This window comes from Lampris incognitus, chromosome 9, assembly GCF_029633865.1.
Source record: "Lampris incognitus isolate fLamInc1 chromosome 9, fLamInc1.hap2, whole genome shotgun sequence".
Classification (NCBI taxonomy): domain Eukaryota; kingdom Metazoa; phylum Chordata; class Actinopteri; order Lampriformes; family Lampridae; genus Lampris; species Lampris incognitus.
In genome coordinates, this window is record NC_079219.1 from 12,942,980 (window position 1) to 13,015,068 (window position 72,089).

At 45.3% G+C, this 72,089-nt stretch overlaps 1 protein-coding gene across 1 annotated transcript; it reads right to left on the reverse strand.

Moving 5' to 3' along the window:
- Positions 1 to 15,393: 15,393 nt before the first annotated feature.
- LOC130117914 (sialic acid-binding Ig-like lectin 14) lies at positions 15,394 to 51,206 on the reverse strand. The gene is made up of 8 exons (XM_056286178.1): positions 51,155 to 51,206; positions 50,545 to 50,913; positions 46,686 to 46,976; positions 18,438 to 18,698; positions 18,221 to 18,308; positions 17,509 to 17,604; positions 15,639 to 15,711; positions 15,394 to 15,527 (listed from the first exon to the last, which is right to left on the reverse strand). The coding sequence occupies exons 1-8, from the start codon at positions 51,201 to 51,203 to the stop codon at positions 15,486 to 15,488; spliced, it is 1,269 nt and encodes a 422-aa protein (XP_056142153.1). The 5' UTR covers positions 51,204 to 51,206; the 3' UTR covers positions 15,394 to 15,485.
- Between the last annotated feature and the right edge of the window lie 20,883 nt (positions 51,207 to 72,089).

Here is a 72,089-nt window from a genome sequence, read left to right on the forward strand (position 1 = left end):
GTCTCTGAAAAGTGAGACCCAAATTTAAGGATTTCACCCCACCTAGTGGTTTTATGTAATGTCTGTTAGGCTGCTCTATGAAGGGCCTTCCATGCCTGTGGGTTTCTGGCTTTTAATCAACCAATCAATCAAGTTGTGTTTTACATGGCGTTTTTCTTTAGCTTGTTTAAGTCAAGTAGGTTTTATTTGTCCCCAGAGGGGCAATTGTTGCGTAGCAGCGGCAACATTTAAACACACAAACACTCCACAGAACACAGAAGGCAAATAGGCAAATTCATACAAATAAATACAACATGTAGTTAGGAGAACAAAGCCAATGAAAACTTTTTTAAAAAAATGAATTTACTACATTCACTTAGCATTATTCCCGTCCATTTCCCAAAGCATCAGGTAATTTCAAACAAAACTATAGAATGGAAAATTGCATAAAGTAAACTATTTTCGTAGTAAAGGGGCTAAAACAAAGCTTTCTTTCTAAAAAAAACAAAAAAACAAAAGAAAAACCAACAACTGGTTGTCCTTTAAGATAAGCGAGAAAGGAGGAATGAACAAACACTGGCATATCAGTGTTGGTGAGAAACGATATGATATAAAACATAAATAATATCATCTTCATGTTTGGATTGAATGAGATATGAGATGACAGAAGGGCCAGTCATTGGTCGATGGAGAAGAATAACGAGACCTTCCTTCGGTGGGGTCCTGAATTGATGTGGCCCAGACCCGTCCCACACCTGACACTTCATCCGTCCCACATACTGCGTGGAATGATGGCACTTGGGCGGTCCGCTCCTGTTTACCAGATCTGGGCCAGAACCAAGCCATAGCAACGCCGCATGTGCCACATGTTTGCCAAAGGTGGCCCATATTTGTTTTGTGATATTTGGGACATATTCACCATTTACCACGCGGGCCACTTCAGGGTCACATCCAGATTACGTGTTGCCAAGAGCACCGCACCTTTGCCAAATATGACCCCAATTTGATTTGGCATATTTGGGCCATATTTGCTATTATACATGTGGGCCACTTCAGGCTCACACCCACTTTGTCAGGGCCAGAAGGCCATCAGTGCTGCATCACTGCCTGAAGTGGCCCACATCTGGATGCTATCTGGGGGGGCTGGTCAGTGGGTTTGTCCCAATTTTGTATAACTGAAATGACTGAAGTAGCCTAGTTGACGGCGATCACAGTCAAAAGAACGGACGGCAAGAGTAGAAGTATCCCTCCGCCACAGCCATTTTAGTTAATTTTTGGAGTAGAATGTATTTATTCTGATGACTGAAGCGTTTTGTAAGTACTGTTGCAAGAAACTTTATTTTTTGTATGGCCTGTTGTGCAGGCCAGGTTTTCTGCCCCGGGAGAATTTCCCAGGATGGAGGTACTGCAGAGGACACCGGTGTGCAACTGTGGGAGACAGCAGCGTGCACGTGACACCAGATGGTGAGCCACCCCCAAGGACCTCTTACCTACCATTGAAAGAATGCGGTTTGACCTATCAAAGCAGCCATTGTTGCTAGGATTAGACTTTCCCTCACTTAGATTGAGACTTGAACTGAACTGTTGACGTTGAACTGAACTGAAAAGAAAGGGATACCCTGTTAAGTGTAACATTGCATTTACTAAGGTTAAATTGTTAATGTTACTGACCGTATATGGATTTTTTGAGTTGAATGGTAAACTTGAAGGGTTTTTTCCTGCAAGGTGTAATCTTAAAGGGTCAATTTACCTGCAAAAGGGATTTTAGAATGTAGACTTACCTGATTCACCTGAAACTAAAAAGAGTTAACTCAAAGGATAAAATAACTGAAACAAAGTAGGTCTAGCTTGATAAAGTAGACTGTTATCCTAGGAAAAATATAAACCGGTCTTATCTTAATTGGAAAACATAAAATAGATAATTGACTAAACTAATTAGAAACCTGAACCTAAAACAACCTAATTGGAATTAAAAAGGGATTCAAACCAGGGATTTAAGTTTATTTAAATGTATGAATGTGTGACACATAGCTGTGAATAGTTTTCATGTTTCAAGTGAATTTACACTATTTTGTCATTAAATTGACAGCTTTTTCATTTTGTAGCCCGTCTCTGGTCTGCTATTTTGTTGCTCAACCACTCCTTAAGAGCCTCTAGATCTGGTCCAGTGTGAGATAGTGACACAAGTGTTACATCCTCTTAAAGGTACAGTACACCATTCAGTACATGACATCCCCTTTTACTCGGATATAAACTCTTATCTTACAACCAAAATTTCTCAACTGAGTAAAATTTCCACTTACAAATACAACCAAAATAATAATCTCCAGAATCTTCTTCCACTTCAAATTTTCCACAATCAAAACATTTGACTTAAGTAAGGACATAGTCCTTCAGTCTTTCAGATGGGTTCCTCTACCGCAGAGGCCTTAGAGGAGGTGTTAAAGGTCTGCTGTGTCCACCTTGTGTGGCAGGACACCTGGAAGAGTCTATAGCTGAATGTTGCCCTGGGTTCAAACCAGCATTCCCATCTTCCAAATTTTCTGTCCTGTGCTGGTCTCCTGTTCCCTCTGTGATCTACTTCTTCACACAGGTTGTGTTTCTGCTGTACAGAGCTCCGGTAGGTGATTCAATGGTTACTTTGTTTCTATTTTTACTAGACTACTTTGTGTGGTATCTTGCCAAAAGTTGCACTGAACTTATCCTCCTTCTCTTGTCTCACCAGGACATGATCTCCAACATCCACATCTGAATATTCTACTTGTCACTGCTCATCAACATACAGCTTGTATTTCCCTTTCTGTTCTGCATCTTTATCACATACATCCAAATCCATGTGTGCAGGTGTGATTTCCGGTAACTTGCCTCTCATTTTCCTGTTGAACAAGAGTTCTGCTGGGCTTTTGCCTGTTGTGTTTTGTGTAATTCCTCTGTACACTGTGACATATTGCCTAAGCTTTTTCTTTTTAAATTGATACTTTCCTGGTGCTTTCGGTCGACAGCCTCTCCCCCCTCTGTTGCCTTCAGACTCTCCTCCTTGCTCTTTAGAATTCCATGTTTCATCTGTTCAAATTCCTCCCTTTGACTTTTAAGCTCTAATTTACAAGTTTGGTTTTTTTTCTCCAGGGAGTGCAGTTTTTGCTTGGTCTTGCAAACCACATTATAATTCTGAGTGAACTGCTTCTGCGTTTGCGGCAGCTGCTCAGTGAACTGTCTCTTCTCATCATCCTTGATGGTGTGCTGCTGTTTTAGGTCGGCTGCGAGTTGTTCGCACTCCTTTGTCTTTAAAGCCAACTGACACTGAAGTTCACCAAGTTGACCATTGCAGCTCTCAAGCATTAAGGTAAGTACATTGACTTTCTGCTCTTTCTCACTCAGCGCCTGGTCCATCTCAGACTTGCTGATACTGGCTGTCCGCACAATTCCCATGGAGATCAAGCGATCGATATTGAATTCACATTTTGCGTGAGTCAAGGTGAGTCCACACTCCTGCAGACGTTTCATGACAGCATGTACCCATTGGTCATGTGTCTTTTGGTCTGGTGCATGAACGATGACATCATCTGAAATGTTTTCAACTCCCTCTATTCCAGCTAGTGCAGAGGCTATTTCATGTTGATATTGCTCGCTGGCTGAAGAAACTCCCAAGATCAACAGTTTGTATCTATAGACTCCGTCGTGGACCCTTTCATGCCTTGCAGGATTTCATCTACTGTAGTTATGGGGTATCGTTCTCTGATGATAGCACAGTTTGCTTGATACATATCAAGACAAAGTCTAATTTCGGATTTGCCTTTTGGCACAATTACTACTGGATTAACCCATGGAGTAGGTCCATTTACTGTTACAATAATGTCCATGTCTAACAGTTCTTTTATTATTGTTTTTTCTACATGTCCGCTCAGATTAAACTGTTTTAAGGGCTGCGCTACCGGCTGAATGTCAGGATTTATGTAAAGACTGATTTGCTTGGTTTTTAGTTTTCTCCCACCCTGGAACACATCTGGGTACTGTGCCTGTAATGGCTGTTTCAGATCCACAACTGCTGCAATATTTGTGCCAATTCTCAATACTCCCTGCTTTACTGCTGTACCCTTTCCGAATAATGTCTCACCATCTCTTTTGATGACAATGAACTCATCATATTCAGTGGAACCTCCGATCTTTGTTTCTAATGGCTGGCTACATATATAAGCACAACATTTTCTCTCTGCCTCTCAGACATAGGAATGGCATTTTATGTGTTCTGACTTCCCACCCGGCAGTACCTTTTGCCCCATTTTCTTTTGCCCCATTTTGTGTCTTGAGTGCCTCCGAGGTCCTAACGTCCTAACATCCAGATCCGAACAAGTCACGTGGTATAAACAACGTCATGCCCGCGAAATTTGTCGCAGTAAATTTGTTCCGGCCGGGGAAAAAGTTCCGGATGACGCGACAATGGCGTTCTAATCAGCTGTTCGGTAGCGTTCGGTATGGGTTACAATTTTCAGTGGCAGCGTTGCTAGGGCGGTTACTATGAAAGGTGGCTGGTGAGCGCTCGTGCATTAACGTGAGGTTTTTTTGCTTGTCACGAGACGTCATTTCACCTCAGTCTACAAGAGCGCGAGTTGGACAGACGCATATCTACCACCTCTGGCTATATTTGCTGTTTTCAAAGACACTGCATTGCTTTTGTGGACATAATCCTCATCAGTTCTACTGTTATTTATATTATTGACACGCGATTTAAATCAACGTTGCTTTTTAATACTTTGGTGTCTGTAAACTTAACAGTTGGCGAGTCTCTACCGATCGCGTTAGCTATAGCCAAGCATTAACTTGCTAGCAGCTAGATAATGTAATATTATTATTTTCATGTATGTAGAGGTGTAATGTTTTGCGACCAAACCTCTAAAAATGTTTACAGAAGTCTGATATTGAAACTTTTAAAATTTTCATAAGTTACGTTGTTCTTTATAACTTTTTTACCTTCATGTTTAATAAACTATTCAAATGCATTTCATTTCATCGTTCATGATTTCATTACACAGTTAATACATTGCTTTGGTGCATGCTGCCACCTACAGTAGGCTATAGGAGTGTGCAAGGCGGTACATTAGGATCTTGCCACGGACTTTTGCCCTATTTTGTGTCTGGACTGCCTCCGAGGTCCTAACTTCCTAACATCCAGATCCTAACAAGGTCCGAACAGCACTCCGAAACAGCGCTCCGAACAAGTCACGTGATATAAACAAAGTCATGCCCGCGAAATTTGTCGCAGTAAATTTGTTCCGGCCGGGGAAAAAGTTCCGGATGACGCGACAATGGCCTTCTAATCAGCTGTTCGGTATGGGTTACAATTTTCAGTGGCAGCGTTGCTAGGGCGGTTACTGTGAAAGGTGGCTGGTGAGCACTCGTGCATTAACGTGAGGTTTTTTGCTTGTCACGAGACGTCATTTCACCTCAGACTACAAGAGCGCGAGTTGGACAGACGCATATCTACCACCTCTGGCTATATTTCAATTGCTTAAGTAAATGAACGTTATTAAGTATATTTGATATATGTCTGCCTCTCCCCAGGGTCTGGGATTACCCCAGTCACCACAACTGCAAGTTGCTCAGATATTTTCGTTCTTTTTACTCAAAAATAATTCACAGCATCGTCTTGGTTCTCCATGTCGTTGGACTCTGGCTACATCCTGCTAAGGACCGTGTGGTTGCTGCAGGTGCATCAGGCACTTCATGTAAAAAGCTGTCACGCGCAGGCGCCCCCCCCCCCCCATTATGTGGCTCCAGGATACACCCACCTGAGGACCCAGAGGGACCCACATCATAATGTGTGTGTGTGTGTGTGTGTGTGTGGAGGGTGACAATGTAATGAGATCTGGCAAGGAGGCAAAGTTATCTACAGATGACTTTGCCTCCTTGCCTGCATGAATGGTGTAAAATAAAACTAGGTTTACCGTGTGCAGTCGTTAAAAATGTGTGTAAATGTGTGTTCATGTGTGCTTAATATGTGGAGCACAAAATGCTGAAACACCTATATTTGACATACCTTTACCGTTGTTTCAGAGTCATGATCAGATGACTTCTCCTTACAAGTTGTAAATGATCTACGTTTGTGTACGTGTTCAAATAAATGCTTATGTATGATCTCTGCCAAATCTTAATTGCATACCCCTGACTTGCAAATAAATATGAACAGACAATGAGATAAAGTATTCATTAAACGTATTTATCATTGAGACAGTAAGGTACATTTAAAGGAAGAACCATGCAACATTTATTTGCAACAAAAATGGACTGTCTCATTAAACAGCAAATCAGATAAGCGGTGATTAACCCCTGACACTGAAACATTCACAGTGGTCAGAAAGAAGGCAGTGGCTTCCGTTCTTTCATAAAACATTGACCTACAGTAGGAGGTGCATTTTCGGTGTGTCTATATTGATCACCAACACCAGACAATCCCTGTATCCTGTAGTGCACGATGAGTCCCACCATCACATCCCTGGTAGCCGGAGGGAGCAGAGTAGCCATCACTGTTTGTCCACAAGGTCCAAGTCCTTCATAGTGGAACCAGCTGTCACCTTTCATGGTGAGCCTGTACGGACAATAATGTGAACAAACCCCAGATACTCAGTATTATCATTTGATTTATTGCATATGTTTATATAGGTATCATATTTGTCATATATTTCATTGTAATGCAGTACAGTACAGAATGTTGCTTCAAATTAGGCGCTTAACCCACCTTTCGTTTTGAGAGTTGTCGCTGTTCGCCCTCCTCTGAACTGTACTGTGCACTCCAACAGTTTGCCATGGTCAACGGGTAAAGGACAAAAGGTCAGAGTTGACGTTTCCCACTGCCAGTTATTGTTCAACCTTTTTTTTTTTAACCAGAAATGCCAACTCAGTTCTCCAACCAGTCAAGTAAGATGGCATGGTCGATGGTATCAAAGGCAGCAGTTAAATCTAGAAGAATAACAATATCCACCTTTATCAGCATGCAGAAGAATGTCATTGGCACGCTTAGTAATGCAGTCTCAGTACTACGCTGTGATGAAAGCCGGACTGAAATTCATTGAAAACGTTATGACCCTCAGTCAGCTGCAGGATTTGAGCCGCAACAATTATTTTCAAGGAAGTTTGGAAATCGGGTTTATAATTCTCTAGGCCTTGCCGGATCAAGAGAGGGGTTTTTTGAGGAGGGGCTGGACACATGCAATTTTAAAATAGTCAGGTACAGACCCGGATGTGAGTGAGCCGTTGATGATAAGAGAGCAGGCTGGGACCTAAGCCAGGGAGGATGCATTTTGAAAAATTTGTCGGAACTACATCACAGGGACTGGAGGAGGGCCACATAAGGTCTACAGTATTAACAGGGAACAGAAGAGATACAGGAGGAAATTCCAACATTAAAATCGGACGGCTGAAAGTGGCGGGGGGGGGGGGTAAAATTGGACCTGAGACCATCGATCTTGTCAACAAAGAAAGACAAGAAATTTTCAGTCATTAGCAGAACAGGCGGAAATGGTAAAAAGGGAGGGATTCATAAGCTGATTGAAACAGAAACATATAGCGTCAAGTCAGAGGCATAAGCAGCTCTTGAATCTTTAGTAGTTTGATTCAATTTCGATAACTCCTTCATATGGAGTTGGTGAACTTCAAGAGTAGATTATTTTCCATCTGCGTTCGGCCTTCCAGTATTCCCTTCTTTTTTGACAGCTGTGAGGAGAGCGTGCACGCTGCCAGCAACTTATCAAGCGATAATTGCTTCGCAACGTGCGTGAGCTTGGTAAGAGAATAAAAAGAAAAACTGAGAGATAAAAACACAACACTTTTCAAGTGGCTAATTGACTGAATCGGTTTTACAGCACGAGCCATGGGCTGTGAAGAGTGCCGTTTTAACGAGGTTATCGCATCCCACGTGTCTTGGTCAGGTTTTTTTGTTATGATCGGAATCCTGGGAAGTCATTTGAGAGCTGATAGATGGCGAGCCACCAGAGTAGCAGTGAGAAGCGGATCTGAACCTCTGCAGGACAACTCTACTTACCATCCAGTGTGGCAAGTTGTGCCAGTCACCCAGACTGGTATCCTTTGTACAAAACCCCAGAGTGCCCTCTGACAATTAACTCTGACAATTAACTCTGGCTAGTCATTGACTCATTGAAGTGTAGAAAATCACACTTCAGGACTATTTCTTTATTTCAAGGGCCCAGTTTATTATTTTCATTGTAATTGTAAATTGTGTTTGTATTTTGCAGCACACTAAAGGTGCAGTTCAGATTAATTTGTGTGTGTGTGTGGTTATTACACTCTGCCCTTAGCTCCTCCCGAACCTAAAGCATTGCGCATCCCAAGAGTGGTTTACATATACCTCTGATTGGTACGTAAAAAAGTAAACTAAAAGTATACTCACTGATTTTTAGTTTAAAATAAATATACTAATAGCACTCTTGAATAAACTACTTTTTCCTAAGGGGAGGTATTGTAGTAGGTGGTGAAGAAGCATAGTACATTTATGGCCAGAGACAAAATCAATCTTATTCAGGGAATTAAGAGACATGTTGAGGGTGAAAACTAAATCAAGGTTGTGCCCACGGGTATGTGTGGGGCAAGTGACATGCTGCACAAGGTTAAACGATTTAGACAGTTAAAGGGATTATCAATATGAATGTTAAAATCAACAGATATAATGGCCCTATCAAATTTAAGAACCAGAAAGGACAATACCTCAGAGAATTCATTGAGAAAACCTGTAGATGTATTGATGCTGGTGCTGGTGCTGGTGGTGGGGGGGTCGATAAATGATTATACAGCAAATTGGGTTGTCACACACAATTTTAAAAGTCAAGATTTCAAAACCATCACAAGAACCAAAAGTAAAAGGAATACAAGTGTAATGGTCATTAAAAGCAGGTACTATACCGCCACCACGACCTGTTAACCTGGGTGCATTCAGAAAATTATAGCTGGGTGGGCAGAGCTCCACTAGAGGGAGCACTCCCCAGGTTTAAACCAGGCCTCGGTGAGAAATAGAAAGTCGTGGTTGGGGGACGTAATTAAATGATCGAGAATAAGACTTATTTGACATGGACTGGGCGTTTAAAAGAGCAAAAACAAGTGGAATAAGGGGCTTAGTTGGACTGGAATCACTACAACAGAATAATCAAATTACACATAACGCAAAGGGCAGTGGGTATTAAACCGTGGCCTAACCCTAACAGGAATATTGTAAGAGCCATGGGATGAGACAGAACTCACTTTATAAGAGCTGGATTACACAGGGCAACAGGTGATAACCAACTGGAGACGTCGCGTTTTTAAGTTTTATCTACACCCATGGCGCTAACCCGGGGGGCTGTGTGGACTGTAAATAGTCATTTGTGGTGGACACGTATTGGGGACAGAATTCAACCCAGGAACTAAGGGTTAAGTCATGGTTGCCCTGGCAGGTTAACGCAGGGTTAAGTTATGGTTGTCCAGCCAGTTTTCTGGTTATTCTTGCCACCTCCGCTCAGTCGAGCTGTGGGTTTTGTTTGTCTCGCTGATTTACCGTGGATTAAAGAAAGTTGCCTACACGGCTAAAGTGTGAACCTACGGTCTTCTCCGTTACTTCGGCTCCACACTGGTGACCCCGACGTCGGTTTTCGGATAAGTTTTCTGAAACCACACACATTATGGCTACGAACGCCGTTGCAATTAAACTGCCGGAGTTTTGGGAGTCTTCCGCGGCTACATGGTTCGCGCAGGCTGAGGCACAGTTCGCGCTCAGAGACATAACAGCAGACGAGACCAGGTACTACTACGTAGTGGCAGCGCTGGGGTGCGCTACGGCTTCCAGGATAAGCGGTTTCATAACCAACCCACCGGCCGATGGTAAATACGCCGCACTTAAACATCTCCTCCTTGAAACTTTTGAACTGTCAGCAACGGAGAGAGCACGTCGCCTCTTCGCAATTCAGGGCTTGGGAGATGGCAAACCATCGGCGCTAATGAGCAGGATGTTAAACCTACTGGGTCAAGAAAAGCCATGTTTCCTGTTTATGGAGCTGTTTCTGCGCAACATGCCGCCCCACGTCCAGACTGCGCTCGCTAACTCCACCATCACTGATCCCCGTGAGCTGGCAAAGGAGGGTGACCGATTCTTCGTCGCTACACAACGTTCCTCCCATGTCGGGGTGCTGGCTCCTACCTTCACTGGCCCCCCGCCGACATCGCGGGCGTGGCCCGACGGTGGCGCCACAGCATCAGACCGCTACAAGCCCTCTGGACTCTGTATGTACCACGCTCGATTTGGTGCGAAAGCTAAACGGTGCCGTTCCCCCTGCAACTACAGGCCGACGGGAAACGAGAGGGCCAACACTCAGTAGTGGCCATGAGTGTTGGCGATACGAGCAGGCTACTCTTCATCCTCGACACCATCTCCGGTCGGCGATTTCTTTGTGACACGGGCGCACAGAGAAGCGTGCTCCCTGCTACTGACGTCGACATCATGGGCGGGGAGCGGGGCCCCCAGTTGGCGACGGCTGACGGCAGCCCTATCCACACCTACGGCGTGCGGTCTGTAGAACTGTGTTTTGGTGGACAACGTTTCACGTGGGAGTTCGTCATGGCCAATGTAACGCTTCCCCTCCTCGGAGCTGATTTTTTGTGCGCTTACGGTTTGCTAGTGGACATTCAGAACAGCCGTCTGGTCGATGCCTTAACCTTCTCCTCTTTCGCATGTACGCGGAGGGAAGCGGCCTATGCAGGTCTAGCCAACTCTCTCTCAGAGGCAGACAAGTTCACCCGCCTCCTCGCTGAGTTCCCTGACCTCACCCAGCCTACCTTCTCTGCACCCACCGCTAAGCATGGGGTGGAGCATCACATTGCTACGAAGGGGCCCCCGGTCTACGCCAGAGCCAGGCGTCTCGACCCCGCCAAACTCGCCATTGCCAAGTCTGAGTTCGAGCACCTGGAACGCATGGGGATCATCCGCCGCTCTGACAGCCCATGGGCGTCCCCACTCCACATTGTCGCTAAGCCTGATGGAGGTTGGCGCCCATGCGGGGACTACCGCTGACTAAATGACGCCACCACGCCTGACCGCTATCCTGTCCCGCATATCCAGGACTTTTCTGCAAACCTGTCTGGCAAATGCGTCTTCTCAAAAGTCGACCTGGTCCGTGGTTATCATCAAGTTCCCGTGCACCCCTCAGACATCCCCAAGACAGCGGTGACAACCCCATTCGGCCTATTTGAATTCCTACGAATGCCATTTGGACTTAAAAACGCGGCCCAGTCCTTTCAGCGGCTGATGGATTCAGTGCTCCGTGGCCTTCCTTTCATCTTCGTCTATTTGGACGACATACTCATCGCCAGCGCCTCCGAGGAAGAACACCTGTCCCATCTTCATGCCCTCTTCACACGCCTCAGCCAGCATGGGCTGATCGTCAACCCGGCGAAGTGCCGGTTCGGGCTGACAGCCATTGATTTCCTCAGGCACCGCATCACTGGGGACGGGGCAGTCCCCCTGCCCTCAAAGGTGGAAGCGGTGGCGGCCTTTCCGCGCCCCCAAACAGCTCGTGCGCTCAGGGAGTTCATCGGGATGGTGACATTCTACCACCGCTTCATTCCTCGAGCCGCCTTTATCATCCGGCCACTGTACGAGGCGCTGAAAGGCATGTCCCCCAACCAGGCGGTCGACTGGACAGCAGAGCGGGACCGTGCGTTCACCGAGACTAAAGCTGCGCTCTCCCAGGCTACCCTGCTAGCGCATCCTTCACCTACAGCGCCTATTTCCATAACCACGGATGCATCGGACTATGCTGTTGGTGCGGTTCACGAACAGTGGGTGGGGGGGGCTTGGCAGCCTTTGGCCTTTTTCAGTCGCCAGCTTACACCCCGAGAGCGCAAGTATAGTACTTTTGACAGGGAACTCCTCGGTCTCTGGCTCGCCGTCCGGCATTTCCGTTTCCTGCTAGAGGGCCGCGAGTTTACTGCGTACGTGGACCACAAGCCCCTCACGTTTGCCATGTCCAAGACGGCCGAGCCATGGTCCGCTCGCCAGCAGCGACAACTCTCCTACATTTCGGAATTCACTACCGACATCCAGCACGTCGCTGGTAAGTCTAACCAGGTAGCTGACTGCCTGTCTAGGGCAGTGATTGGAGCGGTCCACCTAGGCCTTGACTATGCACAGATGGCTGCTGACCAGGCCACGGACCCGAGCATCCTCCGTCTCCGGGCCTCCGACACGGGGCTCCGCCTGCAGGACGTTCCTTTCAGCGACACAGGTGTCACCCTCCTGTGTGACGTCTCCACAGGACAGCCCAGGCCCATCGTCCCGCACAGCTGGAGACGCCCCGTATTTGAAGCTGTGCACGGCCTCTCTCATCCAGGCGGTAAGCCATCCGTGCGCCTGACCTCTGCTAAGTTTGTGTGGGAGGGACTTAAGAGAGACGTGAAAGCGTGGGCCGACTCGTGTGTTGCCTATCAGCGGGCTAAGATACACCGCCACATTAAGGCGCCCCTGGAACGCTTCGCAGTGCCGGAGAGACGATTTGACCATGTCCACGTCGACCTGGTTGGTCCCCTACCCCCCTCCCATGGGTTCACCTACCTCTTCACTGTGGTGGACAGGACTACGCGCTGGCCTGAAGCTGTTCCCCTGGCATCCACGACGTCTGCTGATGTGGCCCGGGCTTTTATTGGGTCGTGGGTCTCACGTTTCGGTACGCCTTCCGACCTTTCATCTGACCGTGGGCCACAGTTTACCTCAGAGCTATGGAATGCTGTGGGTGAGGCTCTGGGCGTCAAGCTTCATCGCACTACCGCCTACCACCCTCAGGCGAACGGCCTATGTGAGCGCTTCCACCGGTCCATGAAGGCTGCGCTTCGGGCTACTCTCAAGGACTGCAACTGGGTTGACAAGCTCCCATGGGTCATGCTGGGCCTGCGGACCGCCCCGAAGGAAGACCTACAAGCCTCCTCTGCGGAGCTGGTGTACGGCACGCCGCTGCGAGTCCCAGGCGATTTCATGCCCAATGCAACGCGTCCCTGGTCAGCTGTGGACCAACGAGCCTCCTTGCTGGACGGGGTCAGAGCTTTCACACCCGTCCCTACCGCCCAACACGGCGCTCCGGTGTCCCAGGTGCCCCCAGGTCTGCAGTCAGCGGACTACGTGTTCATCCGTCACGACGCACACCGCCCCCCTCTGCAACCCCCTTATGACGGCCCCTTCCGCGTCCTGGAACGGGGAACTAAGCACCTGGTGGTGGATTTTGGGGGCACGGCCGAGCATGTTTCAGTGGACCGAGTTAAACCCGCACACCTGGACTTGACGCAGCCGTTGGAGTTAGCCCAACCTCCTCGTCGCGGTCGTCCCCCGGCTCCGCCTCCTCCCCCCGTGGAGGCCCGAGCTGCCTCTTCTGCTCCTCAGGCCGACCTCCACAGGCCCGCGTCAATGCCTCCCACAGACACTCCGGCCCCTGTTATCCGGAGCCGCCGCGGACGGCCTGTCGTCCACCCGCGCCTGCCTGACTTCGATTACTAGGGCGAATTCTGGGGGGGCTCATGTGGTGGACACGTATTGGGGACAGAATTCAACCCAGGAACTAAGGGTTAAGTCATGGTTGCCCTGGCAGGTTAACGCAGGGTTAAGTTATGGTTGTCCAGCCAGTTTTCTGGTTATTCTTGCCACCTCCGCTCAGTCGAGCTGTGGGTTTTGTTTGTCTCGCTGATTTACCGTGGATTAAAGAAAGTTGCCTACACGGCTAAAGTGTGAACCTACGGTCTTCTCCGTTACTTCGGCTCCACACATTCATGAAACCCGGCCGCTAACATGCGGCCACCCAGCTGGTTGGGATGGATACTGTTTCTTCTAAAAAAAAAGAAAGAAAAGAAAAGCGTTCCCAGAACAAATCAAAATGGCCAATGAAGCCCAAATTATGAGCTCTGCAGGCGGACTGGAGCCAAGTGTGGAGGCTGAGGATTCTGCCGGGGCACCCTACTCCTCGGGCGACTGTGGGACTAGGACCGGAAATAAAAAACATTTTGTCAGAGGACCTAAAAAGGTTAAAATCATTTTTTGGTTGGTTCAGACCGCTGACAAGCTGCATCGTTTGTCCCCACGCGCACTATTGTCACTCGGTGCCGAAGTCTGCCTTTTCCTCTCACGTGCTGCGCAGATCGACGTTCAGCCAATGATACGCCTTCTCCCCATGAACTGAGTAACGCTCCGCCAGAGCCCTAGAAAGAGAGAGTTGCGTCAACGAGGGGTCAGAACGCGAGAGGGTCACGTGGTTCAGGTAGCCGCCCAATAGTTCCAAACGAAGCTTGGCGGGTCATTTAAATGAACTGCTTAGCCACGATTTCTGGTAACTACTAACCAATATTTTCAGATTTTTACATTTATATATAGATATAGATATATTCCAACGTGACACATATTCTATGCGCACTGAACTATCCGGGGCTCCCATGATCCGCCATTGCTGTGGCCCATCGACGAGTTGACGTAACTCTCTCTTTCTAGGGCTCTGCGCTCTGCGCGCCTTTTCCCCCATTTGCTTGATTGTGCCCAGGTGCAGTAAATTGAGAGGCTCTTTTAAATGAGGAGAGCAAGCAGAACGAGTGCGGCCACGGTTGGCTGTCGCAGCCGCTTACCGGGAATCCCGCATCCACCCGACGAAGGACGACTAACCCAACGGACGAGAAGGCGCTCCCTGCAGAGGAGACCAGATGCCTCGGACTGACAAAATCGGGATGAGTAGCCTGCATGCATGGAGTACCCTTGCAGTGTTGGATTATAGGAACCTTTTGGACTACGGCTCTAGAGACACTGTTTGGAATGTTTTGTAGCTTATAGGAAAACCACAAAAGACATTTTTATGGACGTATTTCAATGGACAATTCTTTTAAATTGTTTTTCTACTTTTTCCTTAAATAAATTGGGTCGCAAAAGAACTCGAGCCACCTCGAGGATGGGGGCGAGCCAAGCGGCCCCGGGAGCTTAGCCAACGCCACACAACACAACACGCCAAATTATTCATTCTTTTATTGAGACGTACAGGCGCGACAACCCACACAAGCATTTGAGAACACAAAAGAAGTCAAAGTACTTGATTTCAGCGTTGTGTGACTGAAATGTGCCTCAACTCCGATTCTATTTTGTTTCTCCGTTATGTCCTATAATTGCTCCTCTATAGTCGTGAAAAGAGCTCCAATAAAATACTAGTAAAAGCTTACTTGCCAAGAGGGATTTATCACCATCATGCTTTGAATTCATTTGGCTGATAATTGAAGTGCAACTTGCAGACGTAGCGCACTCCGGATACAATGCCTGTCACAGCACACGTCTCCAAAACAGCTGGCAAAATACAGAATAGCCGTGCTGAAACAGAACAAAAACACGGAATGTGCAGGACAGAGCAAATCCTTATTTTCCCCATTGTATTCATGATTCAGCCCATGGGGGGGGGGGGGGGGGGCAGAAGACTCCCGACAGTTTGGATGATTATTCCGTGGGTTTCTCGTTCATGTTAAACGTTGCCATACACTGCTTCACCATCGGCACACACAGCCTGAACAAGAAACGAGAAGACAAACCGTTGGCTGTATGGCAAAGTCGCTGTATAATTCTTGCGTCCATGATAAAACTATTAAAATAATGAAGTGAATGATACCAAACATACCTCTTCGTTGGTATATACACCCTCGTTGGTATAGGGGTTAAAATATTTATCAACACAGCGGTCATTCCGTTTCCTGTTGATAATGAAGAAAATGGAAAAGTTTTGGCATAATTTAGAGAAATTAGCAAAAAGTTACAAACATTCATCACTATGATTAAGATAAAGACGTAAAACGCTGGACTGCGACGATAACTTTATAATGAGCAACTGTAGACAGTGATTAATAAATGAGTGATGAGGCACTTAAGCCCTTACCACACTTGTTAACATTAGGAAATACTTAAAATATTTTTAACCCTTTTATTAATTCAGCTTGGAATAGTTACTCTTGTGCCCCCCCCCTTTTCTTTTTATCTAATCTCGGCCTTTTCCTTACAGTGCCACGCCGGGAGCAGGAACTGAGGACCCAAAAGCACACAGCAGACACAGGCTGGGATAGAGCAATGATTTAATAAAGGAAACAAACTTACAACAAATGGAGAAGCAAGGAGAGGATCAAAAGTCCAAAACAACAGGCAAGGTACAAACCACAAGGCAGAGTCGATAACAATGCGTGACGCGCCCGGCTAACATAACAAACCGACAAAGAGACCGAGCAGCTAGGGGGACTGTAACTGCTTGTGAGCCAATCAGGGAATGGGGAACAGGTGAGCAAAGTCGGGAGCCAATCAGGAAATGGGGAACAGGTGAGGAAACAATCAGGGAATGGGGAACAGGTGAGCAAAATGGGGAACAGGTGAGCAAAGTCGGGAGCCAATCAGGGAACGGGGAACAGGTGAGCAAAGTCGGGAGCCAATCAGGGAATGGGGAACAGGTGAGGAAAGTCGGGAGCCAATCGGTGAATGGGGAACAGGTGAGCAAAGTGGGGAGCCAATCAGGGAATGGGGAACAGGTGAGGAAAGTCGGGAGCCAATCGGGGAATGGGGAACAGGTGAGCAAAGTCGGGAGCCAATCAGGAAATGAGGAACAGGTGAGGAAAGGGGGGGGGGCAATCGGGGAATGGGGAACAGGTGAGGAAAGGGGGGAGCCAATCGGGGAATGGGGAACAGGTGAGCAAAGTGGGGGCAGGAACAGAAACGGCAAGACTGTTGAGTCATCAGCATGTAACCACATCACTTACTAGACTTGATTGTCTGGACCAATATATTTGCCCTCACTTTAACCATTGAGGACTTTGTGCCTAGACATAATTGTCAGGCCTTAAATGCTATTATTAACAGTTATTTAAAACTACAAGATGGTTAACAACGTTTTTAAGCATTTGCCAATGTTAACATGTGGGTTATAAGAACTTGTAAGTTCCTCGTGACTCATTTATCTATCATTTTACCTCTACTCATTATAAAGCATTGCCAAAGCGACACTTTCACATTTTTTTCCCCCAGAGTTGCCAACTGTGGTAACCTGGCCGGACTGAGATTTTGCACACACGCTGCACTTCCATTCTTCTCTCTTTGACGTTAGACAGCTAACGTAAGCTAGCTAGCTGTTTACAGAGCATTTATTCAACACGGACATAAGCATTGCGCGCCAATCAGAGTAATTTAAACTGCATCTCCACGTAAACACCCACATTAAAGACCCGGTTTTCCAATACTCGGCTGTCTCCCAGAGTCAGTGTCGTTCGCCTGGTTTAACCATTACCGCACCAGAGAGACTTTGAGACCATTACTGTACCAGCAATATTTTTACGTTCAACTGTTAGTCTCTGTTGCTGTCGCAGTGTTTTGGCGTGAGATTTGCCTTGGTGCCGCGAGTGCGTGAGACAGAGGCTGAAAGCGTGAGCCTCACGCCAGATGTGTGAGAGTTGGCAACCCTGTATCGCAGGGTGGGGTGTTGTTTAATCCAACGTAAAGTGAATCGATCAAACCGTGCTGCTGAGGATTCCCTTCGGCTTCCTGTAGCTCTGGCTGAGTGCTGGTCTCGCATGCTGGACGCAAGTGCATCACCAGGACGCTCTCTACTGCTGAAAAGACAGTGTTCAGATTGTCAACAGAGAAACGCCACATTCCCATTTCTACTTGGACATTTCCCAGTTGGTAACATTAAACAATGTCAGAGGGCCTTTTGTACACACGTGTTTTGGCTTGTTAAGTAAGTCTTTTTTTTCCGGAAGAAAACGGATCTAAGAGTCAGTTGACCATTGCCTCAATTTAATAGGAGAGACTCCTAAGGCCTGGAGAAGCTTGGTACATTGCTTAAAATGCCTTTATAACATCAAAATTGAACGGATCCCAGTTCCTCTTTCTCTTATAATGCGTCTAAGAGATATGCAAACATAGACCACATTTCTGCTCATACATGAACTCTGACATGCATATGCACACACACACACACACACACACACACACACACACACACACACACACACTGGCAAACACTCACACATACAGGTTGACACAGATACATCATGCATACTGTATACCATTGATGTTTATTTTTGGTTTGTGAATGTTGGTGAGATTTTTTTTGTACATCACAAAAAAATGCAAATTTGAAAAAAGGAGATATATTACTTAAAAATCACACATGTGAATCTTCATAACACAAAGTTACATGGTTAGCTTTCTGCAGAAACTCACCATTTCCTAGTCGCTCTCACAGCCGTAAATATCCCGATCACCACAAAAGCTCCACTCGCAATGGCAACAGACGCAACTACCATGTAATCTGTCCAAAGCAGAAGGCACATTCCAAATCAACTTGGTCTCATTTGTGGACAGCCCAGTGTAACAATTGTGTCACTACATATTGCACAACGTGATGCATATTCAAACTCTCCATACAGTATATCCTCACCGTTTCTTGGTATAGAGAGTGTCAGGGTGGCATTGCCATGGGTGTTGTTTGCAAAACATTCAACAAGATTCGATGACCTTAGATCTCCTTGCAGCATCCCAATGGTAAGAAAGCCATGTCTTTCCACCTTAGCACTACGCAGGGTCCCATCAACGAGAGAGAAATGGACCATACTTGGAGGATTAGACTCCACAAGGCACACACAGATAATTGTAGAGTTATCTGCAGAGCAGGTGGAGCCCACTTTAATCTTTGGCGGGTCTGTAAAGACAAGTTGTGATAATGGCGGATTAAATGTTGTGAGCCATTTCCAGTTATTACTCCCGGATGTAAGATTAGTTATTTCTATCAGTTGTACATGTAGCCCGTGGAATTAGATACCACACAGGACGCAATTACTTCCGGGGTTCTTGTAGCTTTAATTTTATTGTTTGAACCTTCGAATGCAGATCGTTTTACTGAGTGCATAAATTCCTGTGTCTTTCGAGCAAACAGCTCATAAATGTTCACAGATGTGGCAGGTTTAACAGAAAAGATTTTAGAAGGAAAATAATACATACAAAATACAACATACGGTGCAAAATACGGCAGTGGACTATGTATGTTAAACAGGGTTTAACAAAGACATGTGGAACTTCCTGAAGATCGCGCAACTTCTCACTCTGTCAGTTACCTTGTCATGCCTGCAATGGCGAACAGTGGTCGACGGCTCGCGCCCAAAATCACCGAACATCAACTCCAGTAGCGTTACGGAGTCGGAGCACCGTCACACCACAATCTTCAGGTGCTTCACACAAGAAAAAAAAAAGAATACCCAAGATGCACTTGGATAACTTGCAGAAAGAGTACCCAAGATGCACTTGGATGACTTGCACGGAGTTACAATAAAAGTCCGCAACACTGCCACTTACTGGTCAAAACATGCAATGACAACCAAAACTATAAAAATACACTCACAATCTGCTTCACAATTTAAATACATCAAATGACATTTTACATGGCTTGACAGTGTAACAATTACATATATTAACAGTTAAACTATACTAAATTTAAGTGGAAAATCATTTAACATATTTAACAGATTTACCACCCGGCTACATACTCCCCTGCAAATATAGTCAATGTCCTCGGTGACTACGAAACATGAACTGACTCAAATACTCCCTGCAAGGCCTTTTCAAAGAGAGCAGCACCCAGGCTTGTCAAAACCTTAGAGACCATGTCTGTGCTAACTGAGACTGCATTACAGGCTGAATTTGGCAGATGAAATGGGTTTGAATGAGATCCAGCCATTTCCCGCTTGCTTTTCCTAATGGCAGGTTTAGGTGCATAGGTTCTACGTCCTGCTCCACCAGCATCATCTGTTAGTGCGGGCCTGTCCCTGTTTTCAATAATGGGCAAGTCACTGTCGCTAACGTCTGGATGCACATCATTAACACATTCTGTTTCTGTGCCACAATTTCTCATATCTGAATAACCTTCCTCAGGTCCTTCACCGTCACTCTCATCTGTGGGTGCTGTCACATGCAAACTAACACTTTCTGCTGCAAGAGGCAGGTTAGGTACTTGCACAAGCCGGCGAGGGATGACTTCCTCAAAAATAACAAAATCAGCCTCAGGTGACTCAGGCTCATCCTCAGCTACAGGCTGTGTAGTGGTCTGTAACCTAGTTCTAGTTCTTGGTTTGGGAACTGGTTTTGCACAAGGTCGCAACTCTGACCTATGAACTCTTTTAATGGGACCTCCCTCAAAAGGTTCAACAGTGTGTGTGGTACCCTGGATGTCAACTACCTTGTAGACTGTTGAGGTCCATGTGTCCTGAATCTTATGTCTACCTGGGGGTCTGTGACGTAGGAAAACCAACTGACCAATGTCCACAGGAGGACAATACACCTTCTCATTTTGCAGTGAGATCCTCTCAGCTGCCTTCTGCTCTGAGTACTCTCTGGCTCTCTCGTGTGCCTGTCTGAGTCTCTCCTGATGAACAGACAACCAATCCTGTTTCCTGTCTGACACACACTCAGGCCCTAATAAAGCATCTACTGGGAGATGTGGCTGTACCTCGAAAAGCAAATAATAAGGCGAGTACCCTGTGGTGGAATGAGGAGTGACATTATAGGCATATACTACTTCAGACAGATGCTCTGGCCAACGCTTTTTTTCTCTGGTGGGAGTGTCCTTAACAAGTCATGGAGTGTGCGATTGTATCTTTCACACTGACCATTTCCCTGTGGCCTGTAGGGAGTTGTCCGTGTCTTTTTAACCCCATAGAGTTTGCACAGCTCTGCTATAATTTCACTCTCGAAATTTCGACCTTGGTCTGAGTGCGGTCTCTCTGGGACCCCATATTTCAATAACCACTCCCTGAGCAAAACTTTAGCTGTAGTGTCAGCCTTCTGGTCTTTGGTAGCATACGCTTGTGTGAACTTTGTAAACACATCGGTCACAACAAGGACATTTTCACGGCCATCTGAAGCTGCCTCCAACACTGTAAAATCAACAGCCACGACTTCTAGAGGTCGGGAGGCCATGAATGCCTGAACTGGAGCATGGATTTTTGGCTGAGGCATCTTGCCAGTCTCTTAAAGACAGTCTCAAGTCTCTCCAAATGCTGCTCAAATGTCTCTGAAAAAACCAAGATGTCATCTAGGTAGACCAGGAGTATCTGAAAAATGAGATCATTCTTAGTAACTTGCATAAGTCTCTGAAATGTAGCTGGACCGTTACAAACACCAAAAGGCATTCTCACGTACTCATACAGACCAAACGGTGTAGTAAATGCAGTCTTAGTCCGATCTCTCTCATGCATAGCTACCTGGTGGTATCCGCTCGCCAGATCTATGGTCGAAAAGAACTTTGCCCCTCTCAGCGCATCAAAACTCTCATCAATTCTCGGGAGCGGGAATGCATCATGTCTTGTCTTTGAGTTGAGTTTCCTGTAATCGACACATAGCCTCAGACTACCATCTGCCTTTCTCACTAGTACTATGGGCGAAGCATAAGCACTGGAGCTTTCTTGAATGACCCCTTTTTTAAGCAGCTTGCCAATATGCTCCCTGATTTCACTGTACTGTGTGGGTGGGATTCGTCTGTATGGCTGTGTTACAGGTATGTCATTTGTCAGATGGATCTCATGTTGTACTTTGTCAGTGTGGCCTAGATCTTTATCTTCTGTTGCAAACACAAAAGAGTACTTCTCCAGTAACAAAGTCAACTGAACTTGCTGTTCTGGGCTACCACAAAAATTGAGCTTGCCAAGAATTTCCTGCACATCTGTCGGTGTTTTGGGGTGTTCACTGATACTCACTTGTTCAGTATCTGCTGAGATTCTCTGGAACTGTACCTCACAAAGCTCATCACTTTTCACACAGTCTACCTGAGTCAAAACCCCTAGCCTAGTCCGTGGCCCTAGCCAGATATCTTTATCAGACATGTTCATGACTCGGACTGGAAAAATATGATTGCCCGATGAAACCAAAGTAGGCACAACAACCAAACCTCCAGGAACGGGGACACCCACAGACTCCAGCAACAAAAAAGAACCATCCTCACTCACGGTCCTGAGTCCCCTAGCCATAACTGTAGCAGCAGATGAAGCAGGTATATGGACTACATCCTTACCAGCTACCCTAGCGAAAGAGAGTCTGTCTGTTGCATGTACTGCATGAAGATGATTAAAAGCCTCTCTCCAGTTTGAGTCAAACCTCTCCTGCAGTGTGGTGTCAAATTCAGTGTGTACTAGCTCTTTGCATTTTTTGACAATGTTCATCCCTATTAGACCTGGAACAGAGGAAGAGTGTTCAGAATCTTTAACTATCAGAAAACCTCGCTCTGGGATAGTCAGACCCATGGCTTCTACATCAAGCTCCACATAGCCCATATAGGGTATGTCTAATCCATTAGCTGCAGTGATCTTTAACCACTCAAATGCCGGGTGAATGTCTTCGCCTTTCACTGACAGGTGTTCCCTGAAAAAAACTCTCAGAAATTGTACTGAACTGGCTACCAGTGTCAAGCAAGCAGGACACTGTAACACCTCGTAGTTTCACCTCAACAGTTTTACATTCTCCGACTGCACGCTCTAAGATCCTGCTTCTGTCTGGAGTCTCTTTTGGTGAGCCAGCTTCCTCCCCTCGAGTTGTGTGGCTCATGACAACTGAGGGTGCGAGTTTTCCTGCACTACATAAGAACTAGGTGTTGTGTCCCCTTGACCCCCTCTGGCCTGTGAGCATTTTCTTGCAATGTGACCTATGCCTCTACACTTGAAACAGATAGACTGACCATCTGGTGTGAACTTTGGCTGGGGTCTAGGTCGTGGCTTGGGCTCTAGGAATGTCTGTTGAGTGCTGCGCTTACTCAGTTCACCTACAGCAAAGGCTAGATCAGCGAGTGTTTTGCCTAACTCTGCTAGCTGTTTTTCCTGATGGGCTACTGCTCTCCGAACATCATTTAATGCAGTACCTTGGTCATTGTTTGTTTTAATAGTAGAGCACAGGGTTTCTGGAACCTCTGATGTAACTTGGTTGCTCTTTATGACCCTAGGACGATGAGACCTGCTGTCCTCCATCTCCCACAGGAGGGCCTCGTTCCTCACATCTAGAAGACTGCTCTCTGGTTTGTCCCTAACCATTTTCCTGAGTTCACGCCTGAGTGCTGCTTCTCTTAAACCCTCAATAAACCGGTCTCTGAGCACAGTTTTCTCATTAGGTATTACATCTGTGGACTGTTTCACTACAGAGCTCAAAATCTGGGATAGTGCATGAAAGTAGTCATGGAGGTCTTCTCCATCAGTTTGGTTACGGTTGTAAAAGGTCTGCAAAAGCTGTGTGGAACTGCGCTTTTCCCCAAATGCATTGCTCAGGTAAGAGTATAAATCACTGGGCCCCACTGACTGACCCCTCATGCATAGTCTCACCTCTTCTAATGCAGGGCCACGCAATAGAGATAGTATATAGTCACATTGTTCTTCTGTTGTTTGCTCTCTGTATCTTAAAACCCTTTCAACCTCTTCAATAAACTCTTCGACAGATCTCCTGTCTGTACCACACTCCCCACTAAATGCTTGGATCTGGTGTTCTCTTGGAACGTAGATGTATGAACGTGTGGGTGCACTGTTATCACTTGCTCTCTGAGCCCTTGCTTCACCATTTAACCTGGTGAGCGCATATCGCAGTCTGGCGAGCTCTTGCATGGTGGTCTGCATTTCTTTTGTAGCACCTTCACCTATACCCGTTATGTCACCTGAGGTGTGGCCATTGTCATTACGTGAACTCCCTTCATCACCAGAATCACTAGACATAATGATATATTAATCTTTACTCAGTCCAGTATAAATGAGGATATTTAGTTCAAAACCTGGTTCAAGGATACTACAAGGACAGTCTTTAACTTGGAGCCTTGCTGGATCTTGGTCTTTGTAGCTGAAGTTAGCGCTAGAGTCCTCTGCGCTGGTATGGCTGAGCCGTATGAAACAGGAAGCACCAGAACCTCGTAGAGCCCCTCACGTCGTCTCTCGCTGGTCACCACCTCCACAGCAGGATGGCTTCAGACTCAACACCAACGGACGTCACCAGCAATCTTCACCACTGCCGTATTATTATTTTTTTTTTAGTAAAAATAAGCCACTCTGTTGCCAATTTAAAAAAAATGTTTTAGCTACACCCCACTCCTGGTACCAAAATTATGTAGCCCGTGGAATTAGATACCACACAGGACACAATTACTTCCGGGGTTCTTGTAGCTTTAATTTTATTGTTTGAACCTTCGAATGCAGATTGTTTTACTGAGTGCATAAATTCCTGTGTCTTTCGAGCAAACAGCTCATAAATGTTCACAGATGTGGCAGGTTTAACAGAAAAGATTTTAGAAGGAAAATAATACATACAAAATACAACATACGGTGCAAAATACGGCAGTGGACTATGCATGTTAAACAGGGTTTAACAAAGACATGTGGAACTTCCTGAAGATCGCGCAACTTCTCACTCTGTCAGTTACCTTGTCATGCCTGCAATGGCGAACAGTGGTCGACGGCTCGCGCCCAAAATCACCGAACATCAACTCCAGTAGCGTTACGGAGTCGGAGCACCGTCACACCGCAATCTTCAGGTGCTTCACACAAGAAAAAAAAGAAAGAATACCCAAGATGCACTTGGATAACTTGCAGAAAGAGTACCCAAGATGCACTTGGATGACTTGCACGGAGTTACAATAAAAGTCCGCAACACTGCCACTTACTGGTCAAAACATGCAATGACAACCAAAACTATAAAAATACACTCACAATCTGCTTCACAATTTAAATACATCAAATGACATTTTACATGGCTTGACAGTGTAACAATTACATATATTAACAGTAAAACTATACTAAATTTAAGTGGAAAATCATTTAACATATTTAACAGATTTACCACCCGGCTACATACATGACCCACTTTATTTATTTACACAACACTTTGAGCTTTATTGGACTTGACCTTCTTTGTGTCACGCCCCGTCTGGATAGTTAAATTAACTTTTGTTTCTCCCAGTATTCTTTGTCTTGTGCTTCTTGTTTTATTTTGTTACTCACCTCTTGTCTCGTTTCAGGTCCTGTGTGATTACCTGCCCTGCCCTAATGTGTTGCACCTGTGTCTCATTGTCTCCCCTCCTCCAGAGTATATAGCCTAATGATCTCTTCTTTCTGTGCCAGTTTGTCTTGTTCCTTGTGACAGCATTCCAGCATTTTTTCCTTAGTGTAAGTTTCTTGAGCCCTATAGTTTCCTGACCTGTTTTTTTTTTGCCTTTTCGACCTCGGCTTTCGCCTGCCGATTTGGACACTGTTGCCTTGTTATCTGACCACCTGTGTACCGACCTCGTTCCGATTAAAATGACTGATTTTTGTGAACCGGGTCTGCGTTTTGAGTCCAAGCCTGTGGTTCAGTACTGACACTTTGTTCATGGCAACACAGTAAATGGCACAAGGCCCAATTTAAGAACCGTATCAAGTGTCCAACAACAAACAAAGTGCATAGCGGAGACAACTGTTAAGCTTTCCCTGATTTTGCCCACCCCTCCCCCCCCGTGTCCCCATTTAGTTGAACATGGAGATGTGCCTAAAACTCAATTATTTAGGAAAGCAAGTATAATTATTTTGTTATGAATTATTTACAAAATAATTATCATTAGTTTTCAGACAGAATATTTTAATGTAGCAAATTCTCGTACGGCAGCACAAAAACCTCAATGGCACAATATTATAAATCTCATGAGAAAAACTTTTCATGAGTTCTGTAGCATTAAGTCTGGACTGAGTGAATGCTCTATACGGGAAAAGGATGTATTCTGACTGGGCTGGTTTAGTCAGAGCCAAGGTAGCATGGAGAAGTAAACCTTTTTTCACATTATTTGAGCTACAACATGGTAGTGTAGTACAACTGACTGCGCTCGTATTAAATTCAACAAAGGCACTTTTAGGGGGAAATCTGTGCTTTTCTTACATGCAGGAAAATGCGTGCATTACGATCAACCCCATCTGAAATGCCTGCTTGATTTGGTTACAGCAAAGATGCCAAAAGTCATGTGACGTGGGATCAAGCATATTATACCAATAAAACATGAAGCATGCAGTAATGCTGAATATGCTGGGGCGAGGTGTTCGACTACATCACTGCCACATTCACACCATCCACATCACAATCTCTGTCCTCTTCATTTTACACTTTTTTAAAATACGAGTAGGCAGAAGCAGGCTAAAACCAACTGCTTACTTGATCTTTAAACCTACATTCTGCCTCGTCTCTAATTTACATGTGTCGATGAACTTTTCATGCATGTAAAGCTTTAAATAAAAAAAAAGTCTTGCCACCCTTATGAAATGTTTATCTTTGCTGTACTGCGGGCCCCATCTAAACTGATGTAATAATGAAGATTTCAGGGTAATCTGACATCAGTGGGCTGAAACTAAAAGTTGATACATACTGTTCTGAGACAAGCAGAAAACTTGTATTGAAATACCCTTTAAAAGTCCCATATTTTCAATTTTCTGCCAAGCGATATCAGACTACCTTATTGAAACCTGCAGTATTAGATCCCGAGTCAGGGTGAAGCAGCCTATGAAGCAGGGGTGAATATTTCAATTGAAACAAGGAAGCATATATATATTTTTTTGCTACTATATTTAGTCACTCGTGTGCAAAAGCACATTACCACAACACAGTTCCCTGAAGTGCTGCATGTGTGAATCAGCTTCACAGTTGAATTGAGGTATAGAAACTTAATGGTGAAGCAGAACTCTACTGTATCATAGCTAAATGTACTGGCCAAGACCAGCGGACTAAGCAATATTATGAAATCCCTCCCAGAGTTTCACTTCCAGAGAGCTATGTCACTGAGTTGACCTCTCTAACACATCCAGTCTTTCCATAGTCTATAGTATTTCAGTCTTTATATTGCAGCGAATTCAGGGGGGCAGCCCAGGTACCGCCACAGCCAGGATGCGAACCCGTGTCTCCCACACCACAAGTGACAACGTTAACGAGTCGACTAAAGGGTCCGACCCGTTAACCAAGGGCTAACGTGTCTACTTTTCTTGCATGTTACACTACCTGCCTCCTTCGGGAAGCGCGTCCCCACGCTTCAGCATATCAACTCCCTCACGCCTCTGGGCGCACACGCTTCCGATGACCTCACAGCCTCACCATCGCACTTCTGACACCAATTCAGCGAATTGGGGGGGGGGGCAACCCGGGTACCGCCACAGCCGGGACGCGAACCCGTGTCTCCCACACCGCAAGTGACAACGTTAACCAGTCGACTAAAGGGTCCGACCCGTTAGTCAAGGGCTAACCTGTCTACTTATCCACGCACGTTACAATATGTTGGAGATGAGGCCTACAATGGTTGTGCCGTCTGCATATTTTATTATTTTTACAGAACTGTCCGTGGATGTAAAGTGGGTGGTGTAAAGTGAGAAGAGCCAGGGGGAGAGAACACAGCCCTGAGGAGCACCTGTACTGAGGGTAACAGGGTGTGAGGACCTTCACCCTCTGTGGCCTGTTCCACAGGAAGCTCTGAATCCAGTGGCATATGGCTGGGTCAATGTTCATATCCAAGAGTATGGTAAAGAGTTTCAGTGGGTTGATGGAGTTGAAGGCGGAACTAAAGTCTAGGGCATGGTGGAGGGCTATGCTCAGTGCATCCTCAACAGACTGGTTGGCTTGATAGGCAAATTGATATGGCTCCATCACTGGGGAGGTGCAACATTTCAAGTATGACTGAATGATACGCTCAAAAGTTTTCATGGCCACATATGTTAGGGTAACTGGTCTGAAGTCATTGAGGCAGGTGACCTTTGAGGACTTTGGCACAGGAATGATGGTAGAGAGTTTGAAGCACTAGGGACTGTACATTGGCTTAAGAGATATGTTAAATATGGTGGAAAATATTAGGGCCAATTGTGCTACACCGTGGCTCAACAAAGCAGGACTGATGCCGTCTGGCCCTGCTGCTTTCCTAATGTTCTTGAATGTAGCTCTCACCTCATCCTCCTGGATGCAGAAGGGTGGCATTTGAGTGGGAGTAGGGGGGATGGCAAACTGGAGTTGGTCCCTGGGTGCTGCATGGCGGCTACCCACTGCACCTAGCCACACAGCTAGGATGGGTTAAATGAAGAGTGCAATTCCCCCACGGGGACCAATAAAGTATCTCAAAAGCAAAATTAAAAAAAAAAATTATCTGGGAGGTTATGGTCATTATCTGGAGCAGAGCAGGGGCGTTTTTTTGTTTTTTAATATTCAATTTCCTTAAGATTTTTCCATATTGATCTGGAGTTGTTGGAAGAGAATTGTTGTTCCAATTTTGTTGCATAGCTGGACTTTGCTTTTCTTATTGCAGCACACAACTTATACTTGGCTGCTCTGTATTGATCCGTTTCCGTTTTTGTATGCCCTGTTCTTTTCTTTGTGTAGGAAGTGTAATTCTTTGGAGAACCAGGGTTTTTTATTGGAATATAATGTCATGTTTTGGTAAGGATGCACTGTTCTGTTACGGTAGTTTAGTGAATGAAATTTTTCTAAGTCATTTCAATTGTTTTCTGCGACAGGTAGTGGTTCCTTTAAGAAACACAGGATGTTACCCTCCCACGTGACTTTAGTCATGAAGCGAAGACGCATTGCAAAAGTACTGCTATTTTTTTAGGATAACTTTTTCCAACAGCAAACGTCTGCACATGTCCTATGCCATTCGTAGCATCGTTGGTATGTGTTCAATCTTTTATAATTATCTACAGTTGTAATTCATTATTTGGTTTAAAATAAACGTTTTGTGTATTTTGATGTAAAAAGGCTACCAAGCTATTTTCGGTTGGTCCTATGTACAACAAATGCTATGTTTATAGTCACGAGGAGTTATAGTAAAACACAATGATTGAAACCGTATTAAAATAAGACTGTTAGGGGTCGTTTGACTGATAATTTATCAAATATGCAGTGTAGACATGTAAGCGTTGAAATGGGGTAATTTAACTCATAATGGAGGTGTGTTTGCGGGGTAATTGTGGGGTATTTACTGTAGGCATAGTTTTGTTTTGTTTTGTTTTTATCTGTTCTCAGTTTCACCCTTTTGCAAATCTATAAACCTGCGGACAACGGATTCTGTCTCCAGAGTTTTGATGAACGGAAGGTGTTTAACTTACTGCCAAGTTGTCAGCACATAACAAGGGCGGCATAGTGAAACAACGGCTTCAGGGCAGAAGATAAAGCAGTATACGCTAGACACAGACGATGGAAAAGAAAGATCCCACACTAAATACACGATCCTGTGCTTCATGTTCTTCTAAACGCTCAAGTGGTTCTTCCACTGGAGCTGCTGCCACCATGGCTCGTGCTAAAGCAGAGGCGGCTAAGGCCCGCCTACCTTATGCAAAGAAGGAAATGGTGCTAAAAGTAGAAAAAGCACAATTAGAAACAACAATGGGTATGTTGGCGTTAGAGAGAGAAATGGCCGTAGCTGTGGCTGAAGCAGAAGCCTTAGAGGCAGTCGTTGAAGGCAGTGATCGAAGTAGCTGCAAGCTTCAACTCCAAGCAACCCCCCTTGACCCTGTAGAGCGTATCAGAGAATACATCGCTGAACAGGCCAAAGAGCAAAATAAAATACAGTTTGCACCAGCACTGCATTTACCCTCTCAAGATGAGATCAGGCAGCTACACACAGAGCCAGTGTCAGCACTCTCTATCCAAAATCCACACCTCAAGGCAGAAAGTAGCCAAGCTGATGTTGAACTTTGCTCTACAGCACCAAACAATAACAGCTCAGCAGTCACAACTTGCTGCAGATATGACTCTCTACTCGAGAAACGTGCAAGATTATCATCGCACATACAGAGCAAGGTCCAGAGACTACAGTCCCCCACGTTCCTATGTGCCCAGTCATGCACCTCACTACCCTCACCGTGACCAATCTAGTATGACCGACTTCGTCAGATATTTTGCTCTCCGTGAGCTGGTCACCACATGTTTGATCCATTTCAATGACCAAACACATAGCTACAGATGGATTTGCTTGTCAAGTGGCTGGTGAAAGAGTCAGGTGAGCACGCCAAATGGATCAGGGCAGTCCATGTTAACTTCCCAGATAGGGGACTCGGGATGATATGGGATAGACTGGATGCATGTTACGGGGTCCCCGAAGTAACTGAAGATGCACTTTTCCAACATATCGATAGCTTCCCAAAAATCTCCAACAGAGATTATTTGAAACTCCACGAGTTAAGTGATCTCCTTATGGAACTGGAGGCAGCTGAGACAGATGGAGACCTTCCAGGCCTTCAATACCTCGATACATCACGGGGAATATATCCTTTATTCCAAAAGTTGCCCTTCAGCCTACAAGAGAAGTGGCTGTATCACGAATCTAGCTACAAACAACAGCACCATGTCTCACTCCTCCACTTTGAAGTTCTTGTTGACCTCATCAGAGAACAGGCTAAAATAAGGACTGATCCGAGCTTTAACTTCACTGGCCAAGCGGATGCTGCCCCAAAAGCAGACAAGACTCCGTGGAGTCTAAACAGACAGAAGGAAATCTGTCCACAAAACATATGTACTTCCTACAGCTCCTCTTGCCTCAGACAGAGATTATCTTAAAGCTGAGGATACCAATAGACAGTGCCCCATCCATAAAAAGCCCCCATCTATTCAGTAAGTGCCAGGCTTTCTGTGAGAAGCCTTTAGAGGAACACAAACCATTCCTGAAGGAGAACGGAATTTGCTTTAAATGTTGCACTTCTACACAACACATGGCTAAGGACTGTAAGTCCACAACAACATGTCTTGAGTGTGGGAGTGAGAAGCATATCTCTTCCCTCCACCCTGGACCAGCACCGTGGACCCAGGAGCCATGCCTCTCTACGGAGTGTGTTGGGGCGCAAGACCTTACACCATCTTTAGAAGACACAACTCGCTGCACTAAAGTCTTTGGTGGCGATCAGAGTGACAGATCGTGCTCTAAGATCTGCCTCGTTAAGATCTACCCTGCCAGCCATTGTGATAGAGCAATGAAGTTCTACGCAATCCTCGATGAGCATAGCAATAGAGCTTTAGCTCGTTCTGAGTTCTTCGATGCCAGTTCTTCGATGCCTTCAATGAACCTGCTCTGGAGTAACAGAGACCATGGGGAGAAGAGTTTTAGGCTACCAAATTGAATCAGTGGATGGAAAAGTCTGTCTTCCCCTGCCAAGCCTCTTGGAATGCAGTGACATCCCTAACAACAGATCGGAGATTCTGGCACCCAATGCTGCATCTAACCACCCTCACCTAAAGTCAGTGGCTCACCTCATCCCAGAGTTTGAACCAAATGCTCTCATCATGATTCTCCTTGGGTGAGACATCATTACAGTCCATAAAGTGCGCAGGCATGTGAATAGCCCTCACGATGCTCCGTATGCCCAGAAACTCGACCTGGGATGGGTGATAGTTGGTAACGTCTGCTTGGGAGGTGATCACAAGCCCGCCACAGTGAATACATTCTATACCAACACAACAGAACGAGAACGCCCCTCTATCTTTGAGCCCTGCCCAAACATCTTCCATGTGAAGAAGAGATACAGCCATTTCCAGTGTCCTGATCATCCTAGGGTGCGCTGTACAGAAAAACTTACCTGCAATGAAAAAGCTGAACAGTTAGGATCCGCAGTATTTCAGCAGACAAAGGATGATAACAAAGTGGCTCCATCCATCGATGATCCTCTCATCCTTACACCAGCAACCCTCCTCACTCAGGAAGTAAGTCTTTCTTCTGCCCCTGTTGGTGACTGGGTCAAAGACCTCCACAAATCCCAGTGGCGACAAGTCCAGCATCTGGCTCAAACCTTCTGGGATAGATGGAAGAAGCAATATCTTTCTTCAATTCAGCCACGAAGGAAGTGGCAGTCTTCCCAGCCTGACCTTCAGGCTGGAAGCATCGTGCTTCTCAAGGACGACCAACTTAAGAGGAATGGATAGCCTTGGAACTGATTACTCAAAGACAACAGGGTACGCAAGGTAGAGATCAGCGTCTCTAGGTAGGATGGGACTAAACTGCGGCCCGTTACTGAGACAGTCCTGCTTGTCGCCCCTGAGAAGGAGCCATAATAACTGTGTTAGAGACTGTTAGGTTATGGCGGTTAATCACGCCAGACGGGGAGTGTTCTGTTACGGTAGTAGTTTAATGAATGACATTTTTCTAAGTCATTTCCATTGTTTTCTGCGACAGGTAGTGGTTCCTTTAAGAAACACATGAAATTAGCCTCCCACGTGACTTTAGTCAGGAAGTGAAGACGCATTGCGAAAGTATTCATTTCAATTCATTATTTGGTATAAAATAAACGTTTTGTGTATTTTGATGTAAAAAAGCTACAAAGCTATTTTCGGGAGATTCTATGTATAACAAATGCTATGTTTATAGTCACGAGGAGTTATAGTAAAACACAACAATTGACGCCATATTAAAATAAGACTGTTACAGGTCGTTTGATTGATAATTTATTAAATATGCAGTGTAGACATGTAAGCGTTGAAAAGGGGTAATTTAACTCATAATGGAGGTGTGTTTGCTGGGTATTTACAGTAGGTATAGTTTTGTTTTGTTTTTATCTGTTCTCAGTTTCACCCTTTTGCAAATCAAACCTGCGGACAACGGATTCTGTCTCCAGAGTTTTGCTAAACAGAAGGTGTTTAACTTACTGCCAAGTTGTCAGCACACAATAAGGGCGGCATATGCACTTTTCCTCACAGAACTTAATGTATGACGTCACTGTGTCAGAGTTCATCGAGGGAGTCGCAAGCTGCACTAAATATATTCCAATTAGTGTATTCAAAGCACCCTCGAAGCGTTTCAATGGCATCCATGGACGAGCACCTGACAGATTTGGATGTTTTCTTGATGGATTTAGGCTTTTGTCTGTATTTTGGGATGAGGAGTAACAGAGCGTGGTTGGACTTCCCCAGTGGACACCTCGGGAATGCCTAGTAAGCATTCCAAATTGAGACGTAGCAGTGATAGTGTTTTGTTTTCTCTGCTTTGGCAAGTGACTTGTTGCTTATAGTTCTGGAGTTCGAGGGACAGGTTCGTATGGTTGAAATCACCTAACACAATGACAGACGTGTCATGTGATTTATACTTATAGAATAATTTGTTTTCTTTATAATCTGTTGTACAGGTCAGGGTTTTTTGTTTTTTGTTTTTTTTTTGGGGGGGGGGGATTCCTGCTTGAAGTTGCTTTAGAGTGTAGATTCTTCTATGGTGTGCGGGAAGACGACACACACAGACATGGTACCCAAGATGGCGAGCCAGACCCACGGACTACGTTTCTAAGGACGAGGATTCGTCTTCCTCATGCCAGTGAGAGGACCCGCTGCACATAGTTGGATTGTTGATAAACTCGCTGCCAGAGTGGTAGGAGTGTTGAATTTCTGAACTGAACTCATTTGAAGTACATAACCGGAACTGAACTTGAAACGATTTGAAGTGGCTTATATACGTTGTTTTCATAAATACTACCGTTGTGATTGGATGTATAATAGTGTTTCACTTCAATTTGATTTGGAAGCTGTGAAATAATTTTCTTGTGAAAAGAGAAAAAAACAGTTAACTCAAGAAAATAGTGACCAAGATAGGTACAAGCTATTAACCTAAAATGGATAATTACTTATAGACCGGTCTAATATAAAAACTATCTAAAATAAACCATCTAGTTTGGATGTGTTATCTAAAATAATCTATTCCTAACCTAGGTGAAAGTCTGAATAAGGGGAAATTGAGTTTTACTTCCCTATTTGTCACCTGCAGGATTATCCATTGGTTTGATTGAACGTTATATGTATTGTCTCTGTTTAGGCTTATAAACTAGAGAAATTACCAGCAGAGATATATGTGCAGTTACCGAATAATAATACTACTACTACTAATAATAATAAATTAAACTTATATAAGTGTTTTCTAACACTCAAAGTTGATATACAATGAACGGGGTAAAACGAGACAACAGATAAACATAACACAGACATACAGGGGTGAATGGAAAGGGGGGCTACAAGAGGGAGAAGTGGCAGCCACACACGACGCCAGCAGTACTCTCCCACTTAAACAGATACAAAAGGGCAAGAAAAACAAAAAACAACAGCACTGTAGACATTGATTTTCTGTAGGGGTTTACTCCTGTAGCCTATTCCTCTCTTGAGGTATCCACTAGGCAGTGGGGATAATCGCGCTAATATCTGGTTTGCAGTTATATCAGCACATACCTTTGAGCATTTATGCACAGCAATAAACAGAGGTTGTATAGGTGGATAGCAAAAACAGGAGAGGAAAAATATCGCCGTCTTGCCATCAATCATCATCGGATCGTAACATGGTAGCAGGTGCGTTCAGGGACAGTCTGTAAATAACAGCTCCAGTGAGTTCACTTAGATGGGAAGCAGTGAATTGCTATCATAACGAAGCAAACTAAACCTATAAGGCAGTGGGCAGGCAAACGTATTACACAACTATGTAGGCTTTCAAACACAGCCGCCCCCGAGTGTCTGCATGGACAGTTGAATCGAAGGTAGAATGGCTACTCAGGGAGGTGGATCCTCGGTTTCATCGTCTTCGAGCCTTGGGAGTTGGACCAAGCGAGCTACTGGTCGGATGTAGTTCTGATCTATGACCTGAATGGCAGCAGTCTGGATGCATCCATCCACTCCAGGGGTAAGTACGTGTTACCTTACCAACTGGTCAGAGAGCCTGTGGGAGCTGAGGATCAATGATGAACACCACTTGGTTCGTGTTGAGGTATTTCCCATCCGTCCATCACTTCTGTCTCTCCTGCAAACTTGACAGGTAGTGGCTCACAAACCTGGACCAGAAATGGTCGACGAGGACTTGGCTATGCCTCCATTGGCGATTTCCTAGAATGTTACTGGAGTCATATATGACCGGAGGGAGTGATGTGTCATGGCGTCGGTAGGATGCTAGGTGTGATGGGATCTGGACCTGCTACGTCCGAAGAAATGTAGCCTTCCACTTCCATAAGGACAGTCAGGAGCACAGTTTCCATCACTGTCTGCTCCTTAATTATGACCTTGAGAGCAATCTTCATAGACTTCACTTCTCTCTCCCACACACCTCCGAAGTGGGGAGCGCTCGGTGGATTGAAACAAAACTTGATCTGCTGTTCTGCCAACTGCCCTTTCAGACAAGGAACCATGGCCTCGAAGGCCTCACGTACCTCTCGGGCTCCTCCAACAAAGTTTGTCCCATTGTCGGAGAGGAGCTCAAAGGGTTTGCCTCTTCTGGCAATGAAGCGTCGCAGAGACATCAAGGAGGTGTCGGCGTCGAGACTCTCTAGGAGGTCTTGGTGCATACATTGAGTTGTCATGCATTTATAAATGATCCCCCATCACTTCTCCGTTTGACGTCCAATCTTTAAGGACAGGGACTAACAGTACAGACATCACAGAATCAGGAAGAACCCCATGAACCATAAGACCAGTGAAACACATGGCAAGCATTGGGCAGAGCCTAAGACTGGCATACTTTAGGTGTTCTGCAGTAATGCAGTCCATACCACAAGTCTTGTTAGTATGTAGCGTCATAATGGCATCTGAGACATCAGCTGACCTGACTACCGTGTTAACAGAGATCAGCATTACCCACTACAACTGCATTACTTTTAACACAGTTAAATAAATTACAACAATGCTCTTGCCATACCTCAGCTATTTTGTCTGGGCCACAAACACCCTCAAGATCAGACGGTAGGGGGGTTTATGGTTACTCATGACTGACCTCTTCCCAGAAGTCATTATGATTGTTACTTTGCAACTTCCGGCAAGCGAGTCAGCTCTCATTGTGTTCTCATTTTGCTTAATAAAACGAAGAGCAAATCTAAATCTTGTATTTGTAAGTTTTTTATGCTCAAACAATGCCCCCTGTCTAGGCCTTCCTGACTCAGACCAGAATGCAAAGGCTTCTCTAGCTGCAGCATGTTGTTCAGCCACAAACTCATTCCACCTAGGTTTGACATTATACACCTTATTCCTGTGTTTATGGAAGGGCTTGCTGGAGGCATTAAGAGCCATCACATTATTATCGTACATGGCGCAGAGGTCAGCATCATGATGTAGGTCTTCGCAATTCATATTTAAGCACATTAAAGCATCCCTAGGGAGTGCAATATTATTAAACAATCTGTCAGGGTAGAATATCTATCAATATCCTCCTCAGTCAGATTTGTCCAATCTAGCTTCCCTGTATTAGCAGCATTACCAGTAACAGCCAGCAGGGGTACATTCTCAACATTTAGTAACATAGCAACAGGTATGTGATCAGAGGTGGCCAACCCATAGCACATCTCTATATTATCCAGAGAGGCATGGGCATCTGCTGTACACATACAATGGTCAAGCCAAGAAGCAGTATGCCATGCTTCACTTACATAAGTAAAACTCTTACCAGGCAAGAATACTTTGCTAGATAGTATTAAATTACTATTATTACGAAACTGCAACAGATGTTTTGCAAATATAAAATTGTTATCTGACAAGTCAGCATTAAAATCTCCAATTATATAGACACAAGTTGAGTCACTGTCCTCAATAAAAGAATGAGCAAAGGCTAGCCTGTTCAGAAATTCATCCTCAGTCTCATAGGATTCATAAGGTGTATATATATTTAAAATTATAAACTTTTTATCATTATAATTAAACTCGAGCTCAATGGCCCAATCAACATTTAAACGTACCACCTTAACCAGTGGATCGTATTTGTAGTTCCAGAGTATAGCCACACCACCAGGTATCCTACCTCGTACTATTTTTGTGCTGAGATCAGTGGTGGATTCACCAGCACCATGGAAATCCTCGTGTATAGTGTTCAGTCTGTCTAAGTCCTGTTTGGCAAGACAGGTCTCTTGTATGCACAGAATGTCACACTCATCCAGCAGTGTGTCAACCAGCAAACATCTTGATTTATCCGCAGCACTTTGTCCTACACGCAGGCCGCGTTCGTTGTATGGTAGAACTCGCATTTTGAGAGTTTAGGTGCCGGGTGCGGCTGCTGCCCTATCTGGCACAGTAGAACCGGCGCTAGACCCTGTAACCACAGTCTTGCATGGCTCATAGTATCGCCTTACAACAGAGCCTTCCGGCCAGATTTCCAGGGTTCTACATCTCCGTGACTTCATTGCATTCAGCACACACTTTAAATGAGGTGAATCTGTTGTGCGCAGTGCCAATGCGTTCACAAATCAAATCACGGCCAAGCTGTTCTTTAAGATAGGTAGACAGCATCACTGCATCAAGGTTTGGTGCGAATTTGGTACCAAAAACACTTACCAGCTTCATACGCACCACCTTAATATTGCCATGTGCCCCAGTGCCAACAATAGGCTTAGGCATGATCCTCCATTCAGGTTTGTCAGGACACCATTTTGACAAGCAGGGGTGGACTTCGGTATTACTCTTCATACGTCGGCGCAAGCCCCACTCTGCAATCTGACTCCATTTTGCCGAGTCTTCCGCCACCACTGTAGGCCCTCCAGGCAGGCTCACTGCACTCCCCACACCAACACCGACTCCACTGCCCGGGGTCAACTTCGTGCAAGGAGCAGGACCCGGGCCAACACTGAAATCAACAGCAGCAGAGGAACCAGAGTCACCCACAGCCGTAGCCACCATCTCGCCATTATCAACAGCCGATGCTCGCCGTGCGCTCCCACCGGCGTCTCCACCATCCCTCGGCAACACCAGGCCATGCCCTCTGCCACGGCTCGGCCCCAGGTGATGCTCCAGCATGGCAACTCTGCCATCAATGGTTGCAGTAACCGCACGCAGGTCTTCTCCAATATCAGCCTGAAGTTTCATTGCGTGCCGAAGCGCACAAACCTCACTGCGGAGATGCACAGTCTTGGAGAGCAGGTTGGAGGCGTCCAGGTTGTTAAATGACACCGGCAGCAGCTCATCCAGATAGTGGGAGATGAAGCGGGGAACTTTCTCTCCACACTCGTTTAGAATTTTAAGGTAACTTTTAATGTTTTTAGCATCTTTCTGTGGGCCTTTGTGCACCACAAACCTTTTTTTGGTGTCAGGGCAGAGTTCAAATAGCACTTTTTTGGAGGACTCAGTCCACTCCGAGTCGAAGGTTTTTGAGGCCAAAAGTACTAGCTCATCCTCATTGTTCTAATTTTGACAGCTAGGAAGTTGAGAAACTCATCTTCAACTATAATTTCGCCACTGACCGTCTCATAAATTCTTGGTTTTATCCGAGACCGGCTAAAGCCAAGTGCTGTTGAATCACGTCACTCACTTTCCACCATCTTGTCTTGAAGTTATGTAATAATGGAGATTTGAAGGTAATCTGACATCAGTGGGCTGAAACTAAAATGAGATTACATACTGTGCCGAGACAAGCAGAAAACTTGTATTGAAATACCCTTTAAAGGTCCCATATTTTCAATTTAGTTTCTGCCAAGTGATATCAGACTACCTTATTGAAACCTGTAGTACTAGATCCCCAATCAGGGTGAAGCAGCCCGTGAAATAGGGGGTGAATAGTTCAATTGAAAGAGGGCAGTATAACAGTTTTTTTTTCTTTGCTACTGTATTTAGTTAGTAGTATGCAAAAGCACTTTTCCATAACACATTTTCCCCAAGGTGCTGCATGTGTGAATCAGCTTCACAGTTGAATTGAGGTATAGAAACTTAATGGTGAAGCAGAACTCTACTGTATCTTAGCTAAATGTACTTGTACAAAGTGAGAAGAGCCAGGGGGAGAGAACACAGCCCTGAGGAGCGCCTGTATTGAGGGTAAGGGGATGTGAGGTAGGTTATTAACCTTCACCCTCTGTGGCCTGTTCCACAGGAAACTCTGAATCCAGTGGCATAAGTCTGGTTCAATTTTCATATCCAAGTGTATGGTAAAGAGTTTGAGTGGGTTGATGGAGTTGAAGGCGGAACTAAAGTCTATGAACAGGATCTGTGTGTCGGTGTTTGGTGATTCCAGGTGTTGCAGGGCATGGTGGAGGGCTATGCTTAGTGCATCCTCAACAGACTGGTTGGCTTGATAGGCAAATTGATACAGGTCCATCATTGGGGAGGTGCAAGATTTCAAGTATGACAGAATGATACGCTCAAATGGTTTCATGGCCACAGATGTTAGGACAATGGGTCTGAAGTCATTGAGGCAGGTGGTCTTTGAGGGCTTCAGCACAGGAATGATGGTAGAGAGTTTGAAGCACTGTGGGACTGTACATTGGCTTAGGGAGATGTTAAATATGGTGGAAAATGTTGGAGCCAATTCTTCTAATTCTGGTCCCCAGGTGCTGCATGGCGGCTGCCCACTGCTCCTAGCTACACAGCTAGGGTGGGTTAAATGCAGAGCGTAATTTCCCCTTGGGGATCAATAAAGTATCTCAAAAAAAAAGATAAAATAAATTAAAATAAATAAATATATATATAAAATAATAATAATTCATCTGGGAGGTTATGGTCATTATCTGGAGGGGAGCAGGGGCTTTTTTGTAATCTGTAATTTTCTTAAGATTTTTCCACATTGATCTCAAATTATTGAAAGATAATTGTTCCAATTTTGTGGCGTAGCTGGACTTTGCTTTTCTTATTGCAGCACACAACTTACACTTGGCTGCTCTGAGCATATTCATCCGTTTCCGTTTTTGTATGCCCAGTTCTTTTCTTTGTGTAGGAAATGTAATTCTTTGGAAAACCAGTTTTTTTTTATTGCCATTCAATGTCACTGTTTTGGTAAGGATGCACATTTCCTCACAGAACTTGATGTATGACGTCACTCTGTCAGTGAGTTAATTGAGGGAGTCACAAGCTGCATTAAATATATTCCAATTAGTGCATTCAAAGCACCACCATGTGTTTCTGTAACCAAACAAAATTTGCCACACAGTGCCCAAGTGCCATATTACCAGTGGCTCAATTCTTGGCTAGTGAGTTCTTGAGATTTTGCCCTAATCGTTCAGTAAGACCATTGCTTGCAGGATGGTAAGCAGGTGATTTGATGTGTTTCACTCCATTTTTGGTTAGAAATGACCCAAATTCTTTTGATACAAACTGAGGTCCATTGTCTGTTACTACTTCTTTTGGTAACCCATAAGCAACAAACGAATGTCTCAGTACTTCTATTGCTTTAGCTGAGGTGGTAGTGTGCATGTGAATGATCTCTGGCCATCTAGCATAAGCATCCATCACTACCAAGAACATCTGCTTGCTGTCTTCAGCAAAATCTAGATGTATTCTTTCCCAGGGACATCCAGCCCATTTCCATGTATGTACTGGTGCAATAACAGGCGTACTATGCTGCTGTTGGCAAATAATACACTCACTCACTTCATGTTCAACACTTCATCTAATGTGGGCAACCAGAAGAGACTTCTGGCCAAGGATTTAGTCTTAACCATTCCCCAGTGGTGCTCATGCAATTCTGATAGTAACCTATCTCTCAGTTTATTAGGAACTATCACATGTAACCCCCACAATAGGCAATCATCTTCTATGGTCAGCTCAAATTTTCTCTGAAAATAAGGCTTCAGTGTCTCATTCTGTACATGTTAGGCCAGCCTGTCATTACCAGCTGCTTTACCACTTTTAAAACAGGATCCTTGTCTGTTTCTCGAGGTATCTCTCTAGCTGTGAGAGGTAAGTCATCGAGGTAAGAGAGTCTGTACATGGGGTTTGACAACACATCCTCACTAGGCTTCACAGGTAGCCTAGATAAGGCATCAGCATTGCTATGCTGCTTAGATCTCTTGCAAATACTTAAGGACCTAACTGTATGTATGTACAGTTATGTCCATAAGTATTTGGACAGTTACACAATATTTGTAATTTTGCCCTTGTACACCACCACAGTGGATTTGCTATGAAGTATTTGAGGTGTGACTGAAGAGTAGACTTTCAGCTTTAATTTAAGGGGTTGGATAAAAATATGGCATTAACTGTTCAGGAATTACAGCCATGGATATACAGGGTCACCCCATTTTCAGAGGCTCAAAAGTAATTGGACAAACAAACATAACTATGATTATAACAATTATATGTAATGTTTGGAGGAAAATCCTTTGCAGTCAATGGCTGTCTGAGGTCTGGAACCCATCGACATTCTTCAAATTCTGAGTTTCCTCCTTTGAAATGCTCTGCCAAGACTTAACGGCAGCTGCCTTCAGTTGCTGGTTGTTTATGTGTCTTTTGGCCATTAGTTTGATCTTCAGCAAGTGAAAAGCATGCTCACTTGGGTTGAGGTCAGGTGACTGACTTGGTCACTGATGAATATTCCACTTTTCTGCCTTGAGAGACTCTTGGGTTGCTTTCTCAGCTTGTTTTGTGTCATTATCCATCTGCAGTGTGAAGCGCCGTCCTCTCAGTTTTGTGACATTTGCCTAAATCTGAGCAAATGGTGTATCCTTATAAACATCATAATCCATCCTGCTACTTCTGTCAGTAGTCACATCATCAATAAACACCAATGACCAAGTTCCATTAGCAACCATACATGCCTATTTCATAACACTACCTCCACCATGTTTGACAGATGATATGGTATGCTGAGAATCATGAGCTGTTCCTTTTGTTCTCTACACGTTTCCTCTCCCCATCCTTCTGGTACAAGTTAATCATTGCTTCGTCTGTCCAAAGAACCTTGTTCCAGAACTGGGTAGGTTTTTAGATGTTTTTAAACACAGTCTAATCTGGCCCTCCTGTTTTTAAGTGACACCAGTGGTTTTCACCTTGTTGTAAACCCTCTGTATTTGCAGGCGTCTCTTGATCGTAGACTTGGACAATGATGCCCCTACCTCTCAAGAGCATTTTTGACTTAAGTAGATGTTGTGAATGTGTTTGTCTTCACCAGGGAAAGAATTCTGCGATCATCCACTGTAGATGTGATCCGTGGTCTTCCAAGCCTTTTGGTGTTGCTGAGTTTGCCAGTGCATTCTTTTTAAGAATGTACCAAAATGTTGATTTGGCCACTCCTGAAGTGTTTACTATCCATCTGATAGATGTCCTTTGCTTTTTTGCTTTTTCAGCCTAATGATGGCCTCCATCATTTGTATTGGCACCTCTATGGACTTCATGTTGAGAGTTCCAATGAACAGCTACCAAATGCAAATGTAAATACTTGGAATGAACTCCAGACCTTTTATCTGCTTAATTTGTCATGGAATAATGATGGAAAAGGTCTTACTTGCCCATGAAACCACTTGTTAGTCAAGTGTCCAATTACTTTTGATCCTCTGAAAACGGGGTGACCATATATAAAACTGGTTGTAATTCCTGAACGGTTAATGCAATATTTGTGTCCAGCCCCTTAAATTAAAGCTGAAAGTCCACTCTTCAATCACATATTGGTTACTTCATTTCAAATCCACTGTGGTGGTGTACAGGGGCAAAATTACAAATATTGTGTCACTGTCCAAATACTTATGGACCTAACCGTATGTGCTGCTGGAATTAGAGCCCATCTTTGCATTCTAGCAGCGGACAGCATCAGCACACCTGTTTTTGGTCCTGAAATTTTATGCAATGGCTTGTGATCTGTCAACAAGAGGAACTTCCTACCATAAAGATATTCGTGGAACTTCATAACCCGAAATACCAGACCAAGTGCCTCCTTCTCGATTTACGAGTAATTTTGTTCAGTTTTTGTCAACATTCTTCATGCGAATGTAATTGGTCTCTCACTTCCATGTTTCATTTTATGGCTAATTACAGAATCAACCTCATAAGGGGACGCATCACAGGCCAGAATGATGGGTAACTCAGAGTCATAATGTACTAACACTTTGGACTGGAGGGATTTCTTAGCATTATCAAATGCACTCTGACATTTCTCAGACCACTTCCAGAGTGCATCTTTGCCAGCAGTCCTCTTAGCATTTAGGTTTTTTTTTTGTGAGATATATTGTCATGTCGTTTAACTCTTCCATGTTCTTTTGGTGAAGGAACTAATGCCATTTTTGAAGCTTTTCTCAAGACAGTTTTGGTTCTGTCCGGGTAGTGTAGTGGTCTATTCCGTTGCCTACCAACACGAGGATCGTCAGTTTGAATCCCCGTGTTACCCCCGGCTTGGTTGGCTATCCCTACAGACATAATTTGCTGTGTCTGGGTGTCCTGGTCGCTGCACTAGCGCCTACTCTCATCGGTTGGGGCGCCGGTTCGGGGGGAGGGGGAAATGGGGAGGAATAACGTGATCCTCCAATGCGATACATCCCCCTGGCGAAACTCCTCACTTTCAGGTGAAAAGAAGCGACTGGGGACTTCACATCTATCGGAGGAGGCATGTGGTAGTCTGCAGCCCTCCCCGGATTGGCAGAGGGAGTGGAGCAGTGATTGGGACGGCTCAGAACCCGCCCCCCCCCCCACCAAAAAAAGATAGTTTTGGTTCTTCCTTTATGTTTTTGTTCTTAAAAAGCTAAATGTTTTGTGTTATGTGGCGGCACGCTGGACGCAGCGGCTACTGTGGTTCCCTGTTCAGTGTCGTGTTTTCTTTGTTATTTATACGTTAGTTTTAAGTTTATTTACAAGTGTAGGTCATGCGCTCTTCTACAACCGTCAGGAACGTTTAAACCTCAGAACGGATTACTCACTTCCCTCCACCATCACGGACAATTTCCCCATCGATATTATCCGCTCACCGGTCTCGCAGTGGAAACGCTGCCCCCTGTCGGCAACGTAAACAAAAGAGGGGGAAACGTGGCGGGCTACATGCTAAGCTAAGTAACGTTCCCTTCAAAGTTTCCCTCCCCAGCATCTTCATGACTAACGTCTGATAGTTAGCTAACAAAATGGATGAGATAAGATTCAGGCTGTCCTCTCAGAAAAGGCTGCAGAACTGCTGTCTGCTGATGTTTACGGAGACTTGGCTCAACAGTAACATATATATAAAGATCGTCGAAAGGCATTGCTCTGCTGATCTCGAGCTCCTTATGATTCAGTGCAGGCCTTTTTACCTGCCCAGGGAGCTGACGGCCATTACCATCGCCGCTGTATACACCCCCCCCCCCACATGCTAATGCTAAGGAAGCACTTAAGCAGCTACAATGTGCCGTCAGCAGACAACAGACCAAACACCCAGACAATGCCTTTATCATAGGCGGTGACTTTAATCAGGCTAACCTCAGGGCTGTATTGCCCAAATTCCATCAGCATGTCTCCTGCCCCAGTAGGGGACAAAACACCCTGAACCATCTCTATACAAACATCAAGGACTCATACAAAGCTACTCTCTGCCCTCATCTGGGGCATTCTGACCACCTCTGCCTGTTCCTGGTCCCAGCCTACAAACCCCTAATAAAACGGGTCAAGCCAGCAGTAAAGACAATCACTGTCTGGCCAGAAGGAGCAGTCTCTGAACTCCAGGACTGTTTTGAAAACACAGACTGGAGTATTTTTGCACATTCAGCTACCCATGGCTCCCATATAGACATTAATGAACAGACATCTGCCATACTAGTCTACATTAACTTTTGCGCTGAGAGTGTCACAACAAAAAAATCAGTCCGCACCTTTCCATACCAGAAACCCTGGATGACCAGTGAGGTCCGGCAGCTGCTGAAAGTCCGGGATGCAGCGTTCAAGTCAGGTAACTGTGAGGCCTACAGCGCAGCCAGATCCAACCTCAAAGAGGGCATCAGAACAGCCAAACATAAATATTCCCTACGAATAGAGGACCACTTTCACAATAACGCTGATCCTCGGCGAATGTGGCAAGGCATTCAGTCTATCACAGACTACAAAAGCTCTAATCGCGGTCCCACTGTCCATGATGCCTCCCTGCCAGACAAGCTAAATCATTTCTATGCCCGCTTTAACAAGGACAATACTGACCCAGCCACAAAAATCCCCAGCCACCCAGAAAACCAGGTGCTCACTCTATCAGTCACAGAGGTCAGAGAATCATTGCGCAGAGTGAACACACGGAAGGCTGCCGGACCAGACGGCATACCAGGTTGGGTCTACCGGGAATGTGCCGACCAGCTGGCTGAGGTCTTCACACCTGTATTTAACCTCTCACTGTCCCAATCTAAAGTCCCGGCATGCTTTAAGACCACCTCTATCATTCTTGTCTCCAAGAAACCAACATCCACATGTCTGAATGACTACCGACCCATAGCACTCACCCCCATTGCCATGAAGTGCTTTGAAAGACTGGTTCTGGCTCACATCAAAAACATTATTCCCCCCACATTCGACCCACATCAGTTCACCTACCGTCCCAAAAGGTCTACTGAGGATGCCATTGCCACTGCCCTGCACGTTGCTCTGACCCACCTTGAACTTAACAACACATACATCCAGATGCTGTTAATAGATTACAGCTCTGCCTTCAACACTATCATTCCCGCCAAACTAATCACCAAACTCCTCTCCCTTGGCCTCAACCCCTCCCTCTGTAACTGGATCCTGGACTTCTTGACCAACAGACCTCAGTCTGTTAGGTTAGGTGACCACTCCTCCTCCACCCTGACCCTCAGCACAGGTGCCCCTCAAGGCTGTGTTCTGAGCCCCCTCCTTTTCTCCCTCTTTATCCATGTCTGCCTGCCAACTCACCCTTCAAATGTTATAGTTAAGTTTGCAGATGACACCACAGTCATTGGCCGTATCACCAACAATGACGAGATGGCCTACAGAGACGAGATTGAGCACCTCACATCATGGTGTACTACCAACAATCTTGTCCTTAATGTACAGATAACAAAGGAGCTGATTGTGGACTTCAGGAGGTCTAGAAGCTGCAGCCACTCCCCCATTCACATCAATGGGGTGGAAGTGGAGCGTGTTTCCAGCTTTAAATTCTTTGGAGTCCACATCAGCGAGGACCTTTTGTGGACATTAAACACCCAGGCCCTTGTGAAAAAGGCCCAACAACGCCTACATTTCCTGAGGAGGCTGAGGAGCACCCATCTACCCCCCAAAATTCTCACCAACTTCTACCACTGCACCATAGAGAGCATCCTGACTATCTGCATCTCCGTGTGGTACGGCAACTGCACCTCAGTAGACCAGAAAGCTCTGCAGCGGATCGTCAAGGCGGCCCAGTATATCACCGGTACCCAGCTCCCAGCCATAAAAGACATGTATAACAAATGCTGCCTTCGAAGGGGTCTGAGCATCAGCAGAGATCCCACCCACCCCAACCATGGACTATTCTCCCCCCTGCGCTCTGGGAGGCGTTACAGGAGCCTCAGAGCCCGCACTACCAGGCTCAAAAATCGCTTCTTTCCACAAGCTGTTGCCCACCTGAACCTGGCTACCCACTGAATGTCTGTAGATATTTTTAAATATTTTGTACTCCAGCTCTCTTTTAACTTATTTTTGGCTTTTGGTCTTCATGTGTATATATCTTATGTTGTATTTGCTGTGTTTGTCTGTGTCTGTCTTGCACTGTTTGGTGAAGCCACAGCCCTCATTTCATTTTTAACATGTGCCTGCACATTGTGTTTGATGACAATAAATTGAATTGAATTGAAATATATACAACGTAACTGAATCATTTGGCAGTGACTTGTTCTGCCTCTTACATGCTGCTGGAATTAATTACATTTGAAGTACTAAGCACAGCTTCAGCATAATTAAAAAGGATATTTTCTTTAGCCACACAGTGTACTAATCCTGCAGGTATGAATCTGTATGGATTTCAATGCATGCCTAACCCACTCTTTCCTCCATCCCACGGCAATATCAGTTTTACAACACAGGGATTTTTTTTGTGAACTCTGCATTTACTTACATTTTACTTTGAGAACAGTGGAGTTGCTTGTCTCCTGCCCTCCCCTGTATTTTGCATTGCAGCCTAAAAGTTGGTCATGGTCTGCAATGGTGGCTTTAAAGGTCAGCTGTGATGTCAGTTTCCACATGCCATTGCTGAGTTCCTCTGATGTGACAGTCACCTCTCCAGAGTGGCTCCAGGAAAAAGCAGGAGGATCACTTGGGCAGGAATAGGATAATGAGCAAGAGGCAGACACAGTTTCTCCTGCTATTGCCTCCTCTTTCACATGAAATGAAATGGGTTCGGGTGCGCCTGTAATCCAACCACAGAGCCACACATGACATTAACGATCAATGCTCTATATTCAGCAAAGACATACAAGACAACATTATCTTCAGAAATGACAGATGTTCTTGCTCAATAAGTCCCATCTCAACAGACATGAACATTACGACTGAATTGCTCCTTAGCAACTATATAATGTTGGTTCTTACTCATAGCCACGCTGGTCTAAGTTTTGTTTATAATTGAATGCTGAATGTCTTAGAACCCCAGTTCAAAATTCACCTTAAGGAAATAATCAGTTATACAAACAGCAAATAAGCTATCGTCTGAACTTCTGAGGGCTCAGTAAACACATAACCTTTTCTTAGGACAGTCTCTTACATTTTAAATTCGTTGTAATTGTGCCCGATGAAAACAATGTTCATTATTTACCCAGCAATATTTAACAAACCTGGAATGCACAATGCGGTTAAAGTATGAGTACGTGTGATGTGTGCTTCATTAGAGAAAATAACACCGCACAACACAATTTTCAATCGTTTTGCTTCCTGAAAAAAAAACAGAGATTATGATAGACAATGTCAAGCTGAACACAAAAATAATTTCAGATTTGCTGTATCACACAGGAATTTGGAGAAACATTAAAATAACTTTTATTGGGATAGGCTCCAGCATTCCTGCGACCCTGGCAGCAGGATAAGCAATTTGGATAATGGATGGATGGATGAATTTAACACATTTCATCGCATAATTATACTTCAAATTGGATCAACAAAGAATGTATGCGGCCACCAGACAATTTAGATGTTGTCAAACTAGCGAATTCAGGGGGCAGCCCGGGAACCGCCACAGCCAGGATGCGAACCCGGGTCTCCCACACCATGGGTGACAATGTTAACCAGTCAACTAAAGGGTCCAACCCGTTAGCCAAGGGCTAGCGAGTCTATTCATCCGTGATTGTTATACTACCTCCCTCCTTCGGGAAGCGCATCCTCGCGCTTCAGCATACATGCTCCTTCACACATCTGGGCACAAGTACTTCCGATGCCCTCACGGTCCCACCATCCCACTTCTGACACCTGACACAGGCAGGCAAGAGCCTGCCTGTGGGCATACGAATGCTGGCATGTCTATCTCTACGGCAGGGCTTTCACTATCCGCACAGATCATCAGGCACTGACGGCTCTGCTGGCGACCAGAGGTTCGGGGCACAGGCCCATGAGACTACTGAGATGGGCGGATAGGCTGAATCAGTACAACTTCAGACTCGAGTTTATGCCAGGGCGTACCAATATGGTGGCCGACCTCCTGTCTCGAGCCACCTCTCTGACCAAAGAGGTAAGAGGGGCGACGCCAGAGGATGATGACAACGACGCTGACGACTGTATCCACATGCTGCATGGGCCCCTCAGCACAGTAGTCACCCTGGCCGAGCTGCAGCAGGCCTTGGCTGAGGATGAGACACTCACAACCCTTCATTGCCTATGTCCAGGATGGCTGGCCTACCAAGGTGGATGACAAGCTGCTCCCTTACCATAAAGTGCTTGACGAGCGCTCCTGCTGGGGGGAGGTGTGCCTCTCGCGTTGCCACCGTGCCACTGTACCAGAGACTCTAAGGGCCAGAGTGCTGCAAATGGCGCATGATGGGCATCTGGGGTTGGTCAAGGTGAAGCAGGGCTGCCGAGACACCGTGTGGTGGCCTCACATAGACTCTGATGCAGAGGAGCTGGTGCGTAACTGCACCCGCTGCCTTCTGAGTGGGAAAACCGGTCAGCCTACCACAGCAACCCTCACTCCAACCCTGTGGCTGTCCGCGCCATGGGAGCACATCCAGATCGACCTCTGTGGAGAGCTCCACGGGGCACCTGTGCATGCCCGCTACTTGCTGGTCATGCATGACCTTCCGTCGAAGTGGCCAGAGGCCATCGAACTGGGCTCGATCACCTCACACACCATCATTGACCGCCTCGACCAGCTGCTTGTCCACCGGGGCCTTCCCAGTGTGATCACTGCGGACAACGGACCCCAATTTGCATCGGCAGAGTTCTCAGAGTTCCTGTCACTGCGGTCCATCAAGCACATAAGAAAAGCAGTGTACCACCCGGAGAGTAACGGAGGGGTGGAAAGACTGAACAAAAATCTCAAGAATGGAATTCAAGCCTGTCTGGAGGAGGGAAATCTTCAGCACTGCACGCAGCCAAACTCTCCTGACCATCCGGGCATCCAAGCACTCCACCACGGGGGTGACACTGGCTCTGCTCATGATTGGGCAGGAACTAAAGCAACCACTGGACCGCTTGAGAGTGGAGCCAGCCACTGCACACGAGAGCCCAGGGCTCCATAAAGCCAGAACTCAGGTCCAAAGCTCACAGGCCCAGATGAAAAAGAGGTTCAATGCCTCCTGCCGAGTACAGACTCCCTCTCTGTCTGTGGGGGACTGGGCCAGGATCAAACACACCCACCACCAGAACAAGCTGTGGTCATACTGGTCGGAGCCCCATCAGGCGACTCAGCAGCTGGGACCGGCTACCTGCAGACTGGACGATGGGACTCGTTGGCACTCAAACCGCCTGCATAGGGTTGTAGCCCCTGCAAACCCTGCATCATCCCTGTCCCCAAGAGGCTGCTCTCAGTTGGCAGCCCAGACCGGAGGCAAACCGGGTGGGTGGTAATCCACCACCGCCAATGCCAGGCCCAACTCCCCAGCCTGCTTGCCCTCAGAGAGTGAGGGTTCCGCCCTTCTGACACAGGGACTATGTTACGAATGGTTAAGGGACATCTAGGGTAGTGACTGATATGTTATGTTATGTTACTTTCTCAAGGGCGGTGGGGGGAGAAAATGTTATCATCTGGTTAGGTAGTGTTATGCCCGAATCTGACTTGTATGGTTAAGCACTAGCAGTTACTGTGCTTATAAGAAGGGCGGAGGGCGATGTGAATTACGGCAAGGTGAAAAGTGTCGTGATTTGATGTTGGTGAAGTAAAAGTTATAAACGTGGCTTTCGGTGTGGTCATTGACTGAACATAATAGGAACTACTATGGGAGAATTGAAATAAAGGGAAAATTATGGACAGGGAGTCAGGAACACACCTTTGTCATCATGTCAAATGTGTATTTTCTAACCAAATGCTTTAACCCTAAATACCAGCTTCAAATCAAAATAAGCATGCGGCTTCACCTCTCCTCATGGCATCTCCTGCTTTCTGCAAGTGAAAGGTGTTCTCGGATACACGTTTGATATATTGACTTTGGGCAAACACTAACTTTTTTTTTCCTAACATGAATCTGATTGCACAAATGTTAGAGGACAGCCCGTGTCAGATGTTGATCTGACACGATGTCCCACTTGCAGAAATCAGGAGAACACCTATCATGAAACAACTAAACCAAAATCGACTGGCTTAGCTGTCTTTAAATACAGAAATCTGGGTTTACTTTGTTTCAAATAGAACCATTCAGTGACCCTTGCTGACGTTTATTAGTCATATTATGATCAAGGGAAGTGAACATTTTACACATTGCATCTTTGAGGAAGAGCCCTATTGTAGTTAATATGTATCTTTAGGCTTATCAATGATTAGTAACAGTACTTACTTATCACCGAGAGTGAGACTTTGCTTTCTTTGTAGGAATATCCATCATAGTCTTTAATTTCTATCCTGAAATATAATTCTTTTCTGTCATTGAGTTTGAGGGAGTCGATCTTTAATGAACAATTCTTCTTCGTGAGGTCTCCAGTTAGTTCGGTACGTTTACGGTACTCCTGCATCACTTGGTCGTCATTTGGGTGGTAAACAATTTTTGTCTGCTCGGACTGCTCCATCCAAATCCCAATGAATTCAGTGATCTTGGTTGTTGGTTCTGGGTAGCTGAATGAGCAGGGAATCACCACACAGGATCCTTGCAGACCCGTGACTGAGGCTGGAACCTGAGCCGTCCATGATGAAGCATAAACTTCAATAACTGGAGGGGGGAAAAAAAGGTATTAAACTCCACAGCAAGTGAGAATGCAGAAGGGAACAAGAAAGTCAAGACGAGGACACATCCTCTTAGGAAACACACATTTATTGAAAATGCAGTTTACAATTGGGGAAAAAAAGATACAATTAATTGATTGATTCAAATTATCAAAAAAGCAAGAGAGTTTGTAAATACAGTAAACTTAAAGTATTTGTAATAGATCATAGACAGAGTATTATCTTACCTCCAGGATAAATGGAAAGAATAAAAAATGCCCACTTTGCAGTGTGCATCTTTCTCTCTTGGGGTCAGGCCTGCAGATGATAAGACAAGTGTGTTTCGTTTTGTTTTTTGTTTCTTTTCAGAGCAAAGTGATTGGCCCAACAGTTCCCCTTTGTATTAAGATGACTTGCCAAGTTTCTAGTCAACTTTTATGCACACGTCTATATATTTTTGCAAAATATTTCTTTGTCCAAAAATCTGTGGAATCCTTTTGTGTGAATGTTCAGACATACTATCAACATTCCCTCATAACTGATTTTACTTCTCGCTTTGCTGTGTCTGTACTCGGTATCCCCATGCCCACCCATCCATTTTTCCACCTCCCGTACGCCTCTAATTACTGCTAATTTTTCAATCCATGAGTGGTCGATAGACTAGTAAAGCACTACTTAAATACAGTCCATTTACCATTTTGCCATGTACAATTTTTCTAATTCTTATTGTTTTTTCCTGTATTTCACTGTTCTGACCACAGTGAATGTGATATAACTGCCAGTATGATTTCGGTATCACTTCCTTTTTATATGTAAAGTCTATTTTAGCCATTAGCCCACTTCGTTTTTTTTGGGTTTTTTTTTGGTTGGGGGCCTTTGGGGGTGGAATTGGGGTCGGGCGATACACATTCATCACAAGATTTTGATGAATGCTGAACCTATCCCCCACAAGAACTGCAATCCTTTGATAGGCCTTGCTAGTTGATCCCATTGTCTCTGAGAAAGATGTGATCAACTTCATAAAAAAAAAATACCAGGTTGTTTTTAGCCTATGTGTCATCACCTTTGGGCCAGTTTGAATGACTAAAATATGGTACATTTTCTTAGAAATTAAGAAAAATGTAAGCCTAAAAGAAGTTATCTGCTATGGATGTGATCCCTTGACAGTACTGCTTCTTAAACTCTGCCAACATTTCTTAATCCTGAATTTTAAGTGATACTGACATCAAAATCTGAAAATTCCTATTAGGCTATGGTCCGAGTTGGAATGTGACCACGGAGAAATTCAGTGGTGAAATTCAGTTCCGAGTTGGAGTGTGACCACGGAGAAATTGTGCCGGTGGATAAGCAGACACTAGTCAATTTGCATATAGGGTTACACAGCCCTCTATACTAAGTATGAGAGCTGTGGATAACTGGATCCATGTCAAACGTCACCGCACTACCTCTCATGTTTAAAACCCTAAAGTAAAAACTTGATATCCATGTACCTGTGTGTTATTGTTGTTTGTAACAGATTTTGAGTTATGAAGTCAAAATATTCACCGAATTGTGATATTAATCAACGTTTTTCGGTCAGTTATCATGTCGGCGGACATTAGTGGTAGCGCGGTCAGGAAGACAGTAACCAATAGCTTTTAATTCATAAACCACACCTACTTTCAGTTATGATTCAAACTCCCAATGTTAGAAAATGTGTTCAGAAAGGGCACGTAAGTCTCTCTTTAATTTTCCGATAATGAGGAACCAATGTTGTTAGCTCGGTAGTTTCACTGGACTGACAACTGACAAAATGATTCTTTCCCAAAAGAGCCCATTAATCAGTTCTACAGTGGTGCTTGAAAGTTTGTGAACCTTTTAGAATTTTCTATATTTCTGCATAAATATGACCTAAAACATCATCAGATTTTCACAGAAGTCCTAAAAGAAGATAAAGAGTACCCAATTAAACAAATGAGACAAAAACATTAAAGTTGGTAATTTATTTATTGAGGAAAATGATCAAATATTAAATACCTTTGAGTGGCAAAATTATGTGAACCTTTGCTTTCAGTATCTGGTGTGGCCCCCCGCCCCCGCCCCCCCCCCTTGTGCAGCAATAACTGCAACTACACGTTTCTGGTAATTGTTGATCAGTCCTGCACATCGACTTGGCGGAATTTTAGCCCATTCCTCCGTACAGAACAGCTTCAGCTCTGGGATGTTGGTGGGTTTCCTCACTTGAACTGCTTGCTTCAGGTCCTTCCAGAACATTTTGATTGGATTAAGGTCAGGACTTTGACTCGGCCATTCCAAAACATTACCTTTATTCTTCTTTAACCATTCTTTGGTAGAACGACTTGTGTGCTTAGGGTCATTGTCGTGCTGCATGACCCACGTTCTCTTTAGATTCAGTTCATGGACAGATGTCCTGACATTTTCCTTAAGAGTTCGCTTGTATAATTTAGAATTCATTCTTCCATCAATGATGGCAAGCCATCCTGACCCAGATGCAGCAAAAGAGGCCCAAACCATGACACTACCACCACCATGTTTCACAGACGGGATAAGGCTCTTCTGTTGGAATGCCGTGTTTTCCTTTCTCCAAATATAATGCTTCTCATTTAAACCAGAAAGTTCTATTTTGGTCTCATCTGTCCATGAAACATTTTTCTAGTAGCCTTCTGGCTTGTCCACGTGATCTTTAGCAAACTGCAGGCGGACAGCAATGTTCTTTTTGGAGAGCAGTGGCTTTCTCCTTGCAACCCTGCCGTGCACACCATAGTTGTTCTGTGTTCTGCTGATGGTGGACTCATGAACATTAACATTAGCCAATGTGAGAGAGGCCTTTAGTTGCTTAGAAGTTACCCTGGGTTCCTTTGTGACCTGGCCGACTATTACACGCCTTGCTCTTGGAGTGATCTTTGATGGTCAACCACTCCTGGGGAGGGTAACTATGGTCTTGAATTTCCTCCATTTGTACACAATCTGTCTGACTGTGGATTGGTGGAGTCCAAACTCTTTAGAGATGGTTTTGTGACCTTTGCCAGCCTGATGAACATCAACAATGCATTTTCTGAGGTTCTCAAAAACCTCCTTTGTTCTTGCTATGACACACTTCCACAAACATGTGTTGTGAAGATCCGACTTTAATAGATCCCTGTTCTTTAAATAAAACAGGGCGCCCACTCGCACCTGATTGTCATCCCATTGATTGAAAACACCTGCCTCTAATTTCACCTTCAAATTAGCTGCTAATCCTAGAGGTTCACATACTTTTGCCACTGACAGATATGTAATATTGGATCATTTTCCTCAATAAATAAATGACCAAGTATAATATTTTTGTCTCATTTGTTTAATCAGGTTCTCTTTATCTACTTTTAGGACTTGTGTGAAAAATCTGATGATGTTTTAGGTCATTTTTTGTGCAGAAATATAGAAAAATCTGAAGGGTTCACAAACGTTCAAACACCACTGTAACTACATCTTTCCATTGAGCACATAATAACCTATTGCAAAAACACAGCTGAGTGACTCAAAATAACACAAAACATGGTGGAAGTGATCATTACATAGGATTTTCATTGCCCGCCAATATCTTTCATAATGAAAATATGTTGCTATTTATTACATACGCTGACATCCAGTCATTTACCTGCATTAAGACAGGGAGTGACCAAACATTATGACATTCACATTGGACCTGGATCAGTGTGGACTGCATACATTTGCTCCTCACCACTAAATTTTTTTCCCACATGCATTTTTTTTATTATCTCAGTCGTATCTCTTCTCATTGGAACTAAAAAATATGAACATGTTACACCTGTTCTTAAATCTCTGCATTGGCTCCCCGTCAGAACTTGAATCCATCCATCCATTATCCAAGCTGCTTATCCTCATTAGGGCCGCTGGGATGCTGGAGCCTATCCCAGCAGTCACTGGGCGGCAGGCAGGGAGACACCCTGGACAGGCCACCAGTCCATCACAGGGTCGACACATTCACACCCAGGGACAATTTTAGGATGGCCGAGTCACTTGACCTACATGTATTTGGACTGTGGAAGGAAACCCACGCAGACATGGAGAGAACACGCAAACTCCACACAGAGGACGACTCGGGATGACCCCCAAGGCTGGATAACTCCGGGGTTCGAACCCAGGACCTTCTTGCTGTGAGGCAACTACTAAAAACTACAACTACAGCTAAAGTACAACTAAAAAACTGGAATCAATTTAAAAAGTCTGTTACTTGTATACAAAACTCTAAATGGCCTTTTACCTCAGTATATAAAAAAGGAATACTACTAACACACAAACCAACAAGAACTGTCAGGTCCAAAGGCAGTGGTTTTTTTAACCATCCCTCGAACTAACCCTAAAGGAGGGTAGTCTTTTGCATTTACAACCTGAGAGAGGCCACCACACTGGACACATTTAAAAGCAGGTTAGCAACCTTACTTTTCACAGCAGCCTATGGCGTGTGTGTGTGTGTGTGTGTGTGTGTGTGTGTGTGTGTGTGTGTGTGTGTGTGTGTGTGTTTTGTATATTTTGATATTTGTATATTCTGACTAATTCCCGTATAACTGCACTAACACATGTTGACATGCAAATGTATCTTCTACATTTGGACTTTTATGTTGAGTTTTGAGTGCATTTTCACTTTATATAAAGCACATTGTGTTGCCCTGTGTATGAAATGTGCTATATAAATAAAGTTTGACTTGATTTAACTTATCTAGGTCATCTAACATAGCGAATGCACTTTTTAAAAATATTATTATCTTTAAATAAGCTTAGGAAAGCTTGGATCCAGTATATACATCATTAACATTTCTTGATATTCTTAAAAAATGGCTCAAATTACAATTTCCACCACATAGGAAGGACTGCTCAAAATCTAATTTCATTAACATCAACTTTTAGCACTCCCCTGGTTTATAATCTGTTGCTGCAAAAATGATAATGTCAATCCTTCTCTGGCCTTGGGGAGATTATGATGTTATGTGGTGCACCAAAATTGTAAAAATGCCATTTCCTGAGAAGGGAATGGCACTCATTTGTTGCCGTCAACCTCCCATGGTGACACAGGATGTGTGACTTAACATGATGTGATGTCTACTTACGTGTTAGAATACACTCCACAGGACAGATTAACTCAATCCATTTTACACACAAAAGAGGAGATGGATTGTTTTTTGTTTTTGGTCTCTCCTGTGATCTCAAAACGTTATATCAAAGAAGGTTGAATCAGTGCATCTGGATACAATGTTCACTGACGGATACATTTCATCACCCAACTAATAACTAACTCAACTTTCATCACTCAGCTGAGTGATGAAATGTATCTGTCAATAAATGTTGTATCCAGATGAACGGGTTCAATCTTCTTTGATTTTCTTACCTGGATTATTGAGCATGCATAAAGACATCAAAACGTTATACTTGTGTTGATAAATTGATGTTTTGTTAGTGTAGACATCTCTTTAGTTTGTGTGAATTGTGCATATGAATATGCTACAGTACTAATGCTCTCCAAAATGGTTTCGAGTTTAATGCTATTTTTGTCCCAAGTGTAAAATGATATGACTAAGTGTCAATCACAAAGTGTCAGTTCAAAAAGAGGAAACGGTAGTGTTTCTACTCAGAAAACGAAAGTAAGCTTTTTCAGGAAATAAAGAGTTAGATATTTTTGGATGATTGCAGATAGCACAGAGGGTCATAGTGTTGACCACCTCACCAATATTTAAAAGACCATAAGGACCTTCTCCTGCTAGCAATATATGCCTTTCTTAAAGATCAGGACAAAAATGTAAATTTAAATGAGTTCTCAGTTTTATTGATGGTTATTTGGAATTGACTCATATCAGATGCACGATAATCCACACATTTTCCCCAACAATGTGAAACGATACCCACATCCTTTAACCATCAGCTATCTCCAATAGCCTAACTGACCAAATACCTCATTCTCTGTTGTCACCTGGGGTTAACTGTCAGTAGAAAACAACAGCATTTGGAACAGTGATCAGTTACACCTTGTGGTCTTCATGGACTCTGATCTCCAACAAAGGCAGAGTTCAGCATTTCCCCCCCATTAAGACGTGCATTGTTTCTCTCTGGCTTGGGCAGGTGGACATAATGGACAGGGACGCTGCGACCCAGGTGCACCTTTCCCCCAGGAATGATTTGCTTCCATCCGACATTCCAGGGATGCACTTCCTGTTGTGTGGGGATGTCCTCCAGCTTGACAGTGTCCTCTTTTTGACGGCCCCAGGACAGTCTCCTTGAAGTTGGGGTAATGAGGGCGCTGGAAGGTGAAATTCCCATGGCAGGAAATGAGCGGCTGTGCAGGACAGGTAGGGAGCAAATCTGTCAAAGAATTAAAATATATATGTACATATAACCAATGAATGTTCAACAGTGCAAAGATAAAATATACATACACGCCAAAGTAAACAATCCAGTTACATCTGAGGAGTTGTTATAGCGTTTACTGAACTATTATGAGACTGTAGTAATGTTGAGAAAAGTTACCTGTGTCCTTCCTGTAGATGCTCTAAGGTTGTCCGTATCTGAATGAAAGGTGGACGAAGCCCATCCATTTTAAAGGCGTTCCTCTCAGGCCGACAGAAGGCTTTAACTCTGACACTCATCAAGAAGCAATTCATCAGTTCCATTCGGATGAGATTATATGGGGGCAGGGGGTTAAGAATACAAGTTAATCAGTATCGATGAATGGATCTCAGAATCAACTGTTCGTGTCAGCAAATCACGTGAAACGTAACCCAAGGTATATCTCTATTGCATTAATAAGATTTGCTATTAAACATGGTAGCATTGCCTGCAGCTCAGTGATAACAATGCATCTTTAAAAGATACAAACTAGAGATTAGAAACTAGCAATTGACCTTTCGCAAAGTCCCGCCCCCCTTAGTTACTGTTGCTATGCCCGTCAAGCGTTTCAGAACTATCCAGGAAGTAGCCGGAAAACACCAAAACATGAAGGAAGAAATCAGCGCATTGTGTGGGTAAAGGTAACAGTAATAATACGTTAGCTGTATTAGCTATCAATAATACAGTGGCTTGCAAAAGTATTCATACCCCTTGAACTTTTCCACATTTTGTCATGTTTCGACCACAAACATAAATATATTTTATTGGAATTTTATGTGAAAGACCAACACCAAGTGGCACACAATCTTGAAGTACAAAGAAAATTATACCTGATTTAAAAAAAATTTTACAAATAAAAAACTGAAAAGCGCGGTGTGCAAAAGTATTCAGCCCCCCTGAGTCAATACTTTGTGGAACCGCCTTTTGCTGCAATTACAGCTGCAAGTCTTTTGGGGTATGTCTCTACCAGCTTTGCACATCTAGAGACTGAAATGTTTGCCGATTCTTCTTTGCAAAACAGCTCAAGCTCAGTCAGATTAGATGGAGAGCGTTTGTGAACGGCAGTTTTCAGATCTTGCCACAGATTCTCAATTGGATTTAGGTCTGGACTTTGACTGGGCCATTCTAACACATGAATATGTTTTGTTTTAAACCAGTCCATTGTAGCCCTGGCTTTACGTTTAGGGTTGTTGTCCTGCTGGAAGGTGAACCTCCGCCCCAGTCTCAAGTCTTTTGCAGACTCCAACAGGTTTTCTTCCAAGATTGCCCTGTATTTGGCTCCATCCATCTTCCCATCAACTCTGACCATCTTCCCTGTCCCTGCTGAAGAGAAGCACCCCCAGAGCATGATGCTGCCACCACCATGTTTGACAGTGGGGATGGTGTGTTCAGAGTAATGTGCAGTGTTAGTTTTCCACCACACATAGCGTTTTGCATTTAGGCCAAAAAGTTAAATTTTGGTCTCATCTGACCAGAGCACCTTCTTCCACATGTTTGCTGTGTTCCCCACATGGCTTCTGGCAAACTGCAAACGGGACTTCTTATGGTTTTCTTTTAACAATGGCTTTCTTCTTGCCACTCTTCCATAAAGGCCAGATTTGTGCAGTGCAGGACCAATAGTTGTCCTGTGGACAGATTCCCCCAGCTGAGCTGTGGATCTCTGCAGTTCGTCCAGAGTCACCATGGGCCTCTTGGCTGCATCTCTGATCAGTGCTCTCCTTGTTCGGCTTGTAAGTTTAGGTGGACGGCCGTGTCTTGGTAGGTTTGCAGTTGTGCCATACTCTTTCCATTTCCGGATGATGGATTGAACAGTGCTCCGTGAGATGTTCAAAGCTTGGGAAATCTTTTTATAGCCTAACCCTGCTTTAAACTTCTCCACAACTTTATCCCTGACCTGTCTGGTGTGTTCCTTGGACTTCATGATGCTGTTTGCTCCCCAATATTCTCTTAACAAACCTCTGAGGCCGTCACAGAACAGCTGTATTTGTACTGAGATTAGATTACACACAGGTTGACTCTGTTTAGTCATTAGGTCAACATTCGATCATTCAGCAATCATCAGGCAACTTCTGAAGGCAATTGGTTGCACTCAGAGAAAAGGGGGCTGAATACTTTTGCACACTGCACTTTTCAGTTTTTTATTTGTAAAAAAAATTTAAAATCATGTATAATTTTCTTTGTACTTCACAATTGTGTGCCACTTTGTGTTGGTCTTTCACATAAAATTCCAATAAAAAATATTTAAGTTTGTGGTCGTAACGTGACAAAATGTGGAAAAGTTCAAGGGGTATGAATACTTTTGCAAGCCACTGTAGCTAGTAGCAAGCTTAGAGTGGAGCAGGCAGGTATTTTTGTTGATTTTGGATGGATTAAGCTGGCCATGGGGTCTGCTATACTGCCAAATATATTGCCGACATTGCGCTTCTTGCGTTCTGGGTTTCGGTAAGGGAAAGAAAATTACACCCCCTCCAAACTTTTCAGATATCTAGTATCCCATCTGCAGATCCCATAGGCACACCATTTCAGCATTTTGCTGTGTGTTTGAAAGCTTGACGGACCGTTGCTAAGGTAGGATTGGACAAGCACCGTTCTGGGGCGGTACTTTGCGAAAGGTCAATTGGATGCGTTACATCATAAACTGTGTGGGTGTGTTGTTGGGCTGTTTAAGACTTCTCTAGTTTCTGTACCTCAGAAAATAAGACGAGGTCAGGGTTGCCTCTGGAAATAGGAAGAAGCCAATTGCCAGTAAACTATTGGTACGTGAAGTTCCAGCAAAAAACAGAGTTCTTAACATACAACAAACTATCTAAATGGTTATACAGTGGAAATGATTGCATGTTTACTATAAAAGGATCAGCGCAATGTAGTGCACTGTTAGTCTCAATCTGATGCACTAACTAAAGGACTAGTCTCGCCCTGATCTAGTTCTCTGTTAGTCTCAATTTGATTTATATATATGATCGTTCTCAGACTGATAAACCAGCCACTGAGGATGCACAAGGCAGTGCATCCGGTGTAAAATCGTTGCCAAATCAAATATCTACTACTACTTTCGATTGATTTGCCATATCAGATATGTGGATCATACATCAGATTTCCACTCCAGATTGAAAGTATGTGACAGGGTACCAAGAGAGGAGGTGTGGTATTATATGAGGAAGTCGAGAGTGGCAGAGAAGTATGTAGCAGTGGTGCAGGAAGTGTGACAATGATGAGGTGTGCGGTTGGAATGGCAGATGGGTTCAAGGTGGAGGTGGGATTACATCAAGGATTGGCTCTGAGTCCTTTCTTGTTTGCAATGGTGGTGGACACGTTCTCGGATGCAATCTGTCAGCAGTCTCTGTGGACTATGATGTTTGTGGATGACATTGTGATCTGTAGCAAGAGTAGGGTGCAGGTTGAGGAGAGCCTGGAGAGGTGGAGGTATGCACTGGAGAGAAGAAGAATGGAAGTCTTGGGAGCGCCCCAGTGGCTCCCCTGGTAGAGCGTGTACCACATAAGGCTGAGTCCTTACTGCAGCGTCCTGTATTCGAATCCAGCCTGGGCCCTTTGCTGCTTGTCATCCCCTCTCTCTCCCCTGCCTTTCCTGTCTCTCTCTACTATCACTATAAAATAAAGGCGGAAAATGCACAACAAAAAAAAAGTCAGTAGGAGCAAGATTGAATACATATGCATGAATGAGAGAGAGGACAGTGGAATGGTGAGGATGCAAGGAGTAGAGGTGAGGAAAGTGGATGAGTTTAAATACTTGGGGTCAACTGTTCAAAGCAACAGTGCAGAAGAGAGGTGAAGAAGAGCGCGCAGGCAGGGTGGAGTGGGTGGAGAAGAGTGTCAGGAGTTATTTACGACAGAAGGGTGTCAGCAAGTGTTAAAGGGAAGGTTTCCAAGATGGTTGTGAGACCAGCTACTATGTTATATGGTTTGGAGACGGTGGCACTGACGAAAAGACAAGAGGCAGAGCTGGAGGTGGCAGAGTTGAAGATGCTAAGATTTTCAGTGGGTGTGACGAAGAAGGACAGGATTAGGAACGATTATATTGGAGGGACCGCTCAGGTTGGAGAGTTTGAAGACAAAGCAAGAGAGACAAGATTGAGATGGTTTGGACATGTGTGGAGGAGAGATGCTGGGTATATTGCGAGACAGATGCTGAATATGGAGCTGCCAGGGAAGAGGAAAAGAGGAGGGTCAAAGAGGAGGTTTATGGTTGTGGTGAGGGAGGACATGCAGGTGGTTGGTGTGACAGAGAAAGATGCAGAGGACAGGAAGCGACGGAAACGGATGATCTGCAGTGGCGACCCCTACCTGAGAGCAGCCAAAAGTAGTGGTAGTAGATTCTCAGACTGATGTAGCATGCTATTAGTCTCACTCTGATTCACTGAACAATCTGACATTGTGTTACTGATGTTTTCTTTAAAAAAGAAAAAAGAAAATATGTACGTATATATAATTTTCTGAATTGGTTATCCAGCAACACTGTGTGTGTTGTTTACTTAACCATGTGACACCAAGTGACAGCTTTCTGTGACATTGTGCGACTTGCAAATGGAAAGCATCGCCGACTCCATGATTTCCCAGCAGATGAACATTATTGCATATTGTTTGATCAATGCCAAAGTAGGGCACTTAAGACCTGCATATCGATGTATATGCAGGCAAGTTTGCATCACACCTCATTTGCTGCGTCGCAGTGCTATAAATTAACTGCATTAACACTGCACGAATGCACTGCCACCCTTACAAAAAAATAGTATACCTGAAGTTTATTTTATTAAGTAAACTTCAAGTAAGTATACTTAAATATAATTTTATTTAGTATATCTCTGATAAGTACTTAAAAAGTAAACTGAAAGTACACTCACAGAGTTTTAGTTTAAAATAAGTACACTAATAGCACACTTGAATAAACTACTTTTGTGTTGCGGACTTTAAACTAATAGCAGGGCGGATATTTTAACCCCCTGCCGTTTCTTTTCCTGTAGGGCAGTGTTGCAGCTGCCATCAGGACTGTGTAGGTAACATATAGCTAGCAGAAAGCACTGTTAACGGGGACAAACTGATACACGGTAGTCATCGGATCTCTGGTCTCACCGGAATGCCAAGCAAGGGCAACTGGCCGTTTATTTATTGAGTAATCACCCGCCCCCCTCTGCACAGTGACGTCAGCATAAGGGCATTCAAGACAGACAGTGTTCATCGGTGTTCAACACCCCCACTTGCTCTTAGGTTGATTACAGTATGCAGTTGTCAGGTACATCTAGCAAAGAAAATAAAAACATCTTACATACCAAAAACAAAAGAAACAAACTTGTCAAGCAGAGCTTTGGTTACAGGTTTAGTCAAAATATCTGCAACCATGTCTGATGTGGGGCAATACTCAATAGTTATCCTTCCATCACTAAGTGCAGACCGAACAAAATGATATTTGATGTCAACATGTTTACACCTTTGACGACATACAGGATTCTTGGACAGAGCAATGGCACCCTGGTTATCCTCATGGATAGTCACTGGTGTATAATCACACCCCATATCCATCCCATTCAAAAGTTGAACAAGATACATACTCTCCTGTGTAGTAGCCGCCAAAGCCATGTACTCGGCTTCACATGTGGATAAAGCAACAGTGGGTTGTTTCTTAGACTTCCAAGAGATAACAGGACCCGTTTCAGAGAGGCAAAAACAATAACCAGTAATACTTCTTCTGTCATTCTGGTCTGCGGCCCAGTCAGCATCACTGAATGCAATAAGGTTAAGGTTCACATCACTTCTCTTGTAACACAATTCATGGTTAACAGTTCCCTTCAAATATCTGAGCACATGCTTTGCAGCTACCCAATGCTGCTCTCTTGGGTCGGACAGGTGTTGTGACAGTTTACTTACAATGAAGCTAAGGTCTGGTCTAGTACTTGTCATTACATAGATCAAACTGCCAACCATTTCTCAGTACCTCCTCGAATCAACAGGGTTACCTTCATCATCAAATTTCACTTTGTTCTCACATGGGGTCGATCTTGGTCTGCAGTGAGTCATGTCAAACCTCTCCAGGATTTTTGTGATGTACCTCTTTTGGTTCATCTTTATTTCACCATCTCCCTGTGTAGTCAATACCAAGGAAATGTTTTAGTTTACCAAGATCTTTCATCTTGAATTGGTCTCCCAATAGCTCTTTCACATTCCTGAGGGTTTGACTTTCACTCACTGCAATAAGAAGATCATTGACCCAGATAATCAAAATGATTCTCTCACTCCCAGTTTGTTTGCTGTAAACACAGTGGTCAGCTGGGTTCTGAACAAAACCATTTTGGCAAAGGAAATCATGCAGCATTTTATTCCAGTTTCGTCCTGACTGTTTCAGGCCATAGAGTGACTTGTTGAGCCTACAGACTAGTCTCTCACCAGTTTGAGACTTAACCTCAAAACCTTCTGGCTGTTCCATGTATAGCTCACAGTCAATGGGAGCATGTAAATATGCAGTTTTTACATCCATTTGGTGCAGCTCCAAACCATATTGTGCAGCAACCTGCATTAAATTGCGTACAGAGGTCATATCAGCAGTTGGGGAAAAGGTCTCACTATAGTCTATCCCTTCAATTTTACTATAGCCTTAAGCTACATATCTTGCTTTATATGTGGTTTCAACTGGGTTTTCCTTAACGCTGTAAACCCATCTGCCCCCCACTGCATGTTTACCTTCTGGCAATGTTGTTAGGGTAAAAGTGTCATTTTCCCTCAGGGAACTCATCTCATCCTGTATAGCTTTAGCCCATAGTGAGGACACTGGTGAGCCTAGGGCTTGTTTCAGGGTTTGGGGTACATCACAAATAACCCTGTAACAGTAGTCAATGCTGGTTAAAACCCGGGCATCACACTCATAATCATCTAGATACGGGGGAGGTCTCCGGTCTCTCCTTGGACGACTACCTTCCCCACTCATGTTGGTGTCTGACTCACATTGCTCTACATCTTGTGTACTCTGACTCGTCATCTCGATTTGTGGTTGGGTCTTAGCGCCCTCTCTAGGCAGAACACATTCACTGGTTTCCTGGTCTGTCTGAGTCTGACATTCAGTAGCGCTCTTTGTAATGAACTTCACCAACCTGTTCTTAAACACTTTCCCTGTGTCTGGATAGTATACCAAGTATGCAGAACTGTTCTTGTCATAACCAACACAAATACCCTTTTCACATCGGGGATCAAGCTTTTTCTTATTTTGTTTGTATGCATAGCACGCAGAGCCAAAAATATACATTTTGGAAAGATTAGGCTTCTTCCCGGTCAACATGTAGTATGGAGTCTGCCCTACACGCCCATTATAACATCTGTTACAGATAACTGCAGCAGTCTGAACTGCATATGTCCACAGTTCTTTCGGTAGGCCACTCTCAACCAACACACATCTAGACATTTCAAGCAATGTTCTCCAGCTTCTCTCGGATGTCCCATTTTGATGAGGCGAGTAAGGGGCTGAGGTCTCGTGTCTAATGACATTTTTGCTAAGCAGTGACTGAAAATCTCTCGACATAAATTCTGTACCATTATCCGATCTGATACATTTGACTTTGCCATAAGGTGCAACGTCAGCAAAGAACTTTTCTGTGCCCTTCACTGTGTCGCTCTTGGATTTCAAAAAATAAGTAAACATTGCTCCTGAATAATCATCAGTGAATCCCAAAATGTACTTGAATCTTGGCTGTTGGCTCTATAGGGCCAGCAAAATCTGTGTGCACCAGTCCAAGTGCGACTTTAGCTTTTACAGCTGCCTCTCTATTTCTGCTTTGGGCAAATTTACCTTGAATGCATATTTCACATGGCACCAAGTTACACTTAGTTTTGCCTTTAACACTCATTCCCTTAGTGACACTTTCCAATTTTAACACATCATCATAATTGCAGTGACCAAGGATTTCGTGCCAAGTCTGTACATCATAGCATGCGTGACATTCATCATTGTCGTAGGTGTTCAGGTAGTAGAGCCTGTTGCGCTCGCTGATGTCGAACCTGGTACCGTCCTTATGGACGAGCTGGTCTCTGCCTTGTTGAAAGGTCACTGAGGCACCGTTTGCAGTCGCTGTCTTCACGGAGAAGATGACCTGTGGGTAGGAGGGAATGTGCAGCGCTCCCCTCAACGTCGCTTTCACCCGTCGGCCGCTGGTGTCCTCCAGAATCACCTCCGCGTCTCCTCTTCTCGTAGCAACACCCGTTGTCCTGGTCCCGTCAGCCAGCTCCAGGGTGTGTTTCGCTGGCTGGGACGTTGAGTCGAAGCTCTTAAACTTGCGTTGGTCGGTGATGATGTGGGATGTCGCTCCTGTGTCCACCATCAGGCCACCTTCGGAGCCCTCCCGCTGTCCGTCGCTGACCCGGAATGCGAACTCGTGCTCCTCTTCGTCGGCGGTAAGTATGGCGGCGCGCTTCACGTCATCCCTCCTCCTCCGTCTGCATGCGGCGTCGCTGTGTGTTGTGCTCCTGCAGAGAGTGCACCACTGCCTGGGCCGCTGGCCCCCCTGGTCGTTTTGCTGACAGGCCCGGGCAATGTGACCCCTCTCCCCGCAGGAAAAACAGGTAACGTTCGCTCTCCCGTCAAAAAACAATCTGCTCCAACGCGTTCCCACGTCCCTCCTGGGCCCATAACCTGTTGCAGCTGCCATCAGGACTGTGTAGGTAACATATAGCTAGCAGAAAGCACTATTAACGGGGACAAACTGATGCACGGTAGTCATCGGATCTCTGGTCTCACCGGAATGCCAAGCAAGGGCAACCGGCCGTTTATTTATTGAGCGATCACCCGCCCACCTCTGCACAGTGACGTCAGCATAAGGGCATTCAAGACAGACAGTGTTCATCGGTGTTCAACAGGCAGTGTTTCCAACGGCGCCCATGGCACCCTCCGCAGTGGGCCGCCGGGAGCCACGCAGCGGAATGGGGGGCGCTAGGGTGCGATAGGGCGGCGTTCATATCGGCCGTTCGTTTCAACTCGCATCAGTGCTTACACCCCCGTACGCTGCACCGGTGTAACGATGAAATTGTTTCCCTGTCATATTTGGTGACCTTTTAGCGAATTCGTACAGGCGTCACGGCACGCTCTTCTCGGGGTAAATATTTTCCCGTCCAAGGCCCCCTTGTCGCATTTTTAGCGCGTTTTTTATGTAGCAAACGTTCTGCCCGTTTAAAAAGTTCGCGAAACATAGCCTTTGTGCCAAAATAACGTTAATATTAATTTTTTATATATATAATGAAAATATTATTCAAGCTTGATGCAATCAAGTTTTTTAGTCAATTTGTTAGTCAGTCTATGTCCTGGCTAAATTACTGCAATACGTGAAATTCTGTATACGTAGTGTTCTCTGCCAATCAGAGGAAGCAATAACTTAATAACCAATCAATCAATCAATCTCTTGTTGCTGTGTGGAGTCACGAATCACTATGTACACACTGGGTATAAATACAGTTGACAAACTTTAACAGCTTTGAGGGTGATTTGAGGAGACTGAGATTGCTGAGATTTGATACTGCTGAGATTTGAGACATCTGACTGAGGAGATCCAGGCTCGCCGATTCTGTAATCGATAGTTTTCGGTTTGATAATAACTTGGTTACAGACAGACTTATACGGACAGATTTGTGAGTGAAGACAGCTGTGCTGAATCATAAGTTAGCTGGCTAATACAGTAACCCACAGTAGACATACAACACAGCGTTTCAGTTTGCTTGACTGACTTACCTCATTTGACTAATTATACAGGAGTCCATGCAGCTCTTACAAAGTGTAAGTGGATGTTATATCCATTGTAATAACCTCAAAGAATGAAATAGTCAGACCAAGGTAATGGGTAAACTAGGAATATGTTTACTTAGGTAACCGGCAAACACATACAGTGCATGATCTTACTCTTACTCTGTTCTGACTTCCTTACTAAGTAACCCTGTGCTCCGCCTTGTGGTTGAACTAGAATATAACACCATAGGATGCTAGAATAATCATTATCAATTCATACACATTCCCACCGTGGACCATTACGCTCTCTACCAAAATACCCACAATATATTGTAGCGAATTCGGGGGACAACGCAACCACAGGAGCTGCCGCGGCCGGGAAGCGAACCCGTATCGCCCGCACCGTACCTTCCGCACCGCAGGAGGCATCGCTAACCGCTCGACTAAAGGCTCAGACCCACGACCCGGCCAGCGTGTCTACTAATCCATGCACGTTACACTACACACCTCCTTCGGGAAACGCGTCCCCGCGCTTAAGCATATCAGCTCCTTCACGCCTCAGGGCGCCTACGCTTCCGATGGCCTTACGGTCGCTCCATCCCACTTCTGACACCAATGTAGCGAATTCGGAGGACAACGCAACCACAGGAGCTGCCGCGGCCGGGAAGCGAACCCGTATCGCCCGCACCGCAGGAGGCGTCGCTAACCGCTCGACTAAAGGGTCAGACCCGCGAGCCAGCGGCCAGCGTGTCTACTAATCCATGCACGTTACAATATTGTAGAGAATTTGCGGGGCACCCACAGGCACTGCCGCAGCCGGGACGCAAACCCGAATTTGTCGTACCGCGGGAGACATCGCTAACCGCTCGACTAAAGGGTCTGACACGTTAGCCAACGGCCAACCTGTCTACTTATCCATGCACGTTACACTACCCCACTCCTTCGGGAAAGCGCATCCGCGCGCATCCCACTCTGACACCAGTGTGGCGAACGTAGAAGTAATGACAAATGTAACCTTTCAGTCTCCTTTATTGAACTCATGCAGAGACGGAAACTTAAGAGAAATGCGACACAAGACATGGTCGTGATCTACCTGAACAGCAATGTTGATCATGGTTTCAGTATCAAAGCTACACAACATAACAGAACGACAACTACAATTACACCACACCAAATAGTAATCACATAAACGCATAAAACCACATGAAACACTTACAAAACATTTAATAACAACTGACAATCTGAGCGCAGTGCCTGATGGGTAAAATAGGGGTAGCCTCTTCGCTACATTACCCCCTCCAGCGTGTCGCCTGTCCTCAGCCGACAACACAGTCACTATAGCGAAGGGGAAACCGTCTCCGCCGCCGCGGAGGCACGTGTTCCTGTTCCCCACTGTCCATCCGGTTGGTAGGGCCTGTGGGTGTAGGAGGGACCGTCCCGGGTGCGCTAAACTGATCTGCAGGTTCTTCAGCCAAGGGGCGGTAAGGTGCAAAACGGTCCCGGTGCAGAACTACCACCCACCCCCGGACACACAGTTTCACCCGGTACACAACATCCGAAAGCTGCTCCAACACCTCACAGGGCCCCACCCACTGGCTGGCGAGCTTGGGGGAGACTCTTCTCTTCCGAGTTGGGTTGAAGGCCCACACCTTCCCTCCCAGGGTGAAGGAGCGGCCCTGACAACGAGCGTCATACGCCCGCTTTTGTTTCGCACCTGCCTGTTCCTGATGCTGCCGAGCAAACTCGTGTGCCTCGGCCAGACGTTGTTGGAGGTCCCGCAGGTACTTGAAGCCGGGTATCTTGGGAAGGTCAGTGCCAGGGGGCATGCCAAAGGCTAAGTCCACAGGGGTCCACAGTTCTCTCCCGAACATGAGTGTGGCCGGTGTACACCTAGTACTTTCTTGTACTGCCGACCGGTACGCCCACAGGACTAGGGGTAGATGGCAGTCCCAGTCTCGCTGGTGCCGTGAGGTGACAATAGCAATTGTCGATTGAACCTCTCCACCAGTCCGTCGCTCTGGGGGTGGAGGGGTGTTGTCCTGGTCTTCTTCACCCCCATGCGTTGACACACCTCAGCGAACACCTGTGCCTCGAAGTTCCGCCCCTGATCGCTGTGTATTTCTTCGGGCACACCAAACCGACAGAACATCTCACACACCAGCCGCTCAGCTGTAATGGCAGCGCTCTGGTCTGGGACTGCGTACGCCTCAAGCCATTTGGTAAAGTAGTCCATGGCCACAAGGACGTAGCCGTTTCTGTTGTCTGTGGCTGGAAATGGGCCAAGGAGGTCCACACCGACCCGCTCCATGGGGGCCCCCACCTGATATTGTTGTAGAGGGGCATGGGAGCGTCTTGATTGGTCCTTTCTTGGTGGTACAGGCATCACAACAGTGCACAAAAAGTTCAGTGTCATGCCTGCATCTGACCCAGTAGAACCGTTGGCGCAGTTTGTTCAGCGTCTTGGCCACCCCATAGTGAACTGCCCCCACCGCGCCGTGGGCCGCCCGTAGCACTCATTGGCGCCAGTCCTTGGGCACCAGTAACTGCCACACACTTCTTCCCCGGCCCGGCGCTTGCCAGACCCGGTACAACAGTCCATCATGCCAGGCCAAGGTGGCCCACTGGGAAAAGTAGGCCTTGGTCTCCACCGACATGTCAGAGACAGCTAGCCAGTGGGGGCGTGCCTTGGCGTCAACCCACAGTCCCACCCTGGCCAGGGTGGGATCACTATCCTGTGCTGCTTGCCACTCCTGCTTGTCCATTGTCATCAGCCACGCCCCCTCTGGCTCAACCTGCCGTATGGTGGACACTTGGAAGATTGCTCTGTCTCACTCCTCTTGGCGCTCAAAGTGTCTGCAGTCCTTGCAGGGACGACGGGAGATGTCATCTGCATTGCTGTGCATGCGCCCAGCTCGGTGCTGGGTCTCGAAATCGTAGCTCTGCAGCTCCTCAATCCACCTAGCCACCTGGCCTTCGGGCTCCTTAAAGCTGAGCAGCCAGATCAGGGCCGCATGATCCGTCTGCAGGAGAAAGGCCGCGACCACCGCCAGCAGCTCGCATCGTGTAACGCAGTAATTGCGTTCAGGGCGGCTCAAGACACGACTGTAGTAGGCCACCCCTCTCTCTCCCCCTGCAACCTCCTGAGACAGGACGGCCCCCAGCCCCACATTGCTGGCGTCTGTGTCCACGATGAAGCGGCACTTAGGACCAGGAAGGGCCATGATGGGTGCAGTGATCAAGACAGTGCAGAGGTGGGCAAAGGCGGCTGCACAGTTGTCGTCCCAGTTGAACTCCCATCCCTTCTTGGTGAGACGGTGTAGGGGACTAGCAATGGAGGCAAAGGCACATTTTTTGTCTTTTTCGATCGGTTGTATTAAAGTGCATCTGAAAGGTATCGCCTGTTCATTCATTTTTCTTGCCTGATTGGCAGACAGGAATTGCATTTTGACATTTTTTCGCTGCTTCTGCTCCTACATACTACTACTACTAATTTCGGCTGCTCCCATTAGGGGTCGCCACAGCGGATCATCCGTTTCCATTTCTTCCTGTCTTCTGCGTCTTCCTCTGTCACACCAGCCACCTGCATGTCTTCCCTCACCACATCCATAAACCTCCTCTTTGGCCTTCCTCTTCTCCTCTTCCCTGGCAGCTCCATATTCAGCATCCTTCTCCCAATATACCCCGCATCTCTCCTCCACACATGTCCAAGCCATCTCAATCTTGCCTCTCTTGCTTTGTCTCCAAACCATCCAACCTGAGCGGTCCCTCTAATATAATCGTTCATAATCCTGTCCTTCTTCGTTACTCCCAGTGAAAATCTTAGCATCTTCAACTCTGCCACCTCCAGCTCCGCCTCCTGTCTTTTCGTCAGTGCCACTGTCTCCAAACCATATAAAATAGCTGGTCTCACAACCATCTTGTAAACTTTCCCTTTAACTCTTGCTGGTACCCTTCTGTCGCAAATCACTCATGACACACTTCTCCACCCACTCCAACCTGCCTGCACTCTCTTTTTCACCTCTCTACTGCACTCCCCATTACTTTGGACAGTTGACCCCAAGTATTTAAACTCAAATGCCTTTGTCACCTCCACTCCTTGCATCCTGACCATTCCACTGTCCTCTCTCTCATTCACGCATAGGTATTCCGTCTTGCTCCTACTGACTTTCATTCCCCTTCTCTCCAGTGCATACCTCCACCTCTCCAGGCTCTCCTCAACCTGCACCCTACTCTCGCTACAGATCACAATGTCATCCGCGAACATCATCGTCCATGGAGACTCCTGCCTGATCTTGTCCGTCAACCTGTCCATCACCATTGCAAACAAGAAAGGGCTCAGAGCCGATCCTTGATGTAATCCCACCTCCACCTTGAACCCATATGTCATTCCAACCGCACACCTCACCATTGTCACACTTCCCTCATATGTATCCTGCACCACTCCTACATACTTCTCTGCAACTCCTGATTTCCTCATACAATACCACACCTCCTCTCTCGGCACTCTGTCATAAGCTTTCTCTAAATCTACAAAGACACAATGCAACTCTTTCTGGCCTTCTCTATACTTCTCAATCAACATTCTCAAAGCAAACATTGCATCTGTGGTGCTCTTTCGTGGCATGAAACCATACTGCTGCTCGCTGATCATCACCTCTCCTCTTAACCTAGCTTCTATTACTCTTTCCCAAATCTTCATGCTGTGGCTGATCAACTTTATACCTCTGTAGTTGTTACAGTTCTGCACATCGCCCTTGTTCTTGAAAATCGGTACCAGTATGCTTCTTCTCCACTCCTCAGGCATCCTCTCACTTTCCAGGATTGTGTTAAACAATCTAGTTAAAAACTCCACTGTCATCTCTCCTAAACATCTCCATGCCTCCACAGGTATGTCATCAGGACCAACTGCCTTTCCACTCTTCATCCTCTTCATAGCTGCCCTCACTTCCTCCTTGCTAATCCGCTGAACTTCCTGATTCACTATCCCTACATCATCCAACCTTCTCTCTCTCTCATTTTCTTCATTCATCAGCCCCTCAAAGTATTCCTTCCACCTTCTTAGCACACTCTCCTCGCTTGTCAGCACATTTCCA

What these genes read in the sequence shown, in the direction of transcription:
- LOC130117914 (XM_056286178.1), bottom strand. Translation starts at nt 51,203, where the DNA reads ATGCACACTGCAAAGTGGGCATTTTTTATTCTTTCCATTTATCCTGGA. An exon ending in AGTCTCACTCTCGGTGATAA is followed by an intron (nt 46,977 to 50,544) that starts GTAAGTACTGTT and finishes GTTGGATTACAG; the next exon opens with GCGCACCCGAACCCATTTCA. An exon ending in CACTGTTCTCAAAGTAAAAT is followed by an intron (nt 18,699 to 46,685) that starts GTAAGTAAATGC and finishes TTGTCTTTACAG; the next exon opens with ACCCGCCAAAGATTAAAGTG.